Genomic DNA, 68,186 nt, shown 5'->3' on the forward strand with positions numbered 1-68,186 from the left:
TCAAAATAAAACTACCATTAAAAAATAAAAATCAAGTTCTTTGTAAGTGGACAAACTCACAAAATCAATAGGGAATTAAATAATTCTTTCCTCTATAGATGACTTCCTTCTTTCTCAAGACATGTCTTCTCTGTTCAAAAGTTGCAATCTGTTATTTACCCCACTGCATGTTAAATAGAAAAAGACTACAGTAAACAGAGAACATAGCCGGGGGTATTACCTATCAAGTGCCTACAATGAAGCCTTAATGACTCCTCAGGCAGATTCAGACTGTTTAATATCTTAAAACGTGCCCATAATACATCACACGTTGTTTGGCTTAGTAAGCAATTCACAAGTGGCCACCACCTAACTGACACACAGGATGAGCATGTGAGTTATGGACTCACTAGTGACTTTCATGACCTCTTAAATGTCTAAAACTGTCAGTCTTTCATTAGAAGTCGAGTAGTGTTTTGGACGAGATGTGAAATATCTTTAAGAACCTTTTAATAGATAGTCGCCTTTTTTTTCTCTAAACATCTTGGATTACCATGACCTTGATGACTCAAGGTGGCTCCCTGGTCACCCATTCCCCTACTGCTCTACTTATCCCTATCCCCTATGTTTGTCTGTTCACACCAAGGAGTAAGACTGTCCCAATTTTATGTTGTGATGGAGGAGGAGGAGAAGGAAGGTAACACTATGCCCAATAGTGTTAAATTCGAAGTAAAGCTTTTTTTTCTAAAAACTGTTCTTACTTCTGTATTAAAACATTAATAAACTAATGTGGAAAGCTATTGATTTATTACCTCATATATTTGCTGTACATTTTCATGGCAAATTTAAAAGGCACAAGTGTTAGAGATGCACTGTGTTGCAGAGAGGGAATGAAAGTCCAGAAATTAAAGGGGAAAATTGTTTTTGTAATTTTTTTTAAGAAAATGCCAAACTATTCAGAAAAAAGTTTTCTATACACTTCAAAGATACTGATGTGTATAGAAAACTACTGAAATAGCCAATAGTTACTAGCTCCACGGAGGTTCCTACTTCGCATCTTACACCTAAGACATCTTTAAAGGCTCCGTCATACTCCAATGTCATTAAGTCTTTGCGGTCACATTGTTGCGAGATGTTTGTCTTTGCACACCTTTCATAGCCCACGAGACATTCGGATCAGAACTCCTGGGAAGCTCCTCCCTCCTACAGCATTAAAACGGGTTCCTTCCTGCCAGATTCTCAACTCTCCTGTCCTTGTACAGAATTTTGCTTCTCTTATCTCATCCAGAAATGTTTATTAAACCAACTGAGACAGTCACAGTCACAAATAGCAAGTTCATAGGTTTCTAAGTTTTGCTGGAACAGTCGTAAAGATGGCTGTATGTTCTAACAGCCTCGGTCAGCAGCTTCTCAGCGGAGCAGTAAAGCTCACCAGCTTTTCCGCATAAACACCCCGACAACAACTTTGGACCAATCACACAATACTTAGCACAAACACCTGGGCTTAACAGTTAAGCCAGGGCCTTGTATCACGAAGCGGCGGATAAAGCTGCTACACCATTTTTTTGTTGCATAATCACGTGAATGAGAGCCGACTTTGTGACTTCTCATAGAGTATGGAAACAGCTTAAGCCCTATAAGGATGTGAGGATGGTGTCTCTGAACGTCCTCGCATTGTTGTTGATTAGAACAGAGCTCCGCTTGTGGTTCCCCACCCCGAACCCCCAACATCAAACCTCCTCACCAACTCAGCTCTGTGACTACCTCCTTGGCAGTTCAGAGTTGTTATGGGAGCTAGCTGACTTTTACTATGTTGATCGATGCATAATGTACACAAAAACATAGTATTTCAGGCACAGCTTGAAGGTGCATTGTGAAAGGGGCTTGTTCTTCCCTAGCACTACTTTTTTTTCCTATTTTGACAACTCTAGCACCAAAGACCTTGTTCCACAGTAACATCGACCCTTTGCTGGACAGTACCAAAGAACACCTTTTAAACATTGTCACGTCTTTTAATATCACCAGCTGGCGTTTAAAGATCCACTTTAAAATGGCATGCATTATTGCACCATTTATGAATTCTGATCAGAGTCGAAGGGCAATTTGGCAATTGAAAGAGCATTGAGAAACAGACTACTGTTTAAAACGATGTTTATGAACTAGATTGTTGTCTGCATGGATAACAAGACAACTACTGCAATGTGTGTAGATAATCTGTCTCCATTCAGAAATTCAGATTACACCAGAAGGAAGAATGAAGATATACTAGAACAGACTTAATGTGGCATATTGATGTAACTCTGTGGAACCACTTTGGCTGTGGAAAAAAACAAGCTGGTTCTTGGCTGTTGATTAAGAACCAGTTAAGAACTGGTACTAGTACTAGTCCTGTTCTAGCTCTTTATTGGGAAAAAAAACATAGTAGTTTGGCAGATTGTTCCCACTGCCAGCTGCTGCCCCCCGCCCCCCACACACACGCATACACACACACACTATCAGTCCCCCTTTAGAATGAAAGAGGTTTCTGAGATAATTTATAGCTTATATTAGTATGTGGTCTAAGCTGGTTTCAGCTCAGAACCAATTAGTCTACCCACAGCCAGAGAGCCACCGCAAAGTCATACTTTAAAAGACTAAAACACACTGCAATGGAACTGCATTGGTGAAAAAAAAAAATACCTTCACCATTACAATTAGTGAGGTTGGTGGCGTAATCTTACTCCCCTCACTCATTTTCTGTACCTGCATAATCCTGTTCAGGGTTGCAGGGAGATGGTTCCTATCCTAGCAGTCAATGAGCAAGAGGCAGGGTACACCCTGGACAGGCAGGCAGTCTATCATGGTGCCAACACAGAGACCACTAACAAGGCAGATAACCATGCACGTGGTTGTGTAGTCTGCATTTCCCTGTTTGACTTTTTTTTCTCTCTCTCTCTGTCGCTCTCTCTCCCTCTTGTTTCCAAAGACTAGCACCATGACAACCATCCCTAATGTACACAGCATTTGTTCTGCGTAGGAGTCAAGGACTGGCAGGACTCAAACTTCCCTCACAATCCCCCTTGGTACTTCAGTCATTATACGTACCAGTGAACACCACTGTAAAAGCTCCTTTAGAGGTCCTTGTTAAAAATTTCTTAATTTACCACTTTCTTCCACCTTTTGGAAAAGGAGTTTTTGTTTTGTCCACTTATTTGCATAAATTATGTGCACCTTTGACTTTGAGCACTGCAAAGAAGTCCTTCAAAGTAGATTTTTATCACGCCCCAATGTCAAATATTTTACTCATTGGAGACCATTTCTGTCATTCGGGCCTGTCACTTTAGGGATATAACAAGTGCAGATACATGATTGTTACTGATAAAATTCAACCCATAAGTGAGGAGTGAGGTAATGCAGAGAAGAACTGCTTTCTATGAAGAATGTAAGTGGGGGAGTTGTGTCTTGATGTCAGCTTAGTTTGGAGGATCAGACCCTTGAATTTGGAGCAACACACAGTGACAGCAGGCAATCTGTGGTGTAAGTGTGGCGTTTAATCATTGCTCATGCGGGTGAGCTTCAGTGGAGATCTTTTTTCAGTATATAGGACAAAATGGACCGATGTGGGTCAAATGGATCAAGAGCATTGGGATAATGGGCCAAACACTGACAATGAGAAAAACTTTAATTATCCAGAATTTATGTGTGATGACAAGCTGTAATATATTAATTTGTTACTATAAATAAGGCTGTTACCTACCTGGTTCTGTTTGAACAGAGACCCTATTCTATACAAAATGTTTAAAATTCCAGTGGTTTTGCTGCACTGCCCTTCATTTGTATTAATACGAATGTAAAGTATAGATTTAAATACATCAAATAGGTTAGAATTACTTATGTTGTCATATTTCCATTCTTAGGAGGTAAAAACAATGATATGGGACCACGAGTGCACCAGCTACAACTGTATGGTTACATGATATTAAACATATCTGTAAGCTCCTGTTCTCTCTTTCAGCCAGCAGTAGGCTTGGAGACCTTTTTCTTTTCTCCCTTTTGTATGTGTTCTGTGAGACCTTGTTCTTGCACATGCCTACACTGCTGAAGGGACTGAAATGGACCAGTAATAGAAATGGTGGCGCCATTTTATGGTAAGCCCCGCACACAAAATGGATGTGTGCAACGTAACCCTTTAAATGCCAGGTACATTCAGAGGACTCAGGAGGTTGGTCTTTATGCCCAAATGATAGCAGATCCTGCAGTAGCATACGCAGAATGGCTATGACAGTGCTCAGGGGGGCTCTAAAGCCCTCGGGAGAACTCCAGTGCTCACTAAGTCACACCATGAAAACAAACTGTAGTGCCTTTGGTCTGCCTTTCATAATTCTTACCACAAGCCTCAAGTACATATTTAAATGCACTGGATAGTCTAGAATTATTTATGTTGTCATCTTCTCGTTCTTAGGAAGATAAAACAATGATGTTGGACCATGAGTAAACCAGCTAGAACTGTATGGTTACATGATAATAAATGCCTGTAAGCTCCTGTTCTCTCTTTCAGCCAGCAGTAGGCTTGGAGATCCTTTTTCTATTCTTCCCTTTTGTATTTGTTCTATGGGACCTAGTTCTCGCACATGCCTACTGTCCTGAGAGAGTTTGTAAGGGAACCAGCACCGGCACCATTTTATGGCAAGTCCTGCACACAAAATGGATGTGTGCACCTTAACCCTTTAAATGCCAGGTACATCCAGAGGAGTTAGCAGGTTGGTCTTATTGCACAAATGCCTGCAGATACTGCGTAACATACACAGAATGGTAATTAAAGTGTGTGTGTGTGTGTGGGGGGGGGGTGCACTAAAGCCACGAAAGCCCTGGGGAGGATGCTAGTGCTTTTTAAATCATATCATCAAAAAAATCTGCAGCACCTTTGGTCTGCCTTTCATAGGTATTGGCACAAGTCTAAAGTACACATTTAAATACATTGGATGGTCTTGAATTATTTATGTCATCTGATCATTCCTAGGAAATTAAATCAGCACTGTGGAACCATGTGTGCACTAACTTTAACTGTACGGTTACAGAATAATAAACATTTCTGTGCATTCCTGTTCTCTATCAGTGGTAGCCTTTAAGATTTTTCAGCCTTTGTTTTCACTGTGGGACCTAGTTCTCGCACATGCCTGCAGTGCTGGGGAGGGATTGGAGTGGACCAGCACTGGAAAAGGTGGCGCCATTTTATGGCAAGTCCCTGCACACAAAATGGATGTGTCAACTTAACCCTTTAAATGCCAGGTCCATCCACAGGAGTCTGCAGGTTGGTCTTAGTGCACAAATGACTGCAGATACTGCAGCAGCACGAGCAGGATGGTTTTGAACATGCTCAGGGGAGGGCACCAGTGATCTGGGTCTCCACACCACCACCACAGACAGCACTGACTCCGTGCCTCTGCAGAACCTGGGACCAGGGTGCGCTCGTCCGGAAGGAGCCGTGCAGCCGCCCCACCAGACTGTGTCAGGGAGGGCGCCACGGAGCCCGAAGGGGGCGGGCTTCCTCCGAGTCTCCGCACCTTGTTATTGGTTGTAAGCAGATGCTTGTGTAACCCACGCACAAGTTCGGTCTCATTGTCCATAAATACGCAAATACAGTTAATGGAGGCGGATCTAAATGTAGCGTCTCAATCCGGGGGATTTACGTGGTAAGTAATTACGTCGTGTTGTAAAGCTCGCGAGGCTTTCTGATTAACCGTGCAAAATCGGCTCTCACTGAGTCCATAAAAAAAACTAAGGTAGAAAAAAAAAGGAGAAGAAGATCCAGACGGTTTTCATTAAGAAGAAAGAAGACGTCGAGGAAGGGGCAACTGGTTTCTCTTTCTGCTGATAAACAAAGCCGACGTGTGAAGGTTACAAGCAAGACATAAACCTCAAAGAATATCTGGCAGCGAAGCGCACAAGAGCAACCCGGAGCTCTGAGATCTGGTAAGGACTCCTGATAAACAGAAGCCATTAGCCGTTGTTGCGGCGCTAGTTAGCATCATGCTAATCAGGAAGCTAGCTCCTGTTAGGTTAGGACATTGGCTAACGCCAGTGTAAAAATGATCAAACACGTGGCTGGAGCCACAAAGCGCACCGCAGCTGTGTTTAGGAGTGTTTTCTTGAGCACACTGTCCCACTGTTGTTTCTTTTTTTTCGTTTTGTTTTTTGTCTTTTTTTGCTCGTGGTGCAGGCTGGCCAAAACCACAGCATCTGACTGTACCAGAGGGCAAACAGTGCTATCAGATGGGTACACACAGTGAGCTGATTGCATCTGCTCATCTTTGTCGGAATTAAAACGTAAAACCAACCTTTGCCCAATGTGTTTTTGGTGATGTGTAAACTTACAGTGCCACTTGAAAACGTTTTTATAATATTTGCAAGTATATTACAAACAAAAGAACTCAGCTGCCACTCTAATGCCTTATTAGTTACACATTTCTGCACAATTTGCAGTCTTCAAATTGAATTTCTGTAACTTATAACATCTTAAGTGATGCATTTTTGGACAAGTTCACTGGTTCTCTGGTGTAGTGTTGATTCTGATGGATTTGGGATCATTTCTTACTTCTCTGAAGTGTCTCAGGCTGAGAAGAACTTGTTGGAGAACAGGGGTAAAAGTCAAAAACACCTGCTTGTTCTGGCATAAAATACCAATTTTTACAGCATGTGCTGTGCTGACCAAACAGGAAATAAAATAAATACACTTTTAATCTCATGCTTTTTTGGCACAAAACATAAACACTTTATTATCTGCTTTATTTTATATATATATATATATATATATATATATATATATATGTATGTATGTATGTATATGTTTTTTGTTTTTTTACAGCTGTGTGATTTGTTTTTTGGCAGTCCTTAAATCTAAAATGTCTTGTGTCATTACTCAAAACATCTAGAGATGTTTTTCAGTGATTTGTTTATTTCTCAGGATCTCGTAGGAAGGTTGCACAGTCCTGTGTTGTCCTGTTTTTGAGGATATATGCTTAAAATGATCATTATTACCCATACGAAAAAAAATCATTTTAGCTTCTACATTTGACTGCATTTGAATTTACTGGTGAATAAAGTGGCTGCTGAGTCAAGAAGTTCATTTTAATAATGTAGTGAAAAGAGAATATAACTAATGAGTGGGATTATACACTATGTGAAAGCATTATAATCTAGATTACATTTACAGCTGCATCTTATAACAACAAGACCCTTGATTTTTTTTATTTATTTTTATTTTACACCAGCTGGCAGTTGTAATTCTCCACAGTGGACATATAAAGTTAGACGACAATTATATTAGCCGTTAGTGCTTGTTTAAGTGGCCAGACATAACAACGTCCTATAAACAATTGTGTTGTGCCTATTTATGGCCCAGATGCAGATTGCGCTCTGATTCATATTGTTAGTTGTAAATAGAGGTGTCCATTTTTCCAAAAAACAACTTAGACACCCCTCTAACTTTTTAAATACATTCAAATTAGGAGTACACACAAACATTATTACTAACTTTTATTGACTTTAATTAGTGTCATGGAAATTTTTTTTACTTCTTGTCATTATTTTTTAGAATGGTATTTTCCATCCTCAGTTTCTAAAGGTTCCTCTCCCCAAACAATACTGACAGGCTCCATATCTACCTTTAATTCTTTCAAGCTTACCTGCTGTGGGGTTTTTGAGTCTCTGGCAGGTGTGCTGCAGAAGCTGACTGCGCCAAATAGCAGGTAGTCAGATGACGTTGCACACTTGCTCCTCTGCGATACCCCTGCAGCCTGATTTATTGGTGGCAAACTGGAAGATAAGTCCACAGTTCTGTTGTCTTTGCAGAGCTAGATGGAAGTCAATATATCATTTTCTTTGTGTTGTTTGCATCTTTATTGTATTGCCCTTTAATCATGTAAACGCTGAGTTTAAATGGGCTATGGCAGCACAAAGGTTTCCTATATTTAAACAGTTTTTAAACCCTTGAACAAGATAATGGTTGTTCTCATGTCACAAGGTATGTTGTTGTCATCAAAAAGAACAAATGCTACGCTTTCTGTTTCACAAGGGGCAAAGTAATTCTTGAATGTCTTTTAGGTCTCTTAAGGTGGTGTATTGATAACTTATGAAACTGTTTTAGGTGCTCCTTTGTTCCCTTAATATGTCACAATAGCCAGGTTTACTGGTCGTGTGTTGTTCCATCAGTTTTTATTGTGTATGTGTAAGCGCCTTCTGTAATTTGAAACATATGGCACTTTTGAAAAATATTTCAAGCCAGGACTTGCTGTCATTTTTGAGTAGACTGAGGCGGCAAGGGGGTTGAAGCCAACCCTCCCCTGATGCACCTGTGTGCTGCGAAGCGAGGTAGTAACAGAGGTAAAACGATGACGTGTAAAAAGGTAAGCCGCTTTGTGGCTCCATAATGTGATTAAGTAATGACATATGGTTTCTGCGATCATCTAGTTGTGGAATTAAACAACCGCAAACAGATGTATTTCCAAGGGAAGAGTGATGAATGACGCACATCAACTTTGTGTTTAATTTTTAAAAACTCAGTTAACCACAGAGAGGATAGCTAAACTGAGTTTAATGCGTTGCGCTCCACATCAACCCAGCGGAGTCCTGCTCCATGCCACCTTTGGTTCCCACAATGCTCACTTCATTTCTGAAAGCTCACGTCTGTGCGGGATTTGGCTGGCTCCTTCGGTGATTTTATGAACCGCCTGAGGCAGCATAAAGATGGGCTGGTCCTTGCAGCCATTTCGTAGAATTGTTTTTTAAAGTTCCCGTTACTGGCTTCATCCTTTTTCTTTACTTGCTTTCCCGTGCAGGGTTGCAGAGAGCCAGTGCTCATCTCCAGCTTCACTGGGCAAGAAGGCATGGCACACCCTGGATAGAGCACCAGTCTGTCACAATTATTGGCTTCATTTTTCTGTCTAAACACCTGTGATCATACACAGGCATTCATGCATCAAATCGGTCTTCCTCTCGGTTTCATTCAGGTAGATGCTTCACGGTGACAAGAGTCATGGCTCAGTTTTTGCTATTTGTGCAACACGAGAGTATTCAAAGTTTTGCTATATGCTAGATTGCTATATGACAGTGCTAACCGATGACATCAGCTGGATGTATTGCTTTTTGTATGTTAAAGCACATTGAACAGCTAGACTTGGATATGTCATAATGTGTAAGCTCGACATTATTAATTCTTGATAGTAACCTGAGGCACACTCTATGATATGTAGATATGGACTGTACAGTTTCTTCTTGCAGCAGACTCTCATATGTCACAAAAACCCAAAAAGCAATCAGTCCAGAAATGATTGAATAGCAGGAACTGGTCTTAAAGCTGTATTTGATTCAGACTCAAGAGGGTGAGGAGGAAAAAGAGAAGGCGTTGGTTGCTGCAGTAGTCTTACACTGCTTGATATTTGTCATAGTTTTTTTTTTTTCCTTTGGCCGTGAGAGTGCTAAAACTCAGAAATTTGGTACTTTTTCTTTCATGGCAAAAGATTTAGTCTGTGATGATTGAAAGCTGCACAGTATGAACCTTGTTTTACAGCGATGTGCATCTTTAGCACTTTGTGAAAAATGTTCGCTTTCACTTCTGATTGCAGCCAAACGGCCATGAGTGTCGGATGTTATTTGGGTATGACAAAGGGAAAAACTTTCTTTTGGAGACAGCAAAATCCAAAACTCTCTTAACAAATGTTCTTTTTTTTTACCTGGTTTAAGTGATATGGCTGAACACTTGGACTCTGCACCAAAGAATAGTAATAGGTAAGCAGGACAATTCTCACAGCATTGTAATTCATCCATTTTAAAAGCGTAGTCTATCTTAATTGTCTGGAATATAGATTCTCAAATAAGCAACCGCTAATATATTTTGCATACCTATCCGCTTTACCAGTTCTGACATAGTATGTGCTAACAGATGAAGCTCTTTCTTCCAAGCACATGGTTTGTTCATGCAACATCAGTGGCCAGCTGCCTTGAAGTTCCCTGTCCACATATGAGAAATTCTGTTTCTCTATAAGTCTTCTAGTAAACCCTTGTAGATGGTGGCTATTGTCTATATTCTTCTGTGTAAACCATAAATTCCCTATAAGATTCTTGTTGCCAAAATGAAAGGTAAAAAGACCTTCAGGGTATTCTTTCAGATATGACACAGATTTTCAGTTGTCAAATTAATGGAAAGTGGTGCATTCCTGAGTGGGATTTCAGCTTGCATTAAACGAAATCAGTTACAAGCCCACTGCAGGAAAGATTTAGCTAGATATGATAGATTTTTTTTCAAAAATGCTACAATCATGCCTCTAGGCATTCATTAACTCTAAATGTTTGATAGTTACAAGTTTTTCTATGAAATTAATCACTTTATGCCAGAAATTCTACACAATTTCCTTATTTTGTACATTGGGATAAGCTTGCATGTGAATCAGCCCTGGCTTTTTCATTTGCTCCTAGCTTGAATGCATAAAGCAGTGCTGTGCACGGATCACGTGGAAGTCCAGGTCCTCGAGGTTCATGCAGTTTGCCATCACAGTTCTTCCTTGTCTCCTTGAGACAAGAAGCAAAATCTGTGTGCTGGACAGCTGGAGTCCTTGGAAGTACTGTGTCTCCTGCAGGCACTGGTGATGGAAAGTATGCTGCTGAATGACTGACGGAAACTCAAATGCTGCTCCCTCTGTCATATCTTTAGTGATTTGATAGTGTGGGCAGAGCAGTTTGCAATATAGCCTGTCAGAAATCAAGAAACATACATAAGCATAGCTATGTATGAAGGCATTTATTCTAAGAGCCCTTTGTCTTTGTGGCTGAAATGCTATGATCTGCTCTACTCTGACTTTTTAATTGAGGACTGTAGCATGTTTACCAGATTAATCATGATATTGCTTGGTTTTTACCTGATCTTTCTGTGCGTTGCTTACATATCAGTGAGGTAACAAAAGGCAATATACACTTGCTGTCCATTTTATTAAGTACACTTGTTCAATTACTTATTAAGACAAACGACTAATCAGCCAATCATATGGCCACAACTTATTGTCTTTAGACATGTACTTGTGGTGAAGACGACTTACTGAAGTTCAAACCAGGCATCAGAATGGGAAAGAAAAGGAATTTAAGTGATTTTAAAGTGGAGTGGAGTTTGTCCGTGCCAAAAGGGCTGATCTAAGTATATCAGAAACTGCTGATCTGCTGAGATTGTTTTTATTTACACGCAGCAATCCCTAAGGTTTAAAGAGAATGGTCCAATAAAATATAAAATATCCAGTAAGCACCATTTGTGTAGGGGAAAAAAAACCTTGTTAATGTCAGAGGAGAATGGGTAGACTGGTTTGAGATGACAGAAAGGCAACAGTAGCTCATATTACCACTCATTACAAACAAAAGGTGTGCAGAATACCATTTCTGAACACACAACACGTCCAACCTTGGGCTACAGCAGCAGAAAACCACATTGGTTGCCACTCCTGCCAGCTGAGAATAGGAAACTGAGGCTTCAGCTCACACAGGCTCTCCAAAACTGGAGAATAAGAAACTGGAAAAACATTGCCTGTTTTGAGTCTTGATTCACTGATTTTCAGTGGACTCCACAGTCACCAGATCTCAGTCCCATTGAGCACTTTTGGGATGTGGTGGATCAAGAGATTCACATTGTGGATGTGCAGCTAAAAAATCTGCAGCAACTGCGTAATTCTAATGTGTCATTATAGACCAAAATCTCTGAGGAATGTTTTTAACACCTTATTGAATCTATGCCACAAAGAATTAAAGCAGTTCTGAAGGCAAAAGGGGGTCCAACCTGGCATGTTGTACCTAATGAAGTGGCCAGTGAGTGTAATTTTAAAGTGGAAACTAGAACCTTAGCACCAGTGACCAAATGTTTTAGCATATTGCCCTCTAGTCAAAATGTGTCTTTTGGGTAGGAGTCTGCCTGCAATGTAACCGAAGGGAATGGGGCCTGTTCTTTTGTGCTTGTGCCGCTGCAGGTGTGTTCAGCAGTCATGCGCTTGTCCTTTCAAGCAAACTGAATACTTGAGGGCTTTTTTTAGTGAGCCAGTCATGCCTACTTGCAAACTCTTTTTCTCCATTTATTTCTTTTTTAAATGAAAACCTTTCCATATGAACTGACAAATATTTATGATTATATCCTTGCATTAAACAGGGGATATTTTCCCTGACGTGCAGACACTAGTGTCTCTTTTCTCTATGGGCCATTTTATCCTTGATTTGCAATGGTGCCCAAGGAAGGTGTGTTTATTGAAAAAACAAAACAAAACAGCAAGGCTATGGTGCAAGAGGGTCTTTAACAGAGCTCTGTGGTGGACCTGCAATGCTGATCTGTAAGAACGTTTTGCTGGTGATTTCTCCACACCCTACTCCAAGCTACAGTTTACAATTCTTCCATCCAGGTAGTTAAATGGTGCAGTAAAAAAAAAAATTATTAATTAAAGCCAACCTCAGTTTATGATGTTTCCCTACACTGCTGGTGCCCTGTCCTGGTTCTGAAGGTCCACCATCCTTCATGATTTAGTTGTTTTCCTGCTCTTCAGCATGTCTTCAAGTTCTGCAGAAGCCTGTCAATCACTCATTCAATCAAATCAAGTGTGTCAAAGCAGAGAAACATCTACATTTCAGATGTTTCTCTGCTTGAAAGAGAAACATCTTTGCTGCGAAGAGAAACATTTAGATGTCTTGATCACGTGATTTGAATGCATGAGTGATTAACTGGTTTTGGCAGAACTTGGAGACTGGGGCGGCTGTGGCTCAGTGGTTAGATCAGTTGTCCTCCAATGAATGAGTTGGATGTTCAATTCCTGGCAGGAGTCACACATCGAAGGGCAAAACACTGAACCCCTCACTGCTTCTGTGTGCCCCATCAGTGTACGAATAGAGTTTAAAGCACAGATTAGTTTTCATAGAATGATTCATTCAGATTAGCTTTGTAGAGATTCAGTGCTGTATGAATGTGTGTGTGGATGGGGAAATGAGGGCACAGATTGTGTTGTAAAGCACTTTGAGTAGCCTGACTAGATAGAAAGGTCCTCTATAAGTACAGTCCATTTACTTACTGAAGAACAGAGAAACAACTAAAACATGTAGGATAGTAGCCCTCGAGGACCAGGTTGCCAGGTTGATGTGTTGTAATGAATGGAGTATAACTAGTTATTTGGTTGGCAGCAGACTTCAAGGTACAAAGTAAGATTTTTTTTATGCTTGTTAGGGAAAGTTGACATTAATGCAATAGAATAATGCATTGAAATACACCAAAATAGACAAAGACATTGAAAAAAACAAATGCTTAGATTTGAGTTTCCTTGTCAGTGCTACCTGTGTTTAAAGTGTGTCCTTTTAAGTGGGATTCAAACTAAGATGATGAGACTTTGCAATATATTCTCAATTATTTAGATTGTGGTTATCCTAAATTCCTGAAACTGTAAACTTGAAATCTAAAGCAGCCCTAGTGTGTGACAGTTTGGCTTGTTTTTGGACATTTAGAAGACTCCTAATAAGATTGTGGGTACTGACAGTCCCAGCTACTCATAGTGAAGAGCTGGCACTGGTAACTGAGAGGCCAAGAAGAGGAAAAATCACTGTGAAAATCATTACTAATTCAACTTTGGCATTCCTATATGACAAACCAGCTGCTTGCATTTTAATTGTCTTGCCTATAGGGTTGGGCAGTATCCAGTTTTTGATTTTTTTTTCTAAGCCTCCCTCAAATTATACTCCTGTTCACAGTATTACCATAAGATTAGACTGGTTTGTCAAGTTGTCTCAATATCTCCTGTAATTTTAAGGTTTGTAGGGTTTCTTAGAGCACTATTATGAACTGTTGAGATTGTAATAATGTACAAGGACTTTTTTATGAATTCAGGTAGTGTCATTTACAAGAGCTCTGTCATCAGACACTGCTAGGCTATTTTATCCATCCATTTTCTTTATTGACTTGATTCTGTTCAGGATCAGAGGGAGCTGGTGCCTATCTCCAGTGGTTGATTGGCAAAAGGCAGGGTACACCTGGGATAGGCCGGCAGTCCATCATAGGATCACAGGATAACATGAAGACAAACAAACTGTCATACACTGGGGCTGCTTTAGAATCGTGGCGTTCATGTTATGTGGCTGTGTGAGGAGACTGGCGTACCTGAGGAAAAGCCACACTGGCGTGGGAAGAACATTCAGATCCCACTTTACTGTCCACAAGTCACATGACCTATTAGAACATGTCTTGATTGCAGCAAATTTGAAAAACGTCCTTCAGTGTGAAGACTTTCATGGATTTGCTACAGTCTTAGTATTTTCTACATCCCCAAGATGCTGTTCTGCACCCTCACCATAATCGATGCACTTACCCTGGCACAACTCTCTTGGCCGGTGACAGTTCAGGAAGCAGTGGCAGACTAGAAGATCATGCCTTTCTAGCACATCGACATTGCTACAGGAATCACATCTGCGCTAGGTTGTTTCCATGACCTTGGCACGATTACAGTTGTAACCTAAGTATAAGACCACCGTGGCCAGTCTGCTTCAAATTCTCTGCAACCAATCCACGCTGTTGCCATAAATACACTACGACCACGCTCTTTCTCACTCCACCCAGGACTTTGATATGCTGCCACTAAAATGACAAACCATCACGAACTCCCTATAGAAGCTTTGCGCATGTTAAAAACCATCGACCTTCAGTACAAATTCTGGCAGAGTGAAAGAAGCCTAACTGTGCCGCTGTGCAGTTCTATCATGTTAATAAAGTGAGCCGGTTGAGCTTATTTTAGAAAGGAAGCAATGTGTCCAGCACTTGTTGTAGAGATAGGGTGCAGAAATATGGAGAGCAGGGAGATGTGAAGAGTTTGGTTTGGAGCATTAAAAAATGTTAGATGCCTGCATGCTTGACAACTATTTTTGCATGACAAATATTGGCTTGTTTCCATCATATCGCTTTACAAAAAAGGGACCTGTGACAATTGGTGGATCATATTGGCTTTTCGAAAGGGTTTTTCATTTTCCAGTGGATCATTTTAATCCTTTGGGATTTTAAAATTACCTGTCATGGGGTAGGTGTAGGGATAAATCTAGAAAATGGTGTTTTTTCAAGGCCTTTTTTTATGTCCCTGTTTGAAGGTAAAAGGTAAAGTTTTGATTAAACTGCAGTTTTCCTGCATCCCAAAATTGAACATTAGAAAGGGGGGCTTCAGAACACAATGGCATGCTGCTAATCTGCCTTTTGGCATATTTATAATTGACAAAACAAGGCAAAGTTGGCTTCATGTAGCAGCCTTTTTTTATATATATAACATGCAACTGTTGTATAAAAGTGATCTGGCCTCCCTTCCAGAAAGAAGCATTGAGGGCTTCCAACTCTGATTCTGCTTTCACCAGATGTGGGAGGAGACATGCAGTCTAATATCTAGGCCGCTGAGCTTTTTTGGCATGCAATTAGGAGTGCAGTTGTTGAATGGGTAGTGAGGCCTAGGAGGGGATTCATTGCAGAGGGCTTTCCACTCAATCTCAGGCGCAGGTCTGCAGTGTCTGAGGGGGGAGGGGCAGCCTTGATATGCCGCAGCAGCAAACAGAGGGTCTAAGGAGCGTGACCGAGCCTGGGAGCTGAAGCTGTCTGCCTCTATCATGCACTGCCATAAACATACTAACAGACCAACTGTCTCCCCTTCTCTTGGCATTGGGAATTGAAGCCAGTGGAAGCTGCCATGCTGTATTTTTGAAACCAGCATCTGCGGACTATGGATGGGTGTTCCTACCTACTCCCTCCACACACAGTCATGGTGTTACATGACCTTTCTTTTAAACATCAAAATGATGAATTATAGCTGAAAGTGTTAGAAAAAATTATAGAAAGAGCCGTGAAGCAGAACTCGTCTGTGTTAATGTGAAGCAATAAATGTGAGACAAACCTCTCCCCATATCGTTTACAAAACATGAAAAGTTATCCCACTTTTGCAATCCTCTTTGTGGGTAACTTTAAACTAAATGCAAAGTTATTGTACTTGATCATCGATCTTCTCTCAGTAAAAAATCTGTTGTTTATTCCTCCAGCTGAGTGGTCGCACAGAGCATATATATCATCACTTCATCAGATTATTGAACTGCAAAGCTGGCTTACCTTTTCACATTAACAGTGTCAGCTCGGTTACTACCTTGTTTCACAGTACAAGGACTGCCACCGCCTCGAACCGTTCAGAAATCACACAGAGGCAGCCAGAAGGCACTTAAGTCCCAGCTTGAGGTGTTTTGTGAAAGTGCCTCAAGACAGCCTAAACACTTTAAGTCTGATTGCTTTCTATTATACCATTTGGGATCATTTGTAGTCTAGCGTGTACCGTATTTTCCGCACTATAGGGCGCACTGGATTATAAGACGCACTGTCAATGACTGGTCCATTTTTGAACTTTTGTCATATGTAAGACGCACTGGACTATAAGGCGCGTTGTGCACCTCCCAATTTTGGTAACTTTGCGCGGACAGCGCACCTTGCACTCCATTCAAAATGGATGATTTTGGTGCTCTAGCGGAGCTGGTTCGCCTCTATCAGCCTTTATATGATCCCTCTATGAGAGATCACAAAGGTAATCAAACGGTTCAAAACTCACGGAAGGATACTGCACCAATGTAAGCGCCAAGTATAAACGCCTCCACCGCTCGCTCAGGTTGGCGCACCATGTGCGGATCCCTGTCTGACGATACCTGAGCCTTAATGCTGCAAGCAGTGCAGCTTTGTAGTTTACCAAAGTCGTACTAAAACATCACGACTTCTTACATATATAAGGCACTCCGGATTATAAGGCGCACGATTGTTTTTTTTTTTGAGAAAATTGAAGGCTTTTAAGTGCGCCTTATAATCCGGAAAATACGGTTCTTTATGCTTTTATACTTCTATGTCCATTTCTAGCCAATAAAATTTCAGCATGAGTTTGGTAATGAAGCGTTTATTATTTTGCATGTGCTTATACAGCATGTTGCCTCAGAGCAAATCTGTTAGAACTTGTTCATATTCACATTTCTTGATTCTTACATGTTCAGCAGATTAACATCTACTAACAGAGGTACTGTATTTCAAGCTTGAGTTACCCTTATTACATTGACTAGTCCAGTGATAAACTGGGAAGAGCATTGTTGTTGGTAGAGAATATTGCAACATTTGTTATTCCGACCATGCCAATGTTCGTAGAGCATTACCATTCTTAGACTACTTTATTCAAATTGGCAAAACTGTTTACTATACGCTAACTTTACTTAAGCTTGTTTTAAACAGGTTTTGCCTGTATTTTAGTTTCAGTTATTCTGTCTACATGGTGACGACAATAAGATAGCAATCTGTTCTGACTAAGCTAGATGGGGAAGAGTCAGTACTAGTCTTTGGTGTTTTACTGGGATTAAAGGTCTACTCCCTTAGGTTGAAAGGATATAATACTTTATATGAACTTTCTTTATGTTGGCCCTGTTTGATTTGCCAGAAGCTTATAATCATAACCTTTGAAGATTTCAGTCAGGAGGTACCTTTTTGCCATTTCATTGTGCTTTTTGTAATGACCGAAGCAGCATGGAGGAATTAAAGTCATTCCTCTGCAGTCACGCCTCTGAGTTGGCAAGGAAGATACAGTAGAAACTAAGCCAAGTTGCAGAGACTCTCCACTCTACTTGATGGTGCACTTGTCATTTGTGGAATCTTTAGCTTCTTTTATGTAAGCACATATCACAGCCAGCCTGACTGGTGTTTTGTAAGCGACCCAAGGTACCTTGAAGAAGGGCTTATCTTCTATTATGAAACTGTTTTGTGAAAAGACCTTTTGATAGCCAGCTGTGGGACGTTAGTGTATTAGTGGAGCACATCAAAATTTACATGGTTTGATTACAAATCATTTCAAATTGATGCTTAAGATAATGTAACGAAAGTAGCAATATGTTTTTGATTTTCCTGTACATAAAAAGAGATGGAAGCCTCAACATTGAGGTTTACATTGAGGTTTACAGAAAATCATCTCACTTAGATCTGTACCGTCTGTTTGACTCTTACCACCCACTTGAACACAAACTTTATCTTTAGAAGTCTACACCATTTTAGCCGAACATGTCCTTACAAGGACTGAAGGGAAGAAACAACAGAAACGCATAAAAAAGCTCCCCAAACGTGGATATCCTAGCTGGGCTTTTGTCAAGTTAGCAAGGAAATCCAGAAAACAAACCACAGAACAGGGAGGAAAAGAAAAATAAATGCAAAAACATTGACCTCCCATATGTTGCTGTAGGAGGCAGCACAGCGGAGCAGTGGTCGAGAAGGTCGCAGGTTCACCTCCTGGCCTGGGGATGAGTGGAGTTTGCATGTTCTCCCTGTGCATTCATGGGTTTCCCTTGGTACTCTTGGTACTCTGGTTTCCCCTCACAGCCCAAGAACGTGCATGTTAGGTTAATTGGTAACTCTAAAGTGTCCCTAGCTGTGAGTTAAGGTGTGAATGGTTGGTTGTCTCTATGTGGCCCTGCGATAGACTTACAATCTGCCTATGGTGTACCCCGCCTCTCGCACAGTGACTGCTGGAGATAGGCACCAGCTCCCCATGACCCGGAAAGTTTAAAAAAAAAAAAGGGATGGATGGGTTGATGTTGCTGGTGTATCTGAGAAATTCAGTAGGATTTTCCTCAAAGACAACATCCTAGTGCATTTCAAACTTTACATGACACTCAGACAGAGGCTTGACTGTCCAAAGAACAAAACACCCAAACACCAACTGAGAGGTGTGGTGTATGCAGTTCAATGCAGCAAGGAATGTTGAGACCTCCGTATTGGAGAGATTAAATAGCCTCTCCTCAGCCATATAGCTCAACACTGAAAGCCACCTCTTCAGGGCAAGACTAAGCTGTGTACCTTCATCCCAAGGATGAGGGACACTCTTCTGAAGACCAAAATATTCATGTTTTAGACAGAGAAGACAAAGGTGGTTTGAGAGGGGGGTGAAGGAAGCCATTTTGTCAACTGAGATAAATTACTAACCCTCCCGAAGCCCTCAAAAGAGAGAGAGAGAGAGGTAGAGAAGCTGTTGTGAGTTCAGGTCAATTTGACCTGAAGGCCATGATGCATTAAACTTAATACGCATTCATTTTCCCTCTAATTCACACCTTCATACATGTGACAAAAGCATCTCCTGTGAGCCATCAAACAAAGACCCTAACTACTCTCCAGTAGGAGAAAAGTGAGATTTGTCTTCATGTGCCTTTAACTGGTCTGGCCTTTCTTGATTGGCTTATGACGTTTTTATGCATTATCTTCATGGTAGACTTTAATAGTCATACTTTTGTATTGTGAAAACAATAGAATTGATTTTTGTTTTGTGTAGAACTACAGTAACAGAATGTCTTTTTCCTTTTTACAGATGACCAGATTTGACGTCTTCAGGATTTTGATGGCATAACACATTTTTACCATCAGGTACAGAAATTTCTTCTTATTTGTTTTTTTTTTAAATTCTGTTGGTGTTGGGTGTGAATATCCTTTTACTTTACTTAAAAAAAGTGAAGTAGAAGTGCTTTATTGGGGTTTAAGGATTGTTACTCTCACGGTATGCAGCTGGGCGGTAGTGGCTCAGGAGGTAGGGGTTTGTCCTGTAATCAGAGGGTTGCTGGTTCAAGCCCCCGCTCCGGCTGTCTCAGCCGTTGTGTCCTTGGGCAAGACACTTCACCCGCCTTGCCTACTGGTGGTGGTCAGAGGGCTCGGTGGCGCCGGTGTGATGGCAGCCTCACCTCTGTCAGCCCGCCCCAGGGCAGCTGTGGCTACATTGTAGCTTACCACCATCAGTGTGTGAATGTGTGGATGAATGGGTGAATGATTGTAGTGTAAAGCGCTTTGGGGTCCTTGGACTAGATAAAGCGCTATATAAGTGCAAGCCATTTACCATTTACCATCTATAAGGATCTACATGTTTGCTTTTGCACCACCAGGGTGAGCTGTGATTGTGTAACATTTGTCTGATGGTTCATGCAGTCACGTCCCTAATGCACGTGACATTCAACAACAATGGAGAGTTCCATAGTTAGAGCTGTCTGTTATGGATCTTTGGTTTTCTTTTTAAAGCAGTTACAAACATTTAAAGGAAGAATATCTATAATCAGACCAAAAAAATCTACAGGGTTTTAAAATGCATGGCTTCACACAGTCTGCTGCAGAGGGACCTGCAGGACCCACAGACTTGTTCAGATAATAAAATTTGCCTTGTGGTCCAGCTGATATAAAACAAAAACAATCAACTGCCTTTAGAGCGCATCTACCTTAGGTCTTTGTGGTGTGGAGCAAGCTTCTTTGGATTATCGCAATTTTGTATGATTGAGCAAAAGACAACTATTGTTGAAAAAAATTGTAAAAGACCCTAAATAGAGGTTTAAATCAATATCACCAATTAAAAGAGAAAAATGTGAAGCAGGTCTGCTACTGCTGAAGATTAAATGTAGGGTTTTGTTTTTGTTTGTTTTTTTGAGGTACTGAAATTGGCTCTGCTGGGGTCTGCCCGGGCCCTGGTGAAGTGTTAAGAAGACAATAAAACTACATTATCTAAATGAAGTACAAGTAGTAACAAGGTTTCTGGCATGTCTCAGGTTCCTGCCTGGTGCCCTCCTGTCCATCATTCTCCTGGGGGCTCCTGTGCAAGGCTTCCCTTTGCTTGATGAACGAGTGTCCTTTCTGACAACAGGTTGCTTTCTTGATGTCTGAATCAAACTGTACTCTGGGCCTGGCTACCCCCTAATGTGCCTCCATGTCTCTGACTGTTTTCACTCAAAAGTAATAGATCCCAGTGTCTTGCTCTTGACAAGGTTTGACAAATAGCTGCTCATGGAGGTTTTTCCAATGTGCCCTTAGTCAAGTCCTGAGAACATAATTTATCCGACCAACTATGTGTACAAATGCTATGCTAAATGCACTTAGCTGTATGCAATACGCAGTGTATTCTACCAGCAGTCTTGGTGATGTCACTTCACAGGAACTATAAGCATGGTACATTGATAACTACATCTTCGTCTGTCTACAAAGCCAGATCTTGTTAAACAAGTCAGTTTTGTCATCAGTCTTTAGCCTAAGACAAGGTGTTTATTTCTGGTCCTCAAGTGCTACTGACTTGCATATTTTAAATGTTCCTCTGCTGGTCGTTGTACTCAATTTCTTTGACATAGGTCTACGGAGAGTATGTTAGACATATTTGAATATATGAAAAAGCCTAATTGGGGCTCAGAACTTTGTTCAGGCCATTAGGTTTGTTACAAAGTAACTCATCAGTTGTTGACATAAGATGGTTTGTTTTGGTATGAGAACTTTTCACTGTGATATTTTCATATTCTGGCAAACAATGACTGTTAATAAATTGGCAATATTAGTCATTTCCTTAACTAGAAAAACATCTAAAACAAAGTAGAAAAGGTTTAAACGTTAGTATATTTTGTCAAGCAATTTAAGATAAATTGTGGCTTATATAATCTATAAAGTATAATTAATAATTTATATCCATTTGTGTGCAGGTTCCGTATGAGATGTAGCTCTGATCATTCTGGCTAGTGCTTGTATGTCCAATAAGAGGTAAGTATTTTCTCCTTTTTTGGGTAAATACTAGTTGCCATTTCATTCTAGTAATACTGTTCTTTTTGCTTTTATAGGATTGGATGCAACAAGCACTGATTTTCAGTCCTGGTAGAGAATGGCTCATGGGTGGGATCCATACTTCCAGAGCCTTCCACCACTGTCATCAGATAATGGGACTCTGAGGACGACACCGGAGTCAGATGGAACCCTGTCCCAACATACAGAGAACTTTGTTGGACATCATGGTTTCTCGGATACACCGGCTTCAGAAGAAGTTCCTGTATCACATCCGAACTTTAACGCAAACTACTACACAAATCCCCGTACTGAAGATTCAAGATCGGACTGTGTTTACGAACGGTACTGTCAAACACAGTGGCAAGCTGATGGAGAGCAACTGGAAAAGGATTACATGCAAAGATGTGGAAATAACAATTTCCCTGATTTTGCCACAGATGTGTTACCAACAACAGACTCTTTTCATTCATCTTTTACACCAGTTTTACAAGGACTTAAACAAAACTGTGAAGTGTCATCCACACCGTGTCTCGAGGATTACTCGTCCGTAAGCAGCTGCTCGGATGCAGACGATGGGGAAGAAAGACCTTCATGTAAGTTCGTTGGAAGTGACACATTTCCAAAGCAAAAAACTGAGATTGGTTCAAAAGACAGCTCAACAGAATTCTTCTTCAATGACACTGGAAATCATGATTTTCAGTCTGGTAGCCTGTGTCCTAATGTGTCAGAAACAAATGTATTTTCAATCAAAACGTATGCAGGACACAATTCGTCTTCTACCTCTTGTATGATGACAGCTACAGGGAGCGAGGCTGTACATAATGGGAATGACTGTGATAGTTTTCAAGATCAGGAACATAAAGAGGATGTGGAAAGCAATCTTAAAGACTGTACATATCCAGACTTCTTAATGACTGGAAACTTGACTGGAGTTGGAATTGATCAGTACCCAGTGGACAAGGAGGAGGAGGAGGATCAGATCAAATCACCTGCTTCGGCTTTGTTTGACAATAAGCAGAATTACGCTGATAACAAACTCTTAAAGCAACTGAAGAATGAAAGCAAGGGGTTTACAAATGCAGACTCAACAGTCGAAATTCATACCAAAAAACGTCCAAGAGAAAAATCAACTTCATCGAACAATGAAATTTCTGATGAGCAGAAAACCCTAAATTCCACTAAAATTAGGAAAATCAATGGTCAGGAGAAAGAAATTATGACTAAAGCGTCTCAACCGTCTTATCCTCTGGCTCTTAGGGAGTTAAGTTCTAAAGATATTGATCATGAACTGAGTGAATGCAGTTTGAGTAGGAGCAGTCATGACATTGAATCCAGCTTGCAGTTATCCAAACAGCAGTCCTGTGAAAGTAGTTCTAAAATCCTTGCTGAGATGGATGATGCTCATTTGACTGATGCTAGTGTTGCAAACCTTTCAGAAACCTGCTTGCACCCAAATCAAGCCAACACAGACATGCATAATCAAAAAGAAATAAAGAAAGGTGAAGAAATTACAAGTGTAGTAAGTAGAGCAAAAGATTTTTCTCCAGATCTGGATTGGTTTGGTCCAGACGACTCAAATTCCCAAAGAGCTGGATTTATAAGTGCAGAAAAGACTCATTTTTCCCAAGATCAAGACTGTGTTAGTCCCATTGTCACTAAAGACAGAATTTGTGACAATACCGATAATGTAAATGATCGAGATGCTGCCATTCATGCAGGTTCTACTTCAGAGGCAAACTGCTCGAGCATGCATGTTCCTTCTAGCATAGAAATGAAAATAAGCCCCACAGAGAAGATGGCCCCAAATTGTCCTGCCCTTAATGATACTAGTGACAGTCTTACAAATGACAGTAATGAGAAGAATAAAAGTGTTTCAAGCAATCCTGAATCCAGCTCAAAGCTAAATGCTTCTGGCACAAACACTGATGCCTGCCAGGAAATGGAAAGTCCACCTGAGATGAAAACTCTGAACTTTTCTCCAAATCACAGTGGTGATCATAGTGTCACCAGTAACAGCCTATCTACAAATATTAAAGACATTGTTAGTGATCCAGAATCCTCCTTGCAGCCAGACCGCTCAAACCCAGACTTGCATCAATGCCTTTCAAAGGAATGGAAAGGTCCCACTAAAAGAACCAGTATTACCTCCCACACAGTTCCAGAATGTAATACCCAAGCTCTGACAACTGATGACAGAAAGCAAAGTGTGCTAGAAAGAGTAGAATCCCGCTTACAGCTAAATGACCCAAATGCAAACATGAAACCATGCTGGGAAAAAGAATGGACACATTCAGGAGAGAATACAAATTCAGCCACTTTGCCCATTCAACAGAAATCACTACATGGAAATTTTAAAGCACAAGAGTCAATAAGTCCTAGTGCAGAAATTTCTGATAATGCAAGAGAGTCATTTGAAAATATGGACTTCCAAACACAGGACCAGTCAGAGCCTGGCTTGTTGTACGGCGAGCCTCTGTCAGGAGAAGACTCTTCATGCAATACCGGCGAAACAAATCTTGTCTCAAGTCAGCATGAAGAAACTGATATGAAAAGTCGCAAAAACAACATCTTGGACAAGTTGAAGAAACCAGCACCTCAAATGAGCTCTGTACAAATGAGAAGATTGCTGCACCCTGTTGTAATATTAAGGACCTCAGAGTCAACAAGCGAAAACAGCAGCTCCCACTGCTGCGCTGATTGCCAACACACATCCCAGAGTGTTGATGAGCTGATCGAGCACCACTGTTGTATCCATCCAATGTCCAGTTTTCAATATTGCAGAACTTGCGATATTTATCTGATGAAAAACAGAGAAAACAAGCATTTTTGTGGTGCAGTCAAAAGCCTCCCACTCTCCATTGCAGAGAAGAAAATGAGATGTTACGACCGCTACGAGTGCAATAAGTGCAAACTCGTATTTTCAAAAATACGCCATTTTGTCAAGCACATGCGAACTCACACTGGCATAACACCATATAGGTGTAGTGGATGTGGCGTGTATTTTTCACAGACTTGTTCCCTGCGGATGCACAAACTGACTCCCGGCAGATGCAAGGGGTTGAAACAGCCAGATAAAAAATCGGATGCTGTAATTAGCAAAGCTGAAACATTACCACAAAAAGATGTGGCGCAGAACATTTCATATGAAAGTATGAAGAAGTGTTACGTCAAGCTCGTTGACATCGCCAATAAAAATATATGTCATGTGTGTGGTAAAATGTTTGCTACTGCACAGAAAACCAAAAAGCACTACTTTAATGCACACAAGAGAAATAGGCCGGTTGTTTCATCAAAGCAGTTCACCACAAGTGTCAGCAAAGAGAACCCTCAAGTGGAGAGTGAGATAAGCGAAAAATATAAATGTCCTCTTTGTCCACGGCTTTTCAAGTACTCCTACAACAGAGCTCGGCATTTGCGTGACTGTATCAGAAATGAGATAAGTTGTGGCAAGAAGAAAATTGGTGACAAATACGCGTGTCCATTGTGCCCAACTACCTTCACGGCAACATTTACCAGATATAGACACATTAAAACAAGCTGCCTGCGAGATTGCCTTAACCGGCTTGCAGTAGAGAGGAGGAATAGTAGGCATAGGACCAAACCACAGTCAAACGAAGACGTGCAAAAAATACAAATGAAAGAAACTGAGCCTGAAACTCAAGCACTCCCAGTTTTAACAGAGTCCAAGACTGTCCGATTGTACAAATGCAATCACTGCCCGGCAGTTTTTCGGAATCCCTCTGGAAAGCATAAACATATGAAAAAGCATGAGCTATTTAAACTCACTGGGAAAGTGTGCAACTATAAACATTTCGTTTTGTCTGCGTCTAAACCAGAGACTCTGAATAACAAAGAGACTGAAGAGGGCGACAGTCCATCAGAAACTGTTGAAGATCGTGATTTGAACTGTCGCTTTTGTGGAAAAAATTTCAACCTTCTGGTGTCACTAAAGAGACATGAGAAAAATCACAGAGGTGAAAGACCATACCGCTGTCTCGAATGTAGGAGGGGATTCAAGAGACACACCCATTTGATGGCTCATAAAATCATTCACCAGAAGAGGAACCAGTGCACAGTCTGCGAAAAGAATTTCCTAACTATTGGAGAACTGCTTCAGCACAGGACAACACACCTCAAAAGGGGAAAGCTTCAGTGTCCAGACTGTCCATCACAGTTTAATTATCCTGCTCATCTGCTAAGACATGTAAAGACCCACAAAAAGAAAGACCTGAAACCGCATCAACCCGAAGAGGAAACGCCAGTAAAGCAACAGCAGCCGTTGGAAACGGCTAAAGAGGAGAATGCACCAAAGCAGCTGCAATGTTCCTTATGCAAAGAAGTATTTGATGATCCCAACATACTGAGAAAACACTGTCTTACACACATTTCAGATTCTTCATCAAACCAGTGTCCATTTTGCAAAAAACATTATCCTGATCGCCGCAATTTGCTGCGCCATATGAACAGACATACTGGAGACAAACCGTTTTCCTGCACCAGCTGTGGAAAGCAGTTTTACAGATCCATATACCTCAAATTTCACACTCAGAAGTGTTTGTCTCCTCAAAGTGATCACCTTGACAAAGCAAATTCAAGTAACCATTATCAGTGTCCTAAATGTCCCAGGCAGTTTTGTCGAAAAGACCGTTATCGAATGCATCTTGATGGCCACAGGGCAAAACGTCTGTTTCCGTGTGAAATATGTGGTGCGTTCTATGGAAAACCTAAATTAGGTGTTCATCAATCAGCCTGTGAAGCGACCGCAAAGCACTCTGCTGACAACAGATTCACTGCTGGGAATTCCAAACAAACTTCCACAAAAACGAGCCAGAACACTGAAAAGACACCATCAGAAATGAACCAGAGCATTGATAAAACGCCTTCAGAAATGAACCAGAACATCCAAAAGACACCTTCAAAAATGAGCCTGAACATCCATAAACCACCACCACGTGCATCCACCTTACTCCCGTTTAAATGTCCTTACTGCACACAAAGGTTCAGGTATGCATCCTATTTCTTGAGACATCTTGTTTCACATACTGGCGTGCAACCCTATGCATGCATGCGCTGTGGCCAAAGATTCAGAAGTCAGACGCTGCGTTTTAAGCATGAAGAATCTTGTGATAGCGTTCAGGTTCCAGATCAGTCAAAACCCAAAAGTGACGGTGAAACAAAAATGGACACTTTTAGAGAGGCAATACAGAAGCCCCCACCAGAGCATGAACCTGAGTACAAGTGTAAGTTCTGCACCAAGGCCTTTATGAAACCACAAAGCCTGAGGCATCACATTTTAAAACACAACGAGGTGAAGCCTTATCGCTGTAAAGCCTGTGACAGCTGCTTTTCAAGATACGATCACCTGAAAGTGCACCAGTCTCACTGCAACGGTAAAAAGACGCGACTGGAGGTCAGAATTCCCAAAATAAGTCTTGATGATGTTGGCAGAGGGTGGCAAACAAAGTTTAACCTCAATCCTCTTAATAAGGAGGAGACATTTGATTGTAAAGTCTGCTTGAAAAGCTTCTCAACACAGTCCAAACTTTCCCGACACATTACCATGTTCCATTCCATAAAACCATTCAAGTGCACACGCTGCGGTGCCGCTTTCTCTCACGAAAAGACTTTAAAATCGCACCGGAAGTGGAAAAAGTGCAGAAAGCCAGCCAGCGCAACAAATGCTACACTGTCAGAAGAAAGTAACCAACCAATAGAAACCAAGCCAAAACCACCTAATGAGACCAGAAATCGTATCCTACTGAAGATCCAGCCTTTTATTCATAAGAAATTCAAGTTTATATGTAGTTACTGCCCCCGCTCTTTTAAACACAGCGGTCAATTAAATGCGCATATTCGTTTACACACGGGAGAGAAGCCATATTCCTGTGAGTACTGCGAAGAGAAATTTATAAGGAAGGACTATTTGGTCCGTCATTACTTCAAGTGCAGGAAGAAGCCTCGGCACAACAAAGTTCTTTGTGACAGATGTGGAGGCTTTATCCCAGTGAGCGAGCTTGAAGAACACAAACAAGGTTGCTCTGAGAGACCACATCTCTGCGAATGCTGTGGAGAGAAATTTATAAGAAAGGATCACTTGGCGCGTCATTCGTTAAAGTGCAACAAGAAACCTCAGAGTAGCGACGTTCTCTGTGACTGGTGTGGAGGATTTTTCCAAGAAGACAAGCTCGAAGATCACAAAAAGGGTTGCGCTTCAAAATCAGGCTCATCACCAGTCTCCAAAAGCCAGCAGTCAGACACTCAAAGCCCACCAAAAGGCTTTTCTTGTGCATATTGCAGTTCTCGATTTTTGCTGTTCTCGCAGCTTCAAGAGCACTTCTTAAGCACACACAAGGTGGAAACAATGAATCCACCAGAGTCCACTGCTCCCCTGCAGCAGCTTCTGTCTGACATACCAAACATCAAAGAAGAACCTATGGATGAGAGTTGTGAAGAAATGCTTGGTGATGGTGCTAATGCAATCTCTAAACCAGATACAGCTCCTAAAAGTGACACCCCTCCACAGTATGTTTGCCCACAGTGTAATATGTGGTTTACCAATAAAGCTGGACTAACTGGTCATCAGCGTGTGCATGCCACAGAAACGCCGCATAATTGTAAAACATGCAGCAGAGGCTTCTGGAGTAGAACCCAACTCCGAAATCACCAAAGGAAATGTCGATCTAATACAACCCAAGAGCTGGAGGGTCCTCTGAAAGCAAAAATTGATCTTGCACTTTGTGACTCTGAGTTTGTGTTCAAAGACTCTGAAACAGCAACCGACACTGAGGTTTTGCAAGCCGATATCCCCTCCAAAGAAGATTCAGAGAACGAGTCATCCAAAAGTTCCCTTGAAATTCAGATGGAGAGCAGCTCAAGTGCGGAAAAGAAAACTGTGCAGTATCAATGTTCAGAGTGTGATAAAAGCTTTACCGATGGCCTGTTGCTTATAAGTCACCTCGAAGACCACGGGAGGGAGGAACAAGAGAAGAAGCAAAATATATGTTCAATGTGTGGAAAGATGTGCTCTAGTCAAGGAAATCTAGAAAAACACATGAGGATTCATGTCATTAATCAAAAGTTCTCTTGTGCACACTGCTCCAAAGTGTTTCCCACCATGTCCGATCTTGAAAAACACAAAACAAGTCACGATCCCAACAAGCCCTTTTTTTGCAAACTCTGCCAACAACGCTTCTGGACGAGGCCAGAGCTGTGCGACCACTACAGAAGAGAACACGCAGACGATGTGTTCTACTGTCAGTTCTGCAGCAAAGTCTATCCCGTCAAGAAATCGCTGGCTTACCATTATAAAAAATGGCACGCAAAAGAGTGGAAGGATGTTCGGAGTGCAGGGCTGGAACGGGGTACCAGTGAACAGCTGTCGGGCAGTCATGTGAGCACTACTGGTGAAAGCGACGAGGACGAAAATGAGGACAGCGACAGCGACTCTGACTCTGCGCCATATTTCCCGTGCCACGTGTGCGGGAAGACTTTCCCAACGTCGGAAAGCCTTGAGGACCACCAGCTGTGTCACCTGGGCGAAAAGCCACACGAATGTGCCGAATGTGGCAAATGTTTCTTCCACGCATCGCAGCTGCAGCAGCACCGGCGAATGCACAAGTCTGAATTTCAGTGTCAAACTTGTGGCAGGGGGTTCGTTTCTCTCTTTGCACTGCGAACCCACAAGCATACTCACGGCAAGAGTCGCCAGTACCGTTGCTCCAAGTGTCACCTCTTTTTCACTGGACCCACGCAGCTTGCAGAGCACATGTCCACCCACCGCGAAGAGAGCTTCCCATGCGATATATGCAATAAGGTGTTTCAGTCCAAGAGCAGTAGAGCTGAGCATCGGAAGAGCCATTCTGTGTCAGGTGACGACCCTTCTCTTCCAGATTCAAGAGGAGAGTGTGAGCAGTCGGAAACCCTCATAGGGTACAGCTCAGAGTTCAGGTATCGCTGCGGTATTTGTAGGGAGCGCTTCCGAGACCCAGAGGAGCTTTCAGAACATGGCTGCATGGAAGCCAAAGAGCGACCCTATTCCTGCACAAGCTGCAATCAACACTTTCTTCACGCATCTCATCTGAAGAAGCACATGAACACCCATCGGCCATCATGGTCTGACAGAGAGTATCCGTGCAATCAGTGCAACAGTAGTTTTTCCTCCTCCCAACACTTCCTCAGGCATCTCGAGAACCACGCCAATGCCCTGACAGAAATCATAAGCGAAGGGAAACCATCCGAGGGGCTCATATGTCCAGTTTGTCACCTGTGTTTTGCCAGTGCCACTGAACTGATCCACCATTTCCCCACGCACCCCGATACTGCACCCGATGGGGAAAAACGTCAACTTGGCCCCTCTGGAAGTGAGCTCGAGAAACAGGAGCTGCTTCATCCAACATCAGCATCTGAGTATGAGTGCACAAAGTGCGGCGGGACCTTTTTGGGGGGTGACGCTTTCCATCGTCACAGGTGTTCCCAACAACAGCAGGCAACAATGGAGACCAAATACCCAACGGTTACAAGTCCAACTCGGCAAGCACCGGGGGAGGAAGAGGAGGTTGATGTTACTGGAGAGGACTTGTACACCTGTAACGAGTGCTCAATGCAGTTCTCCTCCAAAAGCGCCCTCTTGGAGCATCAGAACACGCACCACTCGAATGGGAAGCAGTTCATTTGTGATCACTGTGGAAAAACCTTCGCCAAGAGGTCGTACCTCAGAAAGCACAGGAATAGACATTTCCTGAAAGAGCTCCCCAACAGCGCAGCTGAACTGGTCGAGAAGAAGTTCAAATGTGTCCAGTGTTCTGAAAGGTTTAGCACGGCCCAAGATCTGTCTGCCCACATGAGGCTGCACGCGGAGGAGCAGGCGGGAGAATTTCGTTGTGACATGTGCTACAAGTCGTTCAGCAAGCGGTCTCTTCTGAGGCAGCACCAAGAGAGCCATGTCGGCGAGGTCGTATATGAATGCACGGAATGTGACAAGGCCTTTGCGTTTCCTCACCTCCTGGAGGAACATCAACAGACTCATGCAAGATCCTCCAAATAGTACCAATATGTTTACCTTGCATACCCTTTGATAACTAAGGTATTTTGAACTGTCTTCATGCCTTTCACCAGTACCTCCACTTGTACTTCAAATTTTGGTCCTCCTTTTTTTTTTTTGCCCTTGTTGCATATTTAAAAAGCGCTTGGCTAACATGGTTATGACGGAGCATTCTGACATGACTTTAGTTGTGAACATTTTTAGTTTTATCGTAGGGATTTGTGTACAGTAAATTAGCCACATAGTTTCTTGACAGTGTTTGTAAATCTGTGTTCAGAAATATGTTTAAAAAAAAAGAATGAGAAAGAATGTTCATGTTATTGACTCAGATTTCCGAGGTTCAACATATTTTGAAATACTACTGGTCAGTTTTGGTGACGATATGTAAAGCGTAGACTACCCTGGTCATTTTAATCCTTTGAAATTTTCTATGATTGAACTCTTCCTGTACTATATATAATTTTGTAATTTTCAGTTCGTTTCTTGTGTTGGTTTCTTTTTATTTGTAATAATGTGAGTAGCATCTTGTACAAACATGAAAATGCTTGAATGGAAGTGTTATTTTCACCACCAGAGGACTTTTACTTTTTCCTGTTTATTCTTTCGTTCTTTTTCTTTTTTTTAACAAAAGTAAGTTGATGCATTTAGGGAGTAAAATCAACTTTGAATCTGTTTGTGGTTTCTTTCCTTGTTTTTGTATTATTATTATTATTGCCTTCTGAGTTTCTTTTTAGCATGTACTATTTCTCAAAAGTTGTGATATAGACAACTAAAAATGACATATTTTCAGAAATAAAACAAACTGACAAATGATTAGTATAATTATATTTTTTTTAAAAAGAGAAAAGCTGTTTCTATGCAGCAAGAACCAAAAACACATGACAAATGAAGCTTTAAATACATATTTTGGGATATATTTTCAAAAACCAGCTGGAACACAAAATGTATAACTTTCCTAAAATATATTTAGAAATGCTTTTAACTAATGGTAATGGGGTTTTTTTGTTTTAAAAAAAAATGTTAGCAGGATTAAAACAGAGTTATGGATAACCATAACGTGTTATGTAACTGTAACAAATGATCTGTTCATTGTCTCAAATCCATCTCAATTTTTAACAAAAACTAAACCAAAATTCAGGAGCAGTGAAAAACCTGAATGCCTTATAATTCAATAAAATTGCCCTGTTCCTATAACCTGAAATTGCATTAGTCTATCTAATAATTAAGTTAAGTTGTGACCTATTTATTTGTTAGTATATCATGATATGAAACCTTAATGAAAATGAGTTCAGGTCTACTTTTTAGCATCATTGTATGAAGGAAGAAGCAGTTTTTATTTATTAAGTGCAGGTCATCCCTGATTTATTCAGTGTTTCTTCTTTTAGTTGCTCCTTATCTGTCGATTGTCCCCTCCCCAACAGTAACATGAAATATCCGCTCTTGCAATCAGAACCTGCTGTATCCCTCTGTGGCCACAGAGACGAACCCCCGGAGTCTGGAGAGCTCCTCTCCTGGTGGAGCCAACAGGCTCGCGGCGTACTGCGCATGCGCATGCAAAGCATTCCGCGCCTTCTGCAGCTGCGGATCTCGGCTCGGCGCTGCCGACCCTCCTGGCAAAGCATCACATTTGTTCCACACAGAAGCCCTCCAGAGTCGCGTCCTCGCCCCTCCTGAGAGTTTAGGCTTCGCATGGACAGATGTGAGCCGAGTCCATTTTCTCTTCCTCCCCCTCTCTGGCTTTCTTTGTGGGTTCTTCGACTGAAAAGCGCTTTTTGTGGCTGGTGAGTACGTGTAGGAGCGGCGTGGGGCGCTTTGCTTTTTGCAGCCGCCTCCTCAGAGGTCATGGTTGGGGTGGTAGCTTGCTCGAAAACGTTAGTTGTTCCGTTCTCCGGCCTGCAGAAGAACGTGGTCGGCCACCACCTCCTTCTTCTCCTCCTGGCTAGCTTTCACTAGCACCCCCCTCCGAGATGTTTGAGGACGACCTAGCTTGTATGTTTGACGGGGCTAGATGCTAATCGAGCTAACGTTTCATTTTGGCAGCTCCGTCGCTTGAGTGTGGGACTTGTAAACACAATGATAAACCCTTATATTAGTAGGCTGTTTTAAAACAGCTTCGCCGTGATTGTTTCTGTTTTAAGCAGGAATCGCTTGTAACGTAGCAGCTTGTTGTGTTAGTGGTCCACTCGTGGTATTTTGTTATTCTCCGTAAAATAAAACTAGTCTCTCCGGACTCGGTAAGTGGACATTCATGTTTTAATTTCAGCGCGTCGTTTACTGCTGGAAATTCGGTACATTTTCCCATTAACTCGGTTATTTATTATTTCGGTACAACTTTAAATTATCAGGAGTTTAAGGTAATCGATCGGACTGAAGTCTATTTGCAAACAGCGTTTAATTTTTAAAGGAGGCGTGTTCATACTCTGATTTATTTTTTCTTTTTTTAAGCCCCCAGTATAAAATAGTAAACACGGATATGTTAGCTAATCTTATTTCTTTCCTCGAATATTTGAACTACGTTGCTGCTGGTGAAATTAGCAAATAATAACTAACATTTTCGAGTTGAGTCCCCCGTCTCCGTGGTGCAGTGAACGCAGCATTCTGATTTGAAATCAAAGGATGGAGAGGCTGAGGGAGAAACACAAATCATCTGCAAAATCTGAATGATTTAGACTGTTTAATTCTTTAATTGTATGCCTTTGGTTTGTTGTCACGCAAGGCATTAAAAATATGTGCCCTCGAGGAGAATTAATCACGATCATGTCCGCTGTTAGAATTCTGCAAACTGCTGACAGCATTATTTTGTCCTCATCTCTGCATCCATCTAGTTCACTTTGATGGTTGTGCGTTTATTTCGTTTCATGTAATATTTATAGCCATTCTGCAAAAATGAGGTGACAGATGAAGTATGCATTTAAGCAAGTTTGTTGCAAATGAAGATAATTAAACGCTTCATATTGATGGATCACTATTAAAATGATCCTGCTCCTGTTGAGTAAACAGCATTTCATGTTGGGTGTTAAAAGCTTTGCATTAAAATTGTCTTTTTTTCTGTGTAGTTACACGTTCGTATAGCGAGATAAAAATCTCATGTCTTATATGGAAAAGTGAATGAGGAACCCTAATGAACTGTTATTATTTTAAAGACAGAGCAGGAATGGAGAACATTTTCTTCCACACGCTGCAACACTAAACCTTTCCTGAAAATACCCAAGAGGGCTGTGTGTGAAAGTACAAAACAGTTCACTTGTACGGAGTGCAGGGAAAGTTTGATTATAAATAGAGGGGGAAATAGTTGTTAATAATTTAGCTTGTCAATACTGAAACATTGTTAGCATTTTCTTTAATGTGCTGCAAAGAAAACACAGCAAATCTCAGACTCCTGTCATTTTACTGAATTCATTCATGCTGTCAGGTCCTCGTGAGAAGAATCTATATCTACACTATTTAAAGGTCCGACGTGAATTATTACTGAAGTCAGAACAGCCGATACAAACTTCAGCCATCTTGTAAAGTTTTGAAAACATCACAGATCTGGATCTCAGGGAGTCTGGATTTTAAAAAAAAATTCTGGACAAAAGTATGAACGTGTCTTTAAAGTAATAATGAAAAAAACTGAGTTACTATCATTCACAAATTTTCAGCCGAACTTGTTTTATTCTTCAGATTTTTAGTGCAAAGAAATGTTTTTAGAGTTAAATCATAAAGGTCATAGTTGCTTACAGCACCACGTACACTGCCTGGCCAATGTTGACACCTGGATTTAACTAATCAAATAGGTACGAGCCTCCTATTGGATAATTACTGCATGGGCGATTGTGTTTCAGCTGGCAGCAAGTTATTTAACCCCAACTGGTGCAATGAGTTGCTTCTCATTTCTTAAACAACCACGTGGAGAGACGCATCCCGTGGTCGTGGAAAAGTTGTCAGTCTGTTTGAGAAGGGTCAAATCATTGGCATGCATGAAGCAAAGAAAACATCTAAGGAAATTGCAGAAACTACAAAAATTGGGTGACGAATGGTCCAACACATTATTAAAAACTGGAAGGATAGTGGGGACCCATCGTCTTCAAGGGAGAAATGTGGCCGGAAAAAAATCCTGAATGATCGTGATCAGCGATCACTTAAACGTTTTGCAAAATCAAATCGAAGAAAAACAACAGTAAAACTCTGGGCTACGTTTAACATTGAAAGTAAGAGCATTTCCACACGCACAATGCGAAGGGAACTCAAGGGGTTGGACTGAACAGGTGTGTAGCCTTAAGAAAACCAATAATCAGTGAGGCTAACCGTAAAAAAAGGCTTCAATTTGCTAGGGAGCACAAAGATTGGACTCTGGAGCGATGGAAGGTCATGTGGTCTGATGAATCCAGGTATACCCTGTTCCAGAGTGATGGGTGCATCAGGGTAAGAAGAGAGGCAGGGGAAGTGTTGCCCCCATCATGCCTAGTGCCTACAGTACAAGTCTGTGGGGGCAGTGCTGTGATCTGGGGTTGCTGCAGTCGGTCAGGTCGAGGTTCAGCAACAGTATGTGCTCAAAGAATGAGGTCAGCTGACTACCTGAATATACTGAAGAACCAGGTTATTCCATCAATGGATTTTTTTCTTCTCTGATGGCACGGGTATTTCTCAAGATGACAATGCCAGTATTCATCAGGCTCAAATTCTGAAAGAGTGGTTCAGGGAGAGTCCAGACCTTAACCCCATTGAGAATTTTTGAGATGTGCTGGAGAAGGCTTTGTGCAGCAGTCAGACTCTACCATCATCAGTGCAAGATCTTGGTGAAAAATTAATGCAGCACTGGATGGAAATAAATCTTGTGACACTGCAGAAGCTTATCGAAACAATGCCACAGCGAATGCGTGCCGTAATCAAAGCTAAAGGCGGTCCAGCAAAATATTAGAATTTGTAACCTTTCTTTTAGCTAGGCAGTGTATCATCATATTTTCAAATTCTCGCAATACACATTCTAAATAATACTTTAGCTGCACGCTATTTTGTCCTGTTATAGTTTGCATCACTTGCAGGTGACTGTGAGCCAGTACATATTTATATACTTATTATTATTTAATAAAGACATTCATTTTTTATGATTTACTAGAAAAGATAAAACAAATTAAATAACCCAGACAGGGCTGGTTTTCTTTGCACAATATTGTGATGAGAAGAGTTTACAGTAATATAATTGCAGTATCTGTAAAAGCTTTGCATTTCCACGTGTGTTCTGACCTTAGTTTTGTGATAATTGCATTATTGAGTGTAAGAAATTATTCCCCAAGTGAATTTAGGATTACAAATAGAACACGTTTTCTTTACAGATGTTGAAAAGGCAGTCAGATGAACTAACTAAATGTCCAACATCTGCCATCTTAATGTTTCTCCCTTCTTCCAATGATTGGTAAAACAGAAAATTGTTTGTTTATTTTTATATTTATTGCTTTTATTGTTGACTTTGATGCGTTGTTAGATGTTATAAAGTACTAGTTCGCAGCAGGGCCATACTTATCTAACCATCTGTTTGCTCTCAATAGCTAACCATGATCAAACCTGCCATGTTTCGATGCCGCACCGAGCCAGAATCACAGTATTGCATGTTGTCACATGCCCTTTTTTTGGCTACAAAAGTAAAGTGAAAATACACCTGATTGTGCTTGTGGAAATGGTGCATGAATCCACGACTGAAGAATCAGTATCTGTAAAAAAACAAAAAAACCGACCTGATGGATGTGGTGACAGCGAGCTGTGATGGCTGTCTCCTCATGTTGGAATCCATCTCATGCCTCAGGTGCTCTGTGGGTTGAGGCATCGAGGAAACTGCAGACAACAGCAGCTCCGATTTTGAATCACCTTGGCTTTCCTCCCTTTGTCTTTTATCGTTTATCAAGGTACTAACCTTGAACAAAAACAGTAAAGATAATTTTATCTTTTATTTATTTATTACTTTTTTAAATGTATAAATTACCCTTTTTATAACAATGAGTTGCACTAATTTTGTCCACGTTGTGTGTGTATTTTTTACAGGAACCTGCTCAGCTGGACCAGAACGCACAGCTCGCGGTGCACGTTGGGCTGCCAAAATGCTTGGATTACAGGGAAGTGCCTCGGCTCCCAAAGTCTATCGCTGTGTGGCGTGTTCAGACACCTTCCCTGGCTTAGCCTCGTTGCTCGTGCATCAAGCGAGCCATGCAAGTACGCTCTCCAAGAGCTCTTCCTCCCCTCAGACGCAGCCTAACACCATCCCACAGGAATCGCTGTTTGCAAGTACGGTCTCAGCCAAAGAGCAAGCCAGTCCAGCTGCTCCATTAGTCGAGAGCCCTTCACCTTCTTTTTACATTTGTGATTGTGGAGAGGAATTTCAGGACTTTAGTCTCATGCTGGAGCATAAACGTTTACATGTCTCTGAGATGCAGCAGCTGCAGCCCCTTGACGGTAATATTGCTCTTTCTAGTGGAGCCGAGTGTAATAATGCTTTTCCCAACCAGCAGGCATCATTCACTCCTGTAACCCAGACAGGTTTAGGCCATAGTCGCTCCTCTACCTCTCTGTCCCCAGCTCTTGAAGTGTCCACATCAAATTCAAATACAGCAGATGTGGCCTTAGAGGACCATGTTGCCATGGTAACCCCTCCTCAAGGCCAGTGTACCCCTCCTCCTCAAGATATCAGTATGGAGCAAACTGAAAACATGCCTTCTGCGGAGGACATGCCAGAGAGCGAAGAAGATAGGGATTCGCCAGACAAAACTAATTCAGTCCAACACACGACAAAGGGTGAGAATTTGCCCAAAAACGACACCCTAATGAAGTTGCTGGCGTCCGCGTACAAAAACCGTTATCCGCCTCCTTTGTCAGAGAGTCAAAGCGAGAACAGAGTTGTACCCAAGCAAGAAGCCACTCGAGTTGAAATAACACCAGTAGCTAAACCACAAGCCTCTTCAATCAACGATCTCTCCATTGCTCAGTTGAGACGACTGCTTGCTAAACCTGGTATAAAAACCAAAGCTCCGTCCATTAGCAAAATCCTGGAGTCGAGTAGGAAGAGGGTCGTCTCTCTAACAAAGACTCTGTCTCCTGTTGTGGTTCTTGAGACCCGCCAAAAGCTCATGGATTCCTCGTGTAAAGGCACATATGGGCGATATCAATGCGGCCGCTGTCGTAGAGTCTTTCAGAACATAGACAGACTGACAGAGCATCATTTTTTGCACAAAAAAGAGAGGATCAAATGTTGCCGTCGTTGCAAACAGCTCATCATTGGGCGGCTGCCTTTGCCTGACAATCATGTCTGCCCTCAGATGGGAAACAGATCTATTCAGCCATCAAGCTCCTTCAAAACCAAGTTACCGTTTGCCCCCAAAATAGTGCCATTCCACAGTATGAACAATGCAAAAAAGGTTTTCTTTTGTCCATTGTGCAAAAACAGCTATGCGCGGAGGTGGAACCTCAAAACACACCGATGCATCGGTCAAATGTCGCTTCTCTCCAGGCAGGGCAATCCCACAATGCGAATGCTCACCCTGAGGTCCAACCATCCTAAAGTTAGCACAGATCAAGATAAAAATGAATGTCAGAGCATTGCTGTAGGCACTGAAATTACGAGCCACATCAAGGTCGAGACAAATTCAGAGGAGTCTGCGGTTTCACCGCTGGCCTGGACTCCTCCGGCAAAAAGCTTCTCCCCGTTCTTCGTCCCATCCCCCATGATGGAGCCGTATCAGGAGCTCTCTGTCGCTTCGCTCCAGGAAGGAGAAGGAGAAGAAGGAGAGGGAGAGGTAGATAGCTGGGGCACAAAAGGACTTGATGATGAAGACGGCAAAGAAGGACAGTGGACGATGCCCCTAGATGATGAAACGCACGTGTTCAATTTTTTTAATAAAGCTGATGACGACGAACAGGCAAAGCAGTCAGGATCAGTCGAACATGTAGAGATGACTCCCCACAGCCTGCGCTATTTCGTGAGCAATGGTGTAAGGCGGTACCCTTGCAACAGGTGTCAGAAAACGTACAGCCGCGCCTCGACTCTGCGGCGCCACCTGCGATTGTGTGGCTTTCGGCCACGTGGGTTCGGGGCCGTAGCTCAGACTCCGGTTCAGGGTGCCATCACGCAAAATTCCACTTTCGCGAAGCCAATGTTTTCCTGCTTCGTCTGCGGCAGGATGTTCAATCGCAAGGACAACATGATGACTCACAGAAAGAGATGTCAGTTTAAGCGAACAATGTCGGACGCACAAAGAGTGTCGATGCAGCCGAGAGTGGCAGGCAGCGCAGCGGCAGACGGTCAACCCCAGGGGGACGACACAGGAAACTGGGGCATCATGTCTCTGCCTTCTGTGCTTCCAAGGAGGGTGACGTGCGAGTGCGGGGTCGGGTTCACGTCTCCCCGACTCCTCCTGGAGCATTTGCAGAAGCACGCGCAAGAATCGTACACGTGCCCCACCTGTGGGGAAACCGTCAACTCCTGGGCTGACTACGAAGTTCATTTGCAGATCCATATGCATCCTCACCACCAGCTGATAAAGGGACTACAGCCATCGCCGCCTCTTCTAGTGCGAATCCAGCAGCCTCAGCAGCAGGCAGCTCAGCCGGTGCTGCAGTCAGGTCAGACAATAGTGCAGTCGGCCCAGCCGGTGGTGCAGTCGACTCATCCGGTGCTGCAGCCTCCCCAGAAACAACCGCGCCCAGAGCTGCCTCCACATCCGTCCAAAAAGCAGCGGACGGTGTGCACCCGATGCGGGAATTCTTTTGCGTCTCGCTGTTCCCTCCGGCGGCACATATCCTGGAATCGCTGCAAAGGCGTACGCGCCGCCGCCAATCCACCCAAAACCTTCAACTGTTCCCACTGCAACGCGGACTTCCCGAACAGCATCAGCCTGTTGTTTCACCAGAGAAACGGCGCGTGCAAACCTGCCATCAAGCCTGTTCGCTGCCCCGTCTGCCTGCGCTGGTTCGGAACGATGGACAGTCTGCAGAAACACCTGCTGACTCACAAACAGTCCGAGTCGTATCGCTGCGACGTGTGTCAGGGTACGTACCCGTCCCTTAAATCCCTGAAGATCCACCGCAGGAGGATTCATCGCATCCTGATTGGAAACCCTCGGCCTAAAACACAAGAACCACTGACATTTTAATGAAACTCGGTTCTAACTGAGAAGAGTCTGACATGAAGTGGTATATATAATATGCCATTTTATTTTTTCTTTTGTTGTTTTTTTTTAACTTTGCAGGACTCACCTGAACAATATGCAGCCACAAATGTTTTTAAACAAGTTTTAAACTTTTAAACAACTTCGTAGTCTGACCATTATAAAAACGAGAGGTTTGTTATACTGTATGTTTTAGTTTTTCCTACTTCATTACAATGAATTAGCCTGTAAATAATAAACTGAGGTTTGGTTTTCAGACTTCTTTCAGAAAGTTGGTGATGTAGCTTGTTGTTCTCGGTGTTAATAAACATACAAAAATTGTGGAAAATGTCATTTGTATCATTTTTTTATGAGTGGATATTTTTGTTTAAAGGTCCTAAAAGGATTACTGAATTTTTCATTCAGTTCTTCAAGAGTAAGCTTTGATTTAGGACTAATATCAGTGGAGTTTTGTCTCTTTATATGAACTTGTCAGCTCAATAGAACAATAAATATAAACGCCCAAACTGCTTTGTAGAGAGTAGGTGATGTGATCAATGTTGGGGGTCATTTCAGTACAAATCTTAATGGTAAACTCTCCTTAATTTATTCATAGTTGTGGTAATATATATCATTCAAAGTTGTGTTTTTGTTTTTTTATTGAGACTGCAATCAAGATAAGATGAATTCCTTAAACACATTTCAGTAATAAGCATGGAGTAATTGTTTTTAAACATTTGTTGTTTATTCAGTGTGATGTGGATCTAAAATTATTACAGTAACATAATGGCAATTTATAATGTTTTCCTGTAAACTTTAAACCCCACAATGTTTGAGAAAGAGTTCAGGAGCATTTACCTGGAAAGCAGATTTTTTTCCAAGTGATGAGAACAAAGGGCTGCACAGCTTTAAATTAAGTTCAAGTGTAAAAAAAAGAACTGCGCCTTTAAAAGCAACTGAATAATAATGTCTTTAATAGTAATTTCAAGTTAGATTTAATACATAATGAATAAGCACTGCACTGAAGTGGGGGAAACACTACTTTGTCAGCTAATAGTTTACAAAAACTTTCTTTAATAATAAAAGTCAAACACAATTACCAATTGTGTATAGTTTACAGAAATAAATTCAGTTTAATACATCAGAGAAAATGGCAAATAAATCTGGAAGCACAGATTAAGAAATGAATTATTCTGTAACTTTAAATATTATTTGGTTTGTTCCATTTGTAGTTAAAAACAAAATTATTCTAAGAACTATCATGACGAAGTAGTGACTACTTAGATATTTAGGGTTTTATAAATATTTCCCCCAAAAAAATTGAAAGTATACGCTACTACACATCATTTTTTTCTTATTGGTTGTCTGTTTAATGGAGGTTTTGTTTTTTTATTAATTTTGAAAGTGTCAGAGTAACATTGTAATTAAACGCTTTACCAAACACATGAAACATTTTGCACAGAAGACAGTAAACCATAATTTGTTTATCGTAAAAGTAGTTCAGTTTACTGCAAATCCCTTGTGTGCAAACTAAAATTTATCTACGTATGAAATGTTTCAAGGACAAAAATGAACGTTAGTGACTTAATATTAGTGTTTGTTATACATCTTGACACTTATTTGTTATGCAAATTTTGATTTGATTCTATACGCGTTTTTTTTTTCATTTAAGCTTTTTTTTCCCACATGGGTTGTTCACTCAACTTATTACATATTCAAATACTGAATGAAGATATTTTTTATCTAATAACTAAGAATAGGAATAACTAACCTCTTATCTTGATAGTTTAGACTGTAAAGCATCGTTTACAACATTTCTAATTAAGAGGAATGAGCACCTTCGGCCAGTAGGTGGCGATATGACACAACATTCCCGGATGTTGTGCTGGTGAAGGGCGCGCTCCGTCGAAGAAGAAACGTTTTCCCCTATTTATCATTTAGTATGATTGGGGCGCGATCTGCTACCTGTTCGTGCTAAACACCGGCGAATGAGTCAAGAAGTAAACGTTTCTACGAACGACAGTGGGCGAACTATAAACTCTTTTCGCAGGATATGTCACAGTTCTGATTCACTTTCACTGTTTTCTTTAACGTGACGGTAAGTTGACGATAAAACGTCGCGGAGCTACTTGTGGCTAACGTTAGCATGCTGTGCTAGTCGTAGCAAGACAAGCCCGCGTCCACCAAAACGTGGCGTAAAAAATATAACATATTTAAACATTTTCTTGAGTACCTTCATGGAGAAGTGCAATAATTACACTATTGCCTTTCGTGGCTAAATGACTGTAACATAGTTGTAGGTTGTGAAATGTAATATTTATTGGGACGAAGAGCTGTACAAATCTTTCTTAGCTTAGCATGCACTTCATCTTCGCCACACAATAAATCAATAAAACATTTTCAGTTTCCCATATATTAGGTCAATTTAGATTAACGCGACAAAGCAACTGTTGTTTTTTGTTGATGTTGGATAATGCACTTGAGAAACCGTTTAGGAAGTATTAGCATGTTGTAATCTAGGAAAATGTATTTTTAGTTATGTATATTATGTATGTATAATCCAATGTGGGGTGTAAATGTCTGTGATGCGCTGCAAATAAGTTTTCTAACTTCTAAAGTCCATTTACATGAAGTTAATCTTACTGCATGAGTTATAAACTGCATGAGTTGTCTTGTTTTATTGACATGGCTGCCTGTGAGCGGGCCCTGACAGAGCTGCAGACAAGCATCACTGTGTTGGAAGTAGGAGTTGATGATGATGATGATGGTGTCTACCTATCCTTCTAACAAGATCTGAATACTCAGTGTAGATTAATTTGATTTGTTTGTTTCTTTTAAATATAGTCCTGTTCATATTTATCCGATCAGAAAAGGCTGGTGTCCTATATAAACTGAGGCCTTAACAAGTTTGGTATTTATGTCCGTGTAAATACACGGCTCCAGGTTGAGTCATACTTTCACCACTTGGTGCTTTTGCAGTTTTTGTCTTGGTGCATACATACTTTTTCCTGCCATGGATCTCTCTGTACTTGCCTTGACCTACTTTCTACACACCTTAGCAGCCACTGCAACATTGAAGATTTGATAGTGTTAGGATAATCTTTTGCAGTTTGGGGGTAGGCTGATGTTTGCCAAATTCCTAGTCCTAGTATCCAAACTAACCTTTATCTCATTTCGAAATAGTCAGAGACGTCACGGGTGTCTCAAGAATGCTAGCACTCTATTTTTGTTTGATTTTTTTTTTGGGGGGGGGGGGGGTAAATTTCTACCCCGGTGATCAGTTTTGGTCCTGGTTCCTGCAGTGGAAACAGACAGGGGTGAAAACTAGAAGTATCACGATAGGCATGGGTGTGAACACCAAAGACCTGGTTCCTGTAAAAAGTATGTGAAGTGGAAACACACCTGTTGATGGCCAAGGGTACATAATTACCAGTGTAGAAAGGTTCTAGGTCACAGAATGGAAACAGGCCTTAAGCTGAAAGTTTAAACAGGAAAACCCCTATAATTAAATGTGTCTGAACTCACCTTTTATAAAGCTGGGTGACATGAACTCCCTCCTGTTTGAAAATTTGATTTTAAGATCCTAAAAATAACAATAAAAGCCACTGGCTGCATCAATTAGGATTAAATGCTTTCGTCTCAGTTAAACATATAAATCACTTTTCCAACTGGGTGTGTCTTTTTTTTTTTTTTTTTTTTGCTTAGTGGGGCCTTTTTTGCCACTATCTGTTTGCCCTGTAAACATATTGTACAATCCTTTTAATGGTTCTGCTTCTGATTTGTTTCTTTCAGGAGGGAAAGTGCTCTAGAGGGCTCAACTTCGGCAGTGATCACACACCCATGCCCAGCCTCATCATGAAGAGTGGAAGTCAGATTCTGCAGAGCTTCCTGGAGTGTGGCGTTGCCAAAGACCTGAAGAACAGCGGACACTTCTGCTTCAGCTGTGAGCAGATATTTGCGAATCGGAAATGCCTGGAAGACCACGTGTGTCCGTCTGCGAGTTTCATCTGCTCCTGTGGAACGGAGTTTACCGAGTACAAAGACATGCTGGAGCACAGCACCACACATGAACCGGGGCATCAGGTTCTCGACCATAACACCATAAAGAAGCGCCGAATCGAGAGGTACATAGAACAGGAGGAAAAGCTGAAAAGGTTGCAGAAAGGTGAAGTCATCTGGAATCCACCTAATGCAGGCGTCAAACCATCCGTTTCAGGACCTAATTCTTCAGCTCTCCTCTCACCGCTTCCCATGCAGACTGTGAAGATTTCACAAGTGCCTGGCTCGTACCCCTCTCTGTCCGAAGCATCTTTGCTCCCAAATCCACTCCCTGTAGTAAAAGGCATGCAGAACATTTTTTCAGATGTTGGCGCACCAACTGTGGATCTTTGGACACTCTATCAGCCGGTTGTGCTCGTTCCAACAATTCGCAATCTTCAAAAGCCATACATTTGCGGTAAATGTGGGCAGGGTTTTATGTCCAAGGCCTCTCTCGTCTCACACTACAACTTGCATGTCGCAGATAAAGTTTCTGGCTGTATTGGTTGTGGTTTGCTGCTCTCGGGCAGAAAGCAAGTGCCTCGCTTCCATTCCTGTAACTCCCCAGTCACTCACACCAAATTCAAACTCATCACTGCGAAGCCACCAAACTACAAGCCACGGAGTAAAGACAGTTTAAGAAAGAGTCTGTTTGCCCAGGCGCCTCAGGCCACTTCTGCTCCACAGCTGGAGAACCTGATTCCGAGTGCAACCGGTCATCGGAGCCGGCCAGCTTCTATCACCTCTGCACATAAAAGCATCAAAATCAGAACATACAATAATAATATTCAAGTGGGCTCAGTTTTTCAGTCAAAGAGTCTAAATCCTAGTGCATCTAAACCTTCCATTGGTGTCTCTTTGACCACAAAGAGTCCAAACGTCGGCGTGTTCAGTTCCAAGATTTCTGTTACTCCCCCCGTGCAGCTAAAGACCCCCACTAGCTCTGAGCCACTGAGCAGCGAGGGCGAGTTCACGTGTCGAGTCTGCCACCTTCCTTTCAGAACCGCTCAGATACTTCAGAGGCACAAGTGTGTCAAAGCTCAGGAGTTCATGGCAAAGCACGTGATCGGTGGCAAACTGCAACCCAAACTCCCAATATCCACGGGGGCTCCAACTTCTGCTCAGGTAAACGGTGAGAGAAAACTGAGCTTCACGCCCTCTGTTGGCACAAAGAGTCAGCTGGCAGCCGGTCTGGATAAAGGCAAGGCGGCGGTTCCTGTTAATAAGAAAATAGGAGAGGATGACGACGACGACTGCTTCATTGTCGAGGATGGATCAGACAAACCTGCTGAGATGATTTACCAAGTAACCTCATCTGTACCGATCAAGATTTGAAGAGTTGTCCGTCTGCCTTTCGTGTTCAACAGCAAGGCAGCGGTCTTGTTGACTGACATCGTGGCTCTTCACGCAGAAGTAAATTGCTTCCCAGCTTTCTCCAGACTCCTTTAAAATATAGACAGTAGTTATAAGAATGCATTGTTTATCGAGAAGAATTTGTTCTGTTTGTATAGTTAACATTATATCGATCCCTGCAGATTTCTACACTGCTCCCCGTGAAATGGAAACCCGTTTAAGGTAATAATGAAAACGTGTGCATGGTTTTTCCATGTTCGATGGAATAACCAGGTATTGTAAAATACTTTGTTTTTTTGTGTTTTTATTATGCTTTTAGTAAGATGAAAATGTGGTGTAAAGCTGTGGGATTTAGCCCCCATTCCTTATGTGTTCATACCAGCTTTGTTGGAGTTTATGAATACAGTTTATGATGTAATAAAGTATATTTTCAAACTTCATATTTCTGGCTTTTTTTCTAATACAGACTATGTAAGCAGTCTTCTTTCTCATAAATTTAAATTGAAGCATGTTATTTTTGACAGGAAATCAACATAATGTAATATCTATTGGAATAATGTATATAAGTAATATTTATACTATAATGGGCAGTTCATTTATGTAATGTTTAGGAAGATAACCAAGACTTTTAAAATGTAAAGAACTTTTTTCCTACGTAGTACATGAGCAAATACTGATGAGCAGCTAAAATTCCCAGGTTAAATTTATAGAATAATGCAAGTCTTGAGCTTTGCGTTTTTTCTTCCTAAGAGTCAGACTTACCTGTAATCTTAAAAGAGGTTTTGAGGTTGTTGGGTTTTTTTATATTAATCTTAAAGTTTTTTTCTTGGATTTTGGTTGTTTTTACATCAACTTTAGTAATGTTAATAAAAAGGTCATTTTTAAATTGGTTCTTGAGGCACAATGTTACCACAGTCATAGACCCGTTCTTTAGTTGACGTTACGGAAAATAAAGATATTACAATTTGACTCACATGGCATTATTATAGTCAGGAACAAGTACTGGATCAAACAAAAGGTAAAAACTAAAAGAACTTCAGAAAACCTGGAGAACTGTTGATCAAAATGATTTTAAATTATATAAAATTCTGGGTTTATAAAAGTGAAATGTGAAGAAATTGGAGGTGGTTTAGAAAGTTATGCATAGTCTTAATTAATTTTTTTTAGTTTTGATATAAATTAACCCCCGTGTGGACTCCCAGCAGAGGGAGGCGTTTTAAAACTACACAAAAACTGTGGTGTGTGTCTATTAGTGATGACGTCGTTCTCCCAGACACGTCATCCACTTGCGTTCGTGAGACGTTCAGGTGCTGGTGGAGTGAACTGACTGAACCCGTCTCAACGATAACAAAAGACAGAGATGAAAACGTTTGTTTTGTTGGTGGCTAATTCACATCCTACACTAACCAACTTTTCATAAACTCAAACAGGCTTAAAAAAGTATAAATTAAACCACATAAAAAAGAGACTAAATAAGCAGAAATGCTAACAGTATGACCTACATCGGAAAAATAAATAAAAATGTAAAATCAAACAAGTTATCACTTTCAGCAAACCCAACTAGCAACTTATTAAGGCTACATTTGGTTTTTATCTTGTTATTTAGTTTTTTTTAATAAAAGAGATCTCACATTTCAAAATGTCATGTTTTCGGCTGGACAGGATTATGGAGGATTTGGGCCCTGGGTTTGAGGGCCTTTTGGTCCCATTTCAAGCATCACAACATAATGCTCAATATGTAACCGATGCCCCTGTTTGGCGTAAAAGAAAAGTTGCGGTAAAAACGTGTACGCTCCGTGTTATTTTGCCGTTTTTTGTAGCGCCTCAAACACAGTCATGATATTTCCGACACAACGTGAAGTACCCGCTCCGTTAACTCGCACAGTGTGAATGACAACTGTGTGGCTGCTTTGTGCGCGGATACCGAGTTTCCTACCCCCCACTCCCTCCCTCACAACACAGAAAACTGCTTCGAAAAGAAGATAAAGCCTGGTCCTCGTTAGCAGCTCGGTTGCCAGGTCTTTGTTCCCCTGTAAAAGTTTTAAAAAAAGAAAAAAATGAGCCACGGAGCGACATAGTGAGGTTTAAGTTAGCTAGTGCTGCTAAGCTAGCAGAGCAACGGTCACTGCATGCGACGCAGGAACTCCCCCTTTCGCAGGCTGTTTTAGTTTGTGTTCACTGCTTTCCATCACTCTCCGGTGCTGGGACATGCTTTGCACACGCCTTACCGGTAATAAGATCAGCCGTCCGAGCAGACGTAGGGGGTTACGGTTTGGTGCGTTCAGTTTGTAGCGTTTAATGAGCGACGCTAGCTATCTGGCCTGCAATCGGAAACGCCTTTGTTAGTCATTCCTTTATTAGCGTCTGATCATTCATAGCGGCTGGGTGCTGAGGAGGGGGAAATAAAGTCGCTGTCAAGTGCCTGACATGTCAACCCACCTGAGCAGGGTTTGGACAAACAGAAGCCACCTGCTCGTGTGTGTTTTTAGCTGATCAGAAAGCCTCCATCAGATGGAGTAATGTGTCAGCAGCGAGGATTTGATTAGCAGCCGCTTGTTTATCTGGACGAACTGGGGTGGGTTTGTTGTACTGCACACATCTCGTGCCTTTTTAAAAAATTATAAGTCTATGTGTTCATCCTAAACGAGTACAAAGAGTGGTGCGTTTACTTGCTCTAACTTTGTGCAGAGAGAGGCGTTCACATGCTCTGGGTTTTGTGAGCTCCGGCTTGAAGAGTGTCAGCAAAACTGTGTCGCAAGGATTCGTTGTGCGCTTTGGGATGTGGGCTCAAAGAGTGGCTTTGTTTTGCCTCTTAGGTACGTCTCAGCTCTTCGAACCACGTCTAACCACAATGTGAAAAACGATGCAGCTTTTCTGTCTTTCTGGGTGGGTTTCCATCAGGAAATAACCAGCAGAGTTTTGTTTTATTTGGACACGGTGTTTATGTATGTTGACCATAGATGTGGACAAAAAAGCTGGCCTAGAGTTTTTGTGCTGCAGGGGTTATCTCTGCTCCCCACAGTTTACTGATTACCCCCTCCCCCCCTGCTTGTTTATTAGCACTGAACAAACACAAACAGGCACTGCACTCAGTTCATGCACACTTCAGACCTTTTCACGCTGCAGATGCTGTAACGCAGTAGTGTTTTTGCCTTTAATCGTCACCGTCTTTGTGCGTCACAGCCTCCTTGCTCTTTGTTCCGCAGGCTTTTGACATGGGGAGCAAAATGTCCTTCGGCAGAGGAAGCAGTGACCCAAACGCAGTCTCAGAGTTCACTTCGGAGGCGCCTCTTCCTCACGGTTTCATTCACGCCTCTTCGGACTGCAAGCAGGTAGCCTGTCAGATTAACAAAGATACACATCAGTCTGAAATTTGTGCAGTTACTGTGTCAAGTTTGAGTCCACTGAAATATAATTTTATATTTACTTGGTTGATAGTTTACGCTGTTATCTACATGGAATTATAGTGCAAATAGCAGCAGCAGCTAGCTGTAGCATTTCCTGTGCAGTGTGGGGCACTTCCGGCGGGAGCATCACAATATTTCTGCAGGAATAATTGTGTAATACGAACCTGACATCAATGTAAATGTTCAAAATGTCGCATTTGCATGAAGCTTGAGTTTGTTTAAGATGGCAGCGATCCGTCTCCCGTTGGACCAACTGTTAGCTCACCAACCTGGTCAAAATTAAACCCTTACTTCTCCAAACTGAGGTCGTTCAAAGAGTTACAGGCAAAATATTAAGTGTGCATTTTCACAGCACAGCGCCCCACCTTACAAGATCTAAAATATTCCTTTAAAGCCATAATAGCTGTCAAAATACACGATTTTTCAGTGTTTTTAATTTGAATTTTTATGCTTCTGACACAATTTCTACATCATTACATGATAGTTTTTGGGGGTTAATGTCATCAGGGTTTTTGTAAAAATTGTGTTAAAAAACAGCAAATATTCCTCGCCTTTTGTTTACAGCTAAATTCAGTGATCAGTTATGGAAATTCACGACTCATTTTATCTGATCTTAGACTCAACCTTTGCTTCAACGCTCTCCGCAGCTCAGTGTCTTATTGCCAGTGGCTTATTTTACTGACTCAATATCTGATGCACTCCGAAACTGTCCAACGTGAACTCATCAATGCTCCAATGTAAACAAACAACTCGTAATTATTGGCAACAAAACATGACTGCTGAATTTGCTCATTTATTAGAAATTATGCAGTAGACATTTGGTAGTGAATGATGTCTATTTATAGGTTATTTTTATTAGAGATTATACACGTATACAAAAATTTAAAATCAAAAACATTGAAAAATTGTGTATTTTGACACCTAATATGGTTTTAATGCTGAATATCTTTTTTTTTTTTCTTCCACAGCTTCCCAAAGATAAGCTATGTGCTGAGGACACCAGGTGGGCAGGTGAAATGGAAGAGGCGAGTCTGAACCAGCCCGCCCTAGAATCAAACTCCTCGGGACTCTCGGTGCCTGACGGCCACGTCGGCTCGGAAACCGCAGGCAGAAGAAACTGTGGGAAAAGCGAGGACGTGTCGTCGCGGGCGGGGATGAGCGCAAGATCTCAGCTGACCTCTACGACGGCCTGCAGCTCCACAACGGACAGCGACGGACAGCCTGTCGAGGTCCGCAGGAAACGCGGGAGACCTCGTAAAATAAAAGCGTTGCTGGTTCGGGACCTAAAAGCTCCGGATGCTGCTGGTGTTGATGTCGTTCAACACAAGGAGGTCAGCACCACCATACCTTTACTGGAGAGTTTAACCAACAGCAGCAGAGATGATAAACCTAACCCTGTGGAGGATCGCTTGATCGGTGCTTCATCTCATAGCGAGATCCTGAAGGATGGAGTAGGAGTTGCTGTCACTTTGGTGGCAAAGAGAAAAAGAGGGCGGCCAAAGAAGTCGGAGGCGGCAGCTCTAAAGGCTGCAGGAGCTCCATCTATTCGTCCTCGTGCTGTTGGCAACCCTGTGTGGAGCCTGAGGAGCAGAGGAGATAAACAGACTTCAGCGCAGAGTGAGAACCCTCAGAGCAAAGACGACCCGGGGCAAAGTGACACGACTCCCACAGAGAGCAGCAATGCTGCCGACAATCATGGTGTCATAAGGAGGAGAAGAAGAAAAAAAAATAAGCTTCTGATTAATCAGCAGCTTCCAGAGAAAGTGCCCAAGCTGGATGATTCCCTGGAGGCGTCGGCGGCGTTGAACAATGACACGGGGTTTGAGGGCGAAATGGAGACAGACAAACAGGCAGAGCCGAGCAGCGGCACGCCCCCGAGTCAAACGGATGGAAGTACTGATCCGTTTTCTCCACATCCTGGAGAAGTGCAAGTGCAAGAGCAGCGAGTAGCGGAAAATCCTTTGCCACAAAGAGAAGTGCTTACTGAGCTCCAACCTGAGCTCCAGCCCGAGCCCGAACCCCAACCTGTGCTCGAACCCGAACCCCAACTCGAGTCTGAACCCGACCCCGAGCCCGAACCAGAGCCTGAACCAGAGCCTGAACCAGAGCCTGAACTCGAGCCCGAGCCCGAACCAGAGCACAAACCAGAGCCCGAACTCGAGCCCGAGCGAACCCGAACTTGAGCCCGAGCCAGAGCTAGAGCCTGAACTCGAGCCCGAGCCCAAACCAGAGCCTGAACTCGAGCCCGAGCCCGAGCCCGAGCCCGAACCCGAACTCGAGCCCGAGCCAGAGCCAGAGCCTGAACTCGAGCCCGAGCCTGAACTCGAGCCCGAGCCCGAGCCAGAGCCCGAAGTGACTCCTTCAGAGGATTTGGATAGCTTAAAGATGGCTGAACCCACTCAGACCGAGTTAACACAGTCTGAGTCAAACCCCCTTGAGACTGTTAATCCTCCAACTGATGCAGGCTTGCTGAAGACAGAGCCCTCGAGGACCAATGTTGAAACATCCTCTAAAGAAATGCCAAATTCTGCTGGGAGCCTTGCTGTTGTAAAAACCGAGAGTATTGAGACAGCTCTGGATCACTTCAAATTGTTGTCACCGTCAGATAGTCATCACGCTTGTCTCAATGCTACAGTTAAATCAGAGCATGCAGTTACTGAGCAAATTGTTTTCAGGCGCAAGAAAGGCGGCAAGAGAAGGAGGAGAGTAGTTAATGTCATTTTACCGAGGGAGCTCCTGTTGGAGAAACAGGATCCCGACATGCAGCTGAAACCAGACTGCAGTGATGTTCAAAAGGAAGAGGGCGCCGACGACAGCCCGAACGTCGTCTATGTCAAGAAGGGGACTAAAACGATGTTGAAATGTGGTTGCTGCAGTCGCACGTATAAATTTCTGTCTCAGCTCATCGTCCATCAGCGCGTTCACACGGGCGAGAGGCCCTTCACGTGCCCCGAATGTGGGAAAGGTTTCAGCAAAAACTCCAACCTAAACCTTCACCTCAAGATGCACACAAAGAACAGCACGCACGAACAGTGTCAGGTGTGCGGCCTCAAAGTCTTTCGGTCCGAGTATGACCGTCACGTGCTCACGCACAATGCGGAGCAGGAGGTTCAGAACCCAGAGCCTGAGCAGCCGAGCAAAGCGGTCGAGCTCGAAGACGTCCGAGAAGCTCCCAGAGCACCTCCGCCCGAGAAGGAGAAGAACAAAGTCTGCCAGTACTGCGGCAAGTCGTTCATGTTCCAGTCCGCCCTCACGAGACACATTCGCATCCACACCGGTGAGAAGCCCTACAAGTGCGACATATGTGGCAAAGCTTTCGGTCAGTCCTATTTCCTGCGCGTGCACGAGCTGACGCACTGGTCCGTGAAGCGTTACAACTGCACGCGCTGCGAGAAGTCCTTCAGTCACTACAGCAACGCAAAAAAGCACAGATGTAGACCTGTGGAAGGCGGCGACGACTCGCGTCCCACCAAGCCTCCGCTGACGTACACGTGCCACATCTGCAAGAATGTTTTCGACCGCCTGCAGGAGTTCAACAGCCACATGAAGGAGCACACCGGCGCGAGGCTCCTCCGCTGCTTGTGCTGCGACAAGCTGTTCAGCGGGATGTCGGAATTCGATGAGCACCGCAGCTGGTGCACAGCAGACAAAAATACCTCAAGTGCTTTTATAAAGAAGGAAGACACAATGTCGCTGATCCGGTACAAAGTGCCTACGGTAAATGGTTCATCGGGGCCTAACTCAGCTTCTGTCGCAGCTTCACATCGTGACGTCAAGAGAAAACAGTCGCAGGTCGGCCGCAAGAAGCGCCCCGCTAACGCTAAGAATCCCTTCCAGCTGACGGTGGCGCCGCCACAAGATCTCCCGCACCTGGTTTCCAGGCTGAACCAGCTAGACACCAGATCAGATCCCAGGAAGTATCCGTGTCCGAGCTGCGGGCGGCAGTTCAGGCACATGGGCCGACTCCGAGCCCACATGCTCACGCACGCCCCGGCCCAGAGTTACACCTGCATGTGCTGCGGGAAGACGCTGGGCAGCTGGAGGAAGCTGTGGCACCACCAGAGGGTCCACCGCCGGCGGAGCGGCCGCTTCACGTGCCCACAGTGCGGGCGGGGCTTCCGCTTCATCGGCCCGTACAAGGAGCACATGAACGAGCACCCCGACTTCCGCTGGATCGAAGATCGGCCCCGGAAGGTGTTCGAGCCTTATCAGTGCGAGCAGTGCAGCTGCAGCTTTAAGACCCTGGACCTGCTGTTCAGCCATCAGCCTTCCCATTCCTCTGAGCAGGACGTGCACAAGGACTCCCAGTTCGACTTCTTCATGGACGACCACGGCTCGCAGTTAAGCAGTAAAACGTCTAGCCCTCCCAGCAGCAACAACCCCTTGAGCTCCTCGCATAAAAACCCGGACCCTGTGTATCAAACGTTCTCTCTAGTGCCCATAATTTCTTTCGCTTCAGGTCAGGGTCACGATGTAAATAGTTCCACTCAGCAGCATCCCGGCAGGATACTTTCAGTCCAAGAAGGACAAACCAGGCCTGACAGAGTCAAAGACAAGTCCATCAAACCCGCGAAGCCACTCGTGACTAAAAATACCAGCAAATCAAACGAAGGGGCTTCGGAGGATTTCAACTGCGCTGTGTGTGGAAATACGTTTCCTGCCATTTCAGACCTGTTTCACCATTACTTGCAGCACGCCAGAGGCCAGGTGTGAAACCTCGTGTGGAAATGCAGGTTTCCTGTAATGCACCATTTAAACGACTGGCTGACTGTCGGTCCTTTTTAACCAGTCGTTCGGTTTGTTTACTTACTTCTTATTTCTCTCTAAGTTTTGTAAAATCGAGGATTTAGCAGAAGGCACTTAACTTAACTTTGGTTTCTTTGTGACATTTTTCATAAAGTCAAAGGAAAATCTGCAGATGGAGGGAGATTTCAAACCCATATCTGTGGATTGGTTCAGTTCAGCAGTTGTCTGATGTTTTCATTTATGCCTGCTTTAAAAACTAACCAAAAGGCAGCTCTTCTGTGCTGTAACTGGCTAAATAAACCAGAGAGTCCTCTGAAGCTGTTTGTTCCCTCGAGTATTTGGATTTTAAAAAATAAATAAAGAAAAATCTGGGTTCTGTAGTTTGAGAAAGTGTTTTGAACTATATGTCGGATATAGTATACAAGAATAATATAAAATAAAGAGCTGGGGGAAAGTGACAAGTAAAAATGTGTTTAATCTGTGAATTTAATAACAAATTCTAAAACCATGCAGGTGTTTTCTCCCCCAAACGTTAAACCATTTTTTTGTCTACACCAAATGAGCTGTTCTGTTCTTCTTTTTTTTTTGTATTTTAAAAGTGGTTATCAGCTTTGTACATGTTCATCATTGTGGACTTTTTACTTGAAAAATACCGGCAGACATTCCACTTGTGTCACATCATTGAACCTTTGCAGAACATTACCTTTCACTGCTTTTTGAAAATTAAAAAAGAAAACAGTTTATTTTAGTTTTTGTCCTGTGATCAATTGAAGGTTGTTTTTTTTTTCCTTTAAATCATGAAAAATAACAAAAAGTAGTTTCCTGATGGACACCTTGTTACATTGTATATAAAATGATGCTATAGTTTGTCTTAATAAAGGTTCTTTTTGTATTCATAGAAAGTTGTATTTGTCTTTTTGTCTGCATGTGAGGACGGCTCCGTGTTTATTTACATATGTACTCATGTGTGCATGGGTATTCTCATTACATATTTGGTCCTTTTAGTTACCTTAAAACAAGAGTTTGTCTTGTTCAGCACGAGACCAAGAGAGATTAAACATATTAGAGTATTTTATGATTTGAGGTTGAGCTCCTGGTTATTACAGGTTAGGACCTGGGTTGCCAGACATCCCTTAAAATAAGGAATCGTCCTTTATTTGAAATTAAAATTTATATTCTTATTAAGCTGATAAGGAGCTCACTTTGTTCCTTATTTTTATAGATAATTTTGTCAAATCAGAGATGAAGAATACTGATTTTTTTCATTAGGTTAACTGAAGCTACTAAGAAGTTTGTTGTTTAACCCTTGTGCTTTCCTCTGGTATTTTTGCAGTTTTTTCCAACTTTTTTTTATTTGTTGATCAGTTTGGCTGCTTTACAGCTCAGGGCATAAGTTTCTGGAGGAAAACTTTAAAATCTGATGTTTTCCTCCTGGATGCCTTTTGTACTTGTACTCCAATGATGCATTTTGTGCTCAAAAACTGCTCTAATGTCATCATACATCAATAGTTTTTTCTAGTTTTGTTTGTTTATTTATTTTTTTGCTTGAATCTCTTATCAACTTCATCATTGATTAAAATAATCGACTATTCGATTAGTTTTCAAGATTGTAACCCTTTAAATGTCAGTTGTAGTATTTGATTTATTAAATATTCATTAAATAATACACAAAAAATATCAATTATTTTCCTATATAGTAAATATTAGAGGAATGGGAGATTTGGTGATGATTAGAGTCCTGGATGTGTTAAAAGATTAGCAACAAAACTGATTTGATTGTTTTAGTATTTTTTATTTAGAGTCAGATCTTCTGTCCTTTGTGGCTAAAAATACCTCACTGACTTCCACTAAAACCACCTTTTTTAATCTCACTGTTGTTATGATATAAAATCAATCATTTTGCAATGAATAAAGGCAGTGATATTTGACATTTTTACCATGTTTCTCATTGTAGGCCGATGCATGTAGTTACTGTATTTTTGTTCCATTTATTATGTGGAGCCGTGAGAGAACCTGGTTCCCCGATTGTTGTTGTTGAGTTCTTGTTGTTCTGAGGAGAACCACGGCCCCCTGCCTTTGCTGTGTTTGTGCACCTGGCTGCTTTCACAGCCAAAGAACAAACATCCAACTCAGCTGACAGGTCGATTCATTAAGGAGAAGCATCTCGGTGCAGAAGAGACATTAAATAAATGCTCGTGTAGCTTTTAATCTGCCAGCGAGCTGCGAGACTCGTCTGAAGAAGACACGAGCTTCTGACTCTGAGGGCTCACCGGCCCTCTGGACAGCCACTGATTTAAAGTGGCAGCAGATTTCCAACACCAAAAAACTACAGAAGTTATGTTTACTGTGAAAGTGCAGCATAAATTCTAATAGACTGCTCAAATTAAAGCTAAAAGAAGCAGAACACTAGCTAAAAGCTTTAAAAAAAGAAGGTAAAACACTTGCCAGACGCTAATAGAAACAGGACAGGGGCAAGGAGCTAAAAGCTAGTTAGACAAAAAGGCTTTAAAAGGCAAAATCCTAGTTAAAAGTAACAGGTAGCAAAAGGCTAGCTGAAAACAAGAAGTAGCAAAATGCTTGTTAAAGTAGTAAAGGGTTGAAAAACAAAACACAAGCTAAAAGAGACCTAAATGAAGCAAGAATCTAAAAGCAGCAAAAGGTTAGCTAGAAGCTAAAATTAGCAAAAGGCTAACTAAAAGGAGCAAAGCCTTAGCTCCTTCATGTTTAGTGTCCAAATAAACTTTAAAACTCCAATCATGATGTGTCTTAGTTACTAAAGTACACTTTTGAAATTTGTTGTAACACCAGGTCACTGAAAAAAAAACAAGGAAACAAAGTTGAGGAAACTGTAGTTAAACTAGTTTTATTATCACCGATGAGACTGTCAGATGTTTACTCTGTGTTTTATCTACTACATGGATATGACGCACATTTAGACAGGAATCCCTTTAGTTGGAGGACATGGTGTTGCGGATCCAGGTGTTGTAGTTGCAGACCTTGGTGTAAACTCCAGGCTTGTTTCTCTCGGCGCAGCCGTAACCCCAGGACACCACACCCTGCAGCTGATTGTTGCACACCACGGGGCCACCAGAGTCGCCCTGACACACGAGACACAAGACGAGGCGTGAGTGGAAGCGTTATTAGCTGGGATCTGTTCACCTGGACAAGTTGGATCTCCTACCTGGCAGGAGTCCTTGCCTCCCTCCAGGAATCCGACGCAGATCATGTTGGAGGAGATCTGTCCGGGGTAGGAGTTCCTGCAGCTGCTGTCGCTCAGGATGGGGGCGTCCAGGCACCTGAGGTTGTCAGGGTAGTAGCCTGAAACAACAAAAGACAACACATGCCACTATTCTTCCCCGCCCCATCACACATTCAGCATTCTCACTGAGACGTTTGTACAGATTCACTGACTTCCAGAGCCGCTGATGTTTCCCCATCCGGAGATCAGGCAGGAGGTGCCGGCGCCGGCGCAGGTGGAGGGCAGGGCCACGGTCTTGACGTAGTTGTTCAGGGTGGCGGGCCTGCTCAGCTTGATCAGCATGATGTCGTTGTCCAGGTTGTAGCTGTTGTAGCTGGGGTGACGGATGACCTTGGAAGAGTCGATGAACTGCTCCGTTCCCTCATTCACAGCGATGTTGTGCTCTCCAAGTCTCACCTGGATACGACTGCGTGACAAGGGGACATCCGAGTCATACAGTACACGTCAGAAAGAGCAAAACCAACTGCTCCCTTTGAAACTAAGCCTGCAGCTCTGTCTGAGTGTGCTACTCGGCTGGTTGACTTACGACTTGTAGCAGTGAGCAGCAGACACCACCCAGGTGCTGGAGATCAGGGAGCCTCCACAGAAGTGGTAGCCAGCGTTCAGAGACACGATGTAGGGCGCAGAGTTCTTCCTGCACTCGTAGCCTCCAACGATCTTGTCATCCTCAATGGGAGCAGCATCTGTAAAACAAAGTTCCTGATTTTAAAAAACGACCTTCTTAAAACAGAGCAGAAACTGATCAGTTCGCTACAGGAACTCACAAGCTGCAGCAAAGAGAGCCAACAGGATGAAGAACTTCATGACTGTGTCCTGAGTTTCTGTGCCTTTCCTGCTCCTCTGCTCCTCTATTTAAACCCATCGTGCCCCTCTGCTATCTGACGGGCCAAGGACGCAGATTTAACTGTTTTTTTTAGACGTTTTTCTTGGTAAAGAATGTGTGGGAAATAACATCTGGACGTTGGGGGCCAGCGCTCTGATACTGTGAAATCCCAACTCACGAACACTTCGTTTGTGAACAATATAAACTCACATTTTCATTCAAAAGTTATTAATATTTCTTAATGGTTTTCAATATCTTAAAATAACTGTTTATCTTTAAAAGATATAATGTAGAATAATCCAAAACATTCATAATATCCACTACTGAAAGTAAAATTATTGTAAACAACACAGGAATAACTCCTGTAAACGGTGCTGTTTTAATTTATTAGTTAGTTTTACCCAGATTTCCATTCTAACATGTATTTTACTCTTTTCTGCTTGTTTAAATTTTTAGTTTATAAAACCAAAGCATTATAAACTTATGTTATATTCCAAAACCACACGCCTAAAGATGGCACAATAAAATAAAATGAAATGTTTTAAGTATATTAGCTGACACGTATAATGAATACCATGTGCCATTTTTTTATTGCTTGTATTTAAGCCTGAAAAATACTCATCATTTAAAGTTTCATACAGCTTGGAAAGTTTGTGTTTGATAACATAGTGCTGTAGTGTCAAAATGTTAATTTCAAAAATGAATTTATTTATAATTTTAACATTTTTATCACTTTTTTCTTTCTTGTTTTGTGCTAACGAGCAAAAGGAAACAGGTATATTTTAGGCTGATAATAATATTCAAAGCATTATAAAATGATGAGCTGAAGGGTTCAAAGGACCATAAATTTCATGTTTGTACTCATCTGAGCATCTTGTTTTTTTCAGTATGTAAACTTTTTTGTCAATGAAGAACACCAGAGGAGTTTGTTCTTTTAAAGCTGTTTTTTTTATAATTCCCTCATTGTGGTGAAAGGTCAGTGTCTGCTTAGCGTCTTGTTAAGCTTGTCTTCAGAGGGCTTTACGGTGTTTTTAATTTATTCAAACACTTGTTTATTTATTCAAACCCCTGTTAAGTGTGTACACTCTTAATATGCAGCATAGTTTCCTCTCAGTATCACGCAGACACTCACCTCGAGGATATCGAGTCCTGCTTTTTTCTCGAGGGCCCTTCAACTCGAGACTTATACGTGACAAATCATTCATCTTTCATTAAAAGTTAATTACTCAGAACACAGATCCGTGATGAAGATCTCTTTTATTTTATACAGAATAAATATTCATCACAGATTTCGGTTTTGTCCTTTTCCCTATTGTACCATGCATTTTAATTCAAGTTGATATATTCCAGAAAGAAACCTCATTTCACAAGTTTTCCTTCCTGTTGATTTTTACTATCGCTAATTTATCTGGCAACACAAAACAAAGACAGAAAAGTAGGTTTGAGAGTTTTTATTTTTTAAAAGTCAAAATAAAGGATGCTTCAGTTTCATGACAGATAAATTCACTTTATTTGCATTTAGTTGGAGGACATGGTGTTGCGGATCCAGGTGTTGTAGTTGCAGACCTTGGTGTAAACTCCAGGCTTGTTTCTCTCGGCGCAGCCGTAACCCCAGGACACCACACCCTGCAGCTGATTGTTGCACACCACGGGGCCACCAGAGTCGCCCTGACACACGAGACACAAGACGAGGCGTGAGTGGAAGCGTTATTAGCTGGGATCTGTTCACCTGGACAAGTTGGATCTCCTACCTGGCAGGAGTCCTTGCCTCCCTCCAGGAATCCGACGCAGATCATGTTGGAGGAGATCTGTCCGGGGTAGGAGTTCCTGCAGCTGCTGTCGCTCAGGATGGGGGCGTCCAGGCACCTGAGGTTGTCAGGGTAGTAGCCTGAAACAACAAAAGACAACACATGCCACTATTCTTCCCCGCCCCATCACACATTCAGCATTCTCACTGAGACGTTTGTACAGATTCACTGACTTCCAGAGCCGCTGATGTTTCCCCATCCGGAGATCAGGCAGGAGGTGCCGGCGCCGGCGCAGGTGGAGGGCAGGGCCACGGTCTTGACGTAGTTGTTCAGGGTGGCGGGCCTGCTCAGCTTGATCAGCATGATGTCGTTGTCCAGGTTGTAGCTGTTGTAGCTGGGGTGACGGATGACCTTGGAAGAGTCGATGAACTGCTCCGTTCCCTCATTCACAGCGATGTTGTGCTCTCCAAGTCTCACCTGGATACGACTGCGTGACAAGGGGACATCCGAGTCATACAGTACACGTCAGAAAGAGCAAAACCAACTGCTCCCTTTGAAACTAAGCCTGCAGCTCTGTCTGAGTGTGCTACTCGGCTGGTTGACTTACGACTTGTAGCAGTGAGCAGCAGACACCACCCAGGTGCTGGAGATCAGGGAGCCTCCACAGAAGTGGTAGCCAGCGTTCAGAGACACGATGTAGGGCGCAGAGTTCTTCCTGCACTCGTAGCCTCCAACGATCTTGTCATCCTCAATGGGAGCAGCATCTGTAAAACAAAGTTCCTGATTTAAAAAAAACGACCTTTTTAAAACAGAGCAGAAACCAATCAGCTACATGAACTCACAAGCTGCAGCAAAGAGAGCCAACAGGATGAAGAACTTCATGATTGTGTCCTGAGCTTAGGGAGTCTACACATATCAGTACAGATGTGAGGGGCTTTTATAGAGGTGAACTCCTTCACAGCTTTTTATCTAACACTTTCTCTCAAAGATTGCGATTAAACATTATCCCACCTGGGAAACGGCATCGTGGTCGAAGATAAAAAACGCCCCAACTTCAATGAATTGTTTGGTTTTTAGACTGACGTGTCCCACAGCCATCAGTACGGTCACGTATTAAATACTGTATTATGAAAGACTTCAAAGACAAAATTTTACAAATGTCTTTTAAAGTTATATTTTTTTTATTTATTACACTTTATTTAACCAGGCAAATCCCACTGAGGTCTCAGAACTCTTTTTCAAAGGAGGCCTGGGGTCTGACGGCAGCCTAACATGCAAGCTTTTAGACTGAGGGTGGAAACTGGAGCGCATGGAGAAAACCCACACAAACACAAGGAGAACATGCAAACTCCACACAGAAAGACAAACAAAACAAAAGCAATTGAACTTATGTAGCTGAACGCAACTCACTTCCCATCCAAGGAGCTTTCTCAATTCAGAAAGCAGAGAGTGTGAAGTTCAAGCTGATTTTGTTTTCAACCTTTTTTGGATTTAGTAGTTTGAAAACAGTTAGGTTTTTGTTTAACATTTTGTCCTATTTTATTGCATTTATGGATCACCTGAAACATTTTCTGAAAAGGAGGAGTGTTTGAAACTCAGTCAGCTCGTGTTATAAAAGACTTCAGCTCCACGTTTGTTCAGCCGGCTGTAGACAAGCTTCTTATCTTTGCGTGTTCACATCAGTTGTTCTGTTCTGACCAAACACTTTCTAGGTTTTCAGAGAACTTGAGATGAAGAAATCTGTCTGTAGTTCTCAGTAATAGGGAAAGAAAGCCTCAGATGCTCCTTTTCATTAAAATAAACCCCCAAAAAGTTCAAACAAAATAATAGGAAAAATAGCAGAATAACATTTCAATATATGTAAAAAAAAAAGGACCGTTTACAATATATTAAAATTTGTGGTCATATGTTCCATTTTTATAGACTTGTGAATGATTACATCAATAAAGAAAAATGATCAAATTCATAAGATGTCTTTAAAAGGTGTGGGGTTTAAAACAATCATTAAGAGCTAAAATTTGTATATATACTTAACATCTGAAATATAAATTAATATTTGGCCAAAATTTGCACAAATTTGACTCATTTTTTCCAGCAATATAAAATTAGGAAAGCAAAAAGTTCATTACTTACAGATGGATTTCTGTAAATAGCTTCTCAACGTTCAACCTAATCTTAATTGATTAATTAATCAATCACGATTCCAAGAAATTTGTGTCATTAATTCCAGCTTCCAGCCACACAAGGGGGAATTTTCTCTGAAATTCAGCATAAATGTAAACATTTTAACATATTTGAGGCAAGCTGCTGAAGAGGAAAAAACAAACAGAAAGTACAGTTATGTGCACAGATCACAGATTAGTACACCACAAGTCATTGTAATTAGGCGGTCTACAAGCATATGGCAAGTTTTTTACTAATAGGAAGTAAGAAGGAAAGACTTACCTTTAATAAACAACTAAAAGTTGAAATAGATGCAGGTGTGCCTTTATTACAGAAAACTGTCACAAATAAATATCCAAGAAACCAGCCTAATATTTATGTTCAATCAAATAATTTGTTAGGATGCAAGTGTGTGCATTATTATTTCAAAGTGTATTGTATTCTTTTACCACAAATACATGGACAGAACTCATATCAGCTGTCAATAAATGTCAATTTTTTTTTTTACCATTTATGTTTTATGTAATAAGCAATAGTTTTTATAGTTAGTGTTTTTTAAATTCCCAGGGAGATGTTTTATCTTAATTTAAAACTTCAAGTATGTTCTGCGGCTCTGGATAACGTGTTTTTAGCGAGAAAAAGAGCAGAAATTGTTCTTTTGGTTCCTAAACCTGAGAGCAGGTTTAGGGTGACTGGGAAAAATAAAATTAAGTTTAGTATGCATTTGTAGCTAAGAAGTCGATAGATTTATTGTTGTTAAAACATATACACCTTTGGTTCCACAGTTATTTGGAAGGTGGAGTAAAAATACGTTTGTACAAGGACCTGTTGATGAAAGCAGGGGAGCGAAGCTAAAAAGTTCAGCGTCCGTAAACACTACAAGCCAGTTACAAGATGAAGCGGCTGATCGTCCCTGAACGCACCACCACTTGACGTCAACACTAAGCGACCGCAGCTACGGTTTGTGTTTCGGCTGCTAACAGCCCCTTCGGTCGTGTTTTGTTTTGATTTTTGCCTCTAACGTGGACTCGTCATGAGGTGAGAGGCAGGCTTGAATTTACAACCGTATCGTGTTCACGTGAAGCCGACAGCTCGGAGAAAGCCGCCGCTTCGCCCCGGAGCTAAGGCTAACTGCTAGCTCCATTTCAGCACCAGCACCTCTAATGTATGCGGAATGCGCAACCATTGCGGATGTGGTGCAGACAAAAATGCGCATCGATGCGACATAAAAACAGAGGAAACGTCGCTCGAAACAGCGAGTATATGTCTTGTGTCACTCTACGCATATTAAAAGCGGTGTTTTGTTTTGTTTGTATTTCAGCTCTGAAGGCGAGTCTGGATGATGCGTCTCAGTCTTGGGAGAAAAATGGACATGTAGCCCTCAGCCTCCTGTTTCACACTCTGATATGTTATTAATAACATATGAGTGTAAACGAGACTGACTAAAATGGATTTAAGTGGCTAGAATTTGCCATTGCTGTCTGTGGAAACACACAGATGCTATTTTATGGTTCTTTTATTTACATATCTTCACAGTAACTACTCTACTAGTCATTTATAAAACAGCAGTGTAATGTACTTAACTTGTACATTTCCTAAAAGAAAAAGAGAAATAAATTCCCAGTTGAAGCTGTACCCACAGCAGAGTCCTGATCATGCTGATGGAGTAGTAACACCTCAAGCTTTTAAACTTTTAAACCTGAGTTAATGGGGCAGAAGCTGTCAGGATCAGAATTGGCCCACCAGGCAGTTCTGCTGTGAAATCAGGTCTGATCCATGACTGAGTACTACGAGGAGGGGGGGCTGCTGTACGAGCAATCACCTCCCATGCACATCAAAGTGGAGTCTCCAGAGGGACCCTTTGGAGGGGGAGCTTCAGAGAACGGCTTCCCCAGGGAGGATGAGGACTCAGATGGCAGCTGCGACCAGAGCCAGGCCTTACCTGGAGGACTCCCCTTCAACGTGGTAGTGGTGCATCCGAACATCATGGCGCCAGGCATGTCCTCGGACGACCTCTTGTCCATTGAGCAAAGTAAGCCTGAAGCAAATTAACAGACACTATGGGGAATGAGATGTCACATTTTCCTAAATGTTTGTAAATGGGGTCTGTAAGGGGAACTTTTTTATGGGGAGAGTAAAATAACCCTTAATCACATTTTATATGTGTAGTTGTAAGCATGTGGAATGATCCAGTTAGTTTATAATTACTTATAAGCACCCACGCTTTCCATGATCTGGATCAATGGTTTTCTAGAATTTTTTTCGCGGTCTTTGGAAGGTTTTCTTTGGATTCTCACCACCTTTATTTAGCCTCCAGCGAATGAATCCCTGAACCATAAAAAGAGGCACTAAGTCAAGAGATGAACCAGTTTCGAATCAACACACAACAGACAATTTAGCAAAGAACCAAATTACATCATTAGACATTTTAATAGCAGTTTGTTGAGACAGAGTTTGTTGCCTTTCCCTTAGTTGGCTCACTAAGAAAACCCATAGACGACCATATCTTGAATAAAATAGTGCTTTTGTAGCAAAGAGCTACTGGGTAAAAATAAACCATGTTTGAATTTGGTGTACAGTGTGTCCTTAAGAAGGTGGAGTACAAAAAACATGGAAATGAGTAGTAAGATAATTATTTTTAAGTAGAAAAAAAAGCAAAGATCAGGCACAGAACCTGAGAAGTGCATCTTAAAGGTAGTATCTCTTGCAGCCAAGCAACCAGGGAGCCATGCTGACACGTTTTGCAGCCAGTTTTTGAAAACCCTGTTTGTTTTTATGTGCAGGGCTTGCAAAACTGTATTCTTGGCCGTGCAAATTATTTCATCGCCCACCTCCGCCCACATCATACTCACCTCGGCTCGCTCTGTACCCCCTCTCAGCAGCCGCCTCCACGTTTATGATTTAATCTACTGAAGGACACTTTTAAAATGAAGGTAGCCATAAAAATCTTTGAAAGGCCTTCAGAGAGCCTGGCGAACTACTGATTGAGACAGTTTTAAAAGATTATAAGAAGGTTTGACCTATTTAAAGCAAAATATGTGGCTCAAAATTTTTGCACATTAATGTATATATAAAATAATTTAGGGAAAGCCAAGGAAAAGCTATAATGTGCTTTGCTGTTCCAAAGTTAAGTTTTAAGCGATGCTGTTAAAGCCCATCCTGGCTGTCTGTTTATCTTTCTGTCCACAGACAGAGCCATGTCAGCTGCGCTGGCTGCTGGCGGCGCAGGCAAACGGAAGAGTCGTTTCAGCGGCGCAGAGCTGGAAGTGTTGGTGTCAGAAGTCACTCGGTGCGAGGGAGAACTCTTTGGCCCCGCCGGGAGACTCCGGCGGCGAGAAAGAGAGCGGATCTGGGCTGGAATCCTGGAGAGGGTCAACGCCGTGTCCAGAGTGCCGCGCACCCTTCGAGAGGTGAAGAAGCGCTGGGACGACTTGAAGAGGCGAAATGGAGGCAGGCTGGCGGACGCTCGTCATCGCACCTGTTACCTGCCGTCCAGCAGGGGGGCCTCGATGCTCGGGCGTCCGTCCCAGTCAAGCCCCAGACTCCAGCAGGCGAGGCAGAAGCAAAGCATCAGACCAAAGCCCAGTTTCCCATGTTTCCCTGACTCTGATGCAGGTAAAAATCATGGCTGTTTTAGAAGGAATCTCCTCCTCTTTGTATACCTCTGAGCCCAGTTTACATCTACCGTTTTTTAAATCTCTTTTATTTTAAACAATAAACAACAACATTTTGAAGTCTACGGATGACAGAATTAACCAAAAGAAAAGGAATATATATATATATATATATATATATATATATATATATATATATATATATATATTAAACTGCACTCTTATTCTATGGGGTTTAATGAGCACTGTCACTGTTTGTAAGACCCAGCCATTGTCTCTATGGAGGAGTAGGAGTTAGCTGATGTAGACTGTATTACCCACATGTCCTCTGTAACTACTATGTTTATTTCTTTTTTCCCATTTTTGTTTTATGTAGTGTGTTGAGCCCCCTTTAAGTTTGGTCAAACATGGATACAATGTACTTATAGGAGCTTTGTTACTTCCAGAGTTATAGGCATTAATGAAGACATTAACAATTGAGAAGTCTCTAATGGTACAGCTGTTTATTCTTTTCCCTATATAGTTGCATAGTTGTTTCTCCAGACCATACATTTTACATAGAGTGTCAAAAAGTCACGGGGTTAGACTTTCAATAACCGTGCATGCAGCAGTAATGTCTTGAGAAGCAGGTAAAAAATCAGGGTCATACTTTGGCCACCTAAGAAGTTTTATCTCCTCCCGGAGTTGTAGCTGCTCCACCAAATCCTTCCAGACTTTCAGTGTCAGATTAACCCACTGGCTGGTTAACTTACATCTACCTTGATTTTGTCCATTTCATCCAGGTGTAGGAGTGGACGGATCAGAAAGAGACGGTTTGGAGAAAGAAGAGGACAATCATGAGCGTGAAAGAGACATGGGAGAACCGGACTGTGAGCCAGTAGAGAACAGCATGGACGACAAACTGGGGTTAGGACTGGGTCTGGGAATAGGACCACCGCCTCCGTCTGAGCGATGGCTGCCCCCTTCTCCTCTCTACAGTGCTCCTTTCCTTAACGGCAGCCCTCAGCCCAGCAGTCCCCAGCCGTCTCTTGGAGCACAGCAAGGTCCTCTTGAAATCCCCCCACGTAGCTCCTGGCTAGAAGATGAGCTTCGAGGGTTAGGGGAGGCTGCCATTCAGCTTGGAAATCGGGTAGAAAAGAGCCTCCGGGAATTTGGTGACGGTTTCCGACAGGACATGAGAACCCTTGTCGCGTCACAAGAGGCGCTAGCACTCAGTCTGCAACAAAACAATGTCCTTCTGCAAAGGCTTTTGGGAGTGCTCGAAGCCCAGCAGCAGCCACAGCCTCAGCAACATCGTGTGCAACAAGTGCACTCGGCACAAACGCCTCAACAGCACTTACAGCAGCAGCAGCTACAGCCCTTAGAACCACAGCAGCAGCTGGCTGAAACACCTCAGCACTCACATGCTGCACACCAACAGTCCCAGCAGCATCAAATACAACTACAACAGCAGCCACACGCCACCCAGCATTTAAATAATCACTCTGCTGTGGCAGTGGCCACTGCACCGTCATCCCCGGATATACACGGCACTTTTCCCTCCGATCCAACCATGGGCACAAACGGAACCATCCAGAAGCCACGGCGAGGGAGAGCTGTCGACCACAGGCGCAGAAGACGACGCTGAGAATGTATTTAAGAACTCTACACGGTGCATATTTGATGTTTGGAAAAAAAAAAAAAAGTGACGTGTAACAATGCTCTTTCTACTTGCAGTATTTCTGTAACGATTAATAGTTCCTTGCTGTTTCACACCTCACTTCACATCTGTAACCCATTTTATATAGAGGTCTGTAAATCTGGAAGGACTGAAGCAGTTTGGATAGATTGACGCAAGATAATAGGGTGGCCTTAACATTTACCTTCATTCTGTTGTACGATACGACTTCGCAGAAAACATCTGGAGAAATGGAGTGACAGCTTCACTCGTGAAACTTTCAGTGCTCAAAAATAATGTCAGACTGCAGCTGCTCAATATGCACGTTTCCCTGATGCTCTTAAGCATTCAGCTCATTCCTCCCAACTAACTACATTGCCCCAAAAAGTACATGTAATTTGCAGTTGTTCTCATATACTGTAGTTTTTGCAGCCATTGTAGTAACCTGCTAATGTATGCTTGTGCTTTTTCTTTTTAACTTGGGGAGCATTTAGGGAGCCATCACAGAATAGAAACGGAGGGACATGGGAAAACAGGGGAGTGACATTTTGAGTGACTCTTTGGGCATCTGCACCCTGATCTCCTGAGAACTGGGTCACCTCTTACTTTTCGTGTTTTAACGGTTTCACGACGAATTCTCGTCCAAGTTTTGATTGGACTCTAAAGTTAAGCTGTGTGAGATAAAAAAAACGCTATATTTTAATGAATTAAAAGTTTTTTGGAGACGTTGAAAACCCCCACAAATTAACATTACAGAATGATTCAGACTTAAATTTGTATTTATGGTGGATTTTAAAAGGGGCTATTGATCTTGCATGCAGTATTATGGATGTGTTTGTAAATAGCTGCAAAGAATCATTATATGGCCATCATCTATGTAGTTTTGCACAAGTTATATTTTGTAGATAGGTACTGTTCTGATGAAATGTAACTAAACCTAATAAAAAACAACAATGGACTGAAATAAATAAAATAGTTTGTCAGAGTGCATAAAAAAGGTCAATTACAATGCTACAGAGTAAGTTCAAAAAAGTTTGACTGAAGTTGTGAAGAAAGAGTTAAGTGTGTGGAACAATTTAATCACAACAGTAGTAAACTGGAAATGTATAATTTAAAGCTTCAAATCGTGTTTTCTTCAACAATGAATCACATCTGGTCATGGCTTGGAGTAGTTTTATTTTGAAGGCTCCGACCGGAAATGCAAATCCTGGCTCGCGTCGCATGATCCCTGTATTGCTCCGGACTAGAGGGGAGGGGGAGAGGAGGGGGTTGCATGGGTGAAACATGGCCGCTGCAGACCCATCGAAATCTCCGACGGGGGAGAAAACCCCCGCGGAGGAGGTGGAAACATCTGGGGAGAAGGCCGAGGCGGCGGAGCCGGGGTGCAGCCTAGGGAGGGAGGACGACGGGACCGCGGCGGGCAGCCCCGGCGGCGAACCCCGAGCCGAGGCTGCCGCCGCCGCCGCCGGAGGAGGAGCGGACAAAACGACATGCGCCTCGGCGGAGGACCCGACAGCGGCTGGAAAAATGGCCGAGGCCCCTGGCAGCCGGCGGCGGGCTTTCGACTGGTCAGAGACCGAGGAGGACGACGACGAAGCGGCGCAGACGAGCACGGAGGAAACCAAAAGCGGTGTGTATTTCTCACAGTTAGCTCGTGGGC

At 42.3% G+C, this 68,186-nt stretch overlaps 10 protein-coding genes across 22 annotated transcripts in view; 8 read left to right on the top strand and 2 right to left on the bottom strand.

Annotated features, from left to right (window-relative positions):
* si:dkeyp-84f3.5 (uncharacterized protein LOC334144 homolog) overlaps nucleotides 1-767 on the top strand; it is a 15,155-nt gene extending 14,388 nt beyond the window's left edge. For all 5 annotated transcript variants that reach the window (XM_017433261.3, XM_025009866.2, XM_017433259.3 and 2 more), the window contains one exon: nucleotides 1-767. This exon is cut by the window's left edge and continues 8,166 nt beyond it. The gene's annotated coding sequence lies outside the window, so the exon portion shown is untranslated.
* Nucleotides 768-5,511: 4,744 nt separating this feature from the next.
* znf1035 (zinc finger protein 1035) lies at nucleotides 5,512-31,418 on the top strand. Of its 2 annotated transcripts, XM_017433254.3 has the most exons (5): nucleotides 5,512-5,651; nucleotides 5,742-5,931; nucleotides 19,356-19,411; nucleotides 21,487-21,544; nucleotides 21,622-31,418. In XM_017433254.3, exon 5 carries the CDS (start codon nucleotides 21,663-21,665, stop codon nucleotides 30,606-30,608), a length of 8,946 nt encoding a protein of 2,981 aa, XP_017288743.1. In that variant the 5' UTR covers nucleotides 5,512-5,651; nucleotides 5,742-5,931; nucleotides 19,356-19,411; nucleotides 21,487-21,544; nucleotides 21,622-21,662; the 3' UTR covers nucleotides 30,609-31,418. The 2 variants fall into 2 exon arrangements, with proteins under 2 accessions (XP_017288743.1, XP_037836354.1); XM_037980426.1 differs by lacking the exon at nucleotides 5,742-5,931.
* A 606-nt stretch (nucleotides 31,419-32,024) lies between these two features.
* On the top strand, nucleotides 32,025-40,072 carry im:7147486 (zinc finger protein 836). Of its 3 annotated transcripts, none has more exons than XM_037980427.1 (2): nucleotides 32,025-32,304; nucleotides 36,624-40,072. In XM_037980427.1, the coding sequence occupies exon 2, from the start codon at nucleotides 36,680-36,682 to the stop codon at nucleotides 39,722-39,724; it is 3,045 nt and encodes a 1,014-aa protein (XP_037836355.1). In that variant the 5' UTR covers nucleotides 32,025-32,304; nucleotides 36,624-36,679; the 3' UTR covers nucleotides 39,725-40,072. The 3 variants fall into 3 exon arrangements, with proteins under 3 accessions (XP_037836355.1, XP_017288715.1, XP_024865649.1); XM_017433226.3 differs by having other exon boundaries at nucleotides 32,026-32,386; XM_025009881.2 differs by lacking the exon at nucleotides 32,025-32,304 and adding an exon at nucleotides 36,397-36,487.
* Nucleotides 40,073-41,619: 1,547 nt separating this feature from the next.
* LOC108245961 lies at nucleotides 41,620-45,549 on the top strand. Its single transcript, XM_017433233.3, has 2 exons — nucleotides 41,620-41,816; nucleotides 43,511-45,549. The coding sequence occupies exon 2, from the start codon at nucleotides 43,559-43,561 to the stop codon at nucleotides 45,089-45,091; it is 1,533 nt and encodes a 510-aa protein (XP_017288722.1). The 5' UTR covers nucleotides 41,620-41,816; nucleotides 43,511-43,558; the 3' UTR covers nucleotides 45,092-45,549.
* Nucleotides 45,550-46,991: 1,442 nt separating this feature from the next.
* On the top strand, nucleotides 46,992-50,731 carry si:dkeyp-84f3.9 (proteoglycan 4). Of its 6 annotated transcripts, XM_037980433.1 has the most exons (4): nucleotides 46,992-47,127; nucleotides 47,926-47,995; nucleotides 48,316-48,441; nucleotides 49,485-50,731. In XM_037980433.1, the coding sequence occupies exons 3-4, from the start codon at nucleotides 48,325-48,327 to the stop codon at nucleotides 50,697-50,699; spliced, it is 1,332 nt and encodes a 443-aa protein (XP_037836361.1). In that variant the 5' UTR covers nucleotides 46,992-47,127; nucleotides 47,926-47,995; nucleotides 48,316-48,324; the 3' UTR covers nucleotides 50,700-50,731. The 6 variants fall into 6 exon arrangements, with proteins under 6 accessions (XP_037836361.1, XP_017288770.2, XP_037836359.1 ...); XM_017433281.3 differs by having other exon boundaries at nucleotides 46,992-47,995; XM_037980431.1 differs by lacking the exon at nucleotides 47,926-47,995 and having other exon boundaries at nucleotides 46,992-47,925.
* LOC119616562 (zinc finger protein 37) lies at nucleotides 50,699-54,176 on the top strand. Its single transcript, XM_037980428.1, has one exon. The coding sequence runs from the start codon at nucleotides 50,902-50,904 to the stop codon at nucleotides 53,227-53,229; it is 2,328 nt and encodes a 775-aa protein (XP_037836356.1). The 5' UTR covers nucleotides 50,699-50,901; the 3' UTR covers nucleotides 53,230-54,176.
* Nucleotides 54,177-56,106: 1,930 nt separating this feature from the next.
* On the bottom strand, nucleotides 56,107-57,395 carry LOC108245975 (trypsin-3-like). Its single transcript, XM_017433256.3, has 5 exons — nucleotides 57,286-57,395; nucleotides 57,048-57,204; nucleotides 56,674-56,927; nucleotides 56,444-56,580; nucleotides 56,107-56,360 (listed from the first exon to the last, which is right to left on the bottom strand). Exons 1-5 carry the CDS (start codon nucleotides 57,323-57,325, stop codon nucleotides 56,211-56,213), a joined length of 738 nt encoding a protein of 245 aa, XP_017288745.1. The 5' UTR covers nucleotides 57,326-57,395; the 3' UTR covers nucleotides 56,107-56,210.
* A 1,403-nt stretch (nucleotides 57,396-58,798) lies between these two features.
* LOC108245974 (trypsin-3-like) lies at nucleotides 58,799-60,024 on the bottom strand. Its single transcript, XM_017433255.2, has 5 exons — nucleotides 59,935-60,024; nucleotides 59,700-59,856; nucleotides 59,326-59,579; nucleotides 59,096-59,232; nucleotides 58,799-59,012 (listed from the first exon to the last, which is right to left on the bottom strand). The coding sequence occupies exons 1-5, from the start codon at nucleotides 59,972-59,974 to the stop codon at nucleotides 58,863-58,865; spliced, it is 738 nt and encodes a 245-aa protein (XP_017288744.1). The 5' UTR covers nucleotides 59,975-60,024; the 3' UTR covers nucleotides 58,799-58,862.
* Nucleotides 60,025-62,178: 2,154 nt separating this feature from the next.
* Nucleotides 62,179-66,581, top strand: si:ch211-261d7.3 (myb-related transcription factor, partner of profilin). Its single transcript, XM_017433228.3, has 4 exons — nucleotides 62,179-62,293; nucleotides 62,577-63,287; nucleotides 64,445-64,870; nucleotides 65,652-66,581. The coding sequence occupies exons 2-4, from the start codon at nucleotides 63,032-63,034 to the stop codon at nucleotides 66,494-66,496; spliced, it is 1,527 nt and encodes a 508-aa protein (XP_017288717.1). The 5' UTR covers nucleotides 62,179-62,293; nucleotides 62,577-63,031; the 3' UTR covers nucleotides 66,497-66,581.
* A 1,190-nt stretch (nucleotides 66,582-67,771) lies between these two features.
* The window catches only part of zgc:66448 (uncharacterized protein LOC327401 homolog), a 7,588-nt gene continuing 7,173 nt past the window's right edge, over nucleotides 67,772-68,186 (top strand). Inside the window, exon 1 of the mRNA XM_017433280.3 lies at nucleotides 67,772-68,156. Coding sequence (XP_017288769.1) covers nucleotides 67,811-68,156 — 346 coding nt within the window. The 5' untranslated portion in view covers nucleotides 67,772-67,810. The remainder of the gene's footprint in view (nucleotides 68,157-68,186) is intronic.

This window comes from Kryptolebias marmoratus, linkage group LG16 (genome assembly GCF_001649575.2).
Source record: "Kryptolebias marmoratus isolate JLee-2015 linkage group LG16, ASM164957v2, whole genome shotgun sequence".
Lineage (NCBI taxonomy): Eukaryota > Metazoa > Chordata > Actinopteri > Cyprinodontiformes > Rivulidae > Kryptolebias > Kryptolebias marmoratus.

What these genes read in the sequence shown, in the direction of transcription:
- LOC108245974 (XM_017433255.2), bottom strand. Translation starts at nt 59,974, where the DNA reads ATGAAGTTCTTCATCCTGTTGGCTCTCTTTGCTGCAGCTT. An exon ending in AAACATCAGCGGCTCTGGAA is followed by an intron (nt 59,233 to 59,325) that starts GTCAGTGAATCT and finishes TTGTTGTTTCAG; the next exon opens with GCTACTACCCTGACAACCTC. An exon ending in GAGGCAAGGACTCCTGCCAG is followed by an intron (nt 59,013 to 59,095) that starts GTAGGAGATCCA and finishes CTCGTGTGTCAG; the next exon opens with GGCGACTCTGGTGGCCCCGT.
- im:7147486 (XM_037980427.1), top strand. Translation starts at nt 36,680, where the DNA reads ATGCTTGGATTACAGGGAAGTGCCTCGGCTCCCAAAGTCTATCGCTGT.
- znf1035 (XM_017433254.3), top strand. Translation starts at nt 21,663, where the DNA reads ATGGCTCATGGGTGGGATCCATACTTCCAGAGCCTTCCACCACTGTCA.
- LOC108245975 (XM_017433256.3), bottom strand. Translation starts at nt 57,325, where the DNA reads ATGAAGTTCTTCATCCTGTTGGCTCTCTTTGCTGCAGCTT. An exon ending in GCTGCTCACTGCTACAAGTC is followed by an intron (nt 56,928 to 57,047) that starts GTAAGTCAACCA and finishes CTTGTCACGCAG; the next exon opens with TCGTATCCAGGTGAGACTTG. An exon ending in AAACATCAGCGGCTCTGGAA is followed by an intron (nt 56,581 to 56,673) that starts GTCAGTGAATCT and finishes TTGTTGTTTCAG; the next exon opens with GCTACTACCCTGACAACCTC.
- si:ch211-261d7.3 (XM_017433228.3), top strand. Translation starts at nt 63,032, where the DNA reads ATGACTGAGTACTACGAGGAGGGGGGGCTGCTGTACGAGCAATCACCT. An exon ending in CCTCTTGTCCATTGAGCAAA is followed by an intron (nt 63,288 to 64,444) that starts GTAAGCCTGAAG and finishes TTCTGTCCACAG; the next exon opens with ACAGAGCCATGTCAGCTGCG. An exon ending in TTTCCCTGACTCTGATGCAG is followed by an intron (nt 64,871 to 65,651) that starts GTAAAAATCATG and finishes CATTTCATCCAG; the next exon opens with GTGTAGGAGTGGACGGATCA.
- LOC108245961 (XM_017433233.3), top strand. Translation starts at nt 43,559, where the DNA reads ATGCCCAGCCTCATCATGAAGAGTGGAAGTCAGATTCTGCAGAGCTTC.
- si:dkeyp-84f3.9 (XM_017433281.3), top strand. Translation starts at nt 48,325, where the DNA reads ATGGGGAGCAAAATGTCCTTCGGCAGAGGAAGCAGTGACCCAAACGCA. An exon ending in CCTCTTCGGACTGCAAGCAG is followed by an intron (nt 48,442 to 49,484) that starts GTAGCCTGTCAG and finishes TTTCTTCCACAG; the next exon opens with CTTCCCAAAGATAAGCTATG.
- LOC119616562 (XM_037980428.1), top strand. Translation starts at nt 50,902, where the DNA reads ATGGCTGAACCCACTCAGACCGAGTTAACACAGTCTGAGTCAAACCCC.